Source organism: Cynocephalus volans, chromosome 9 (assembly GCF_027409185.1).
Source record: "Cynocephalus volans isolate mCynVol1 chromosome 9, mCynVol1.pri, whole genome shotgun sequence".
NCBI lineage: Eukaryota > Metazoa > Chordata > Mammalia > Dermoptera > Cynocephalidae > Cynocephalus > Cynocephalus volans.
The window spans coordinates 33,769,157-33,841,245 of record NC_084468.1 but is presented as its reverse complement, the minus strand read 5'-3'; the positions used below and the strand labels follow the sequence as shown (position 1 = coordinate 33,841,245).

The window sequence follows — 72,089 nt, the reverse complement described above, 5'->3', positions numbered from 1 at the left end:
GGAAGGCTTCTCCAAAGTCAGTAACATTTTTGAAGTTAAAATTTTAACATCTGTCTTTCAAAAGTCTCTCAAGCCCTGTTCCCCCCACATGAGATGCTGTTGGAGCTAACAGGAAAGGACAGTGAGGGGTGGGCAGTTCTGACAACAAGCAGACTAAGCAGGTGTGGAGAAGGCTCACAAGGCAAATGGATAAAATATAACAAACTGTTTTTAAATACACAGTTTAAATAAGCTCCAAAGAAAGAGAGGAAAATGTTCTAGGTGCTTAAACCAAGAAGAGCAGAAAGCAGCAGTCGAAGTGCCCACAGCCTAGGGAGGTATAAGGCCAGGTGTGGGTGTCCAGGGCTAGGGCTTAGCATCCACACCTGAATGGAAACTGGCCCTGGGCTGCCAAGAGGCAGGGAGTTGGGACTGACTTCATTGTTTTTGTTTTCTCTAAAAATACTATTGGATTCTTTTCTAAGTCTCCTATCCTACCTTCTCCTATCCCTTAGAGTCCAAGAAACCTGAAAGGACCACCTACTCTATGAGAAGGAAACTAGAAAAAATTCTGCTACCTGTCCAGGATCAGAGAAGCTTTTAGTTTTCCTGAGACTCTGGGTGGGGATTGGGGACAATTTGGGGGCAAATATGGGGAGAGTTCATGGTCAGAAATGAAAACTCCAAGTCTGTGTCACACAGGTATAGGAAGTATGAGTTTATGCTCAAAAATTAGTTCCAGAATCCAAAGCTAGTAATAGTAACATAAGAACTCACCAGCCACTTTGTTAGTTAGAAAAGTTATAAATATCTTCTTCCAGGTTGCCAATGGTGTTATAACTCTGTTTATAATGCCTTTTGTTGTACAGAAGTTTTTAATTCTAATGTGGCTGTATCTTTTGCTTTATGGTTTGGACTTTTTGTGTCTTAAGAAATCCTCCTCCACCATTATATACTAAATATAGTCTCCTACAATTTCTTCTAAAATATTTAAAGTTTTGTTGTTCACATTTAGATCTTGAATCCAACTGTGATTTACTTGATCTAGTTTTGGATATGGTTTGAGGCAGGGATCTAATTTTAGCTTTTCCATTTGGATAGCTAATTGCCACAGAATTTTTTACTCAATAGTTTTTCTTTTCCTACAGGCATACCTGTGATGCCATGTTTGTCAGATACAGCTTTTTCTATATACATGTGTCTCTTTGTTATTCTTTTCTACTGGTTTATTTGTCCACTCATCTACCAGTTTTACTTACTACATCTTTTTAATAAGTCTTACTATTTAGTAGTATAATTCCCCTCTTCTTATTATTAAGAACTGTGAAGGGTCTGAGAATTTATTCTACCTGCAAGCTAACAAGTTAGCCTGCCGTTGTTTCATGGATACAAGCAAAAGACGTGAGACAGTGAGTCAGAGGTAGAGGACTTTATTGCTCACAGTACAGCAGGCAGTACAAGCATCATATTTGCCTCAGTTACCCTTGCACTGAAGTCCCATGTGTGACATGGAAGGACTGAGATGAATGCTGCACACATCACAGTGAGGACCCCAAGTTTCGGAAACACCTAACTTGCTAGGAAGCCTGCCTATCCTTTACCCCAGAGGGAGACATTTCTTTATTATTCTGGGCATCAAAGAAATCTGCTGATTGCCCTGGAGGGAGACACTATTTTTATCTGCCAAAACTGTTTGCTGTACAAACATCTTGGAAAAGATAGTCCAAAAAAAACGAAAAGCTGTGAGTGCCTTTGCTCAGAAGATATGCAGAAAAGCAAAAGACCAATGGAGAATTGTCTCCCAACACTTATATGTCTTCAGTATTATTTATTTTGCCCCTTTACTCTTCCATATGAATTTTAAGATCAATTTGTATATAGTTCTCTGGAATAGCACTATGTTGCTAAGTGTAAATTTATGATTTACAACCACATGTAAATAGTTTCTTATAATTAATAACTGTAATTATAGGTGTGCAAAGCAATGAACAGTTTTTTAAAAGACCACAAAAACAAACAAACAACAGTTTTAAAACAAACAAAACAACAACAACAACAGCAACAACACAGTGAAACCCCTGAGACCTTGCAGAAGCAAACACAGAATTTCTTTGTAATAGTGTTTCTACAATGTAGGACACAAGAGACTCTCACAAATTTAAAAAAACAAGCAAATAAATCTCTACTGAAGGTAAAAATAAGAAAACTCAAACACTAGAAAATAATTGCTGTGAGGGACAGTCCACACAACAAACTGAGAAACTAGCACTTCAAGAACTTTAGCTTATATGAAAAATGATATAGAGAATAAAGGAAGTATATTAAAAATTATTCAAAAACAAAAAGCAAAAATGGGAACCATAATGATGGAATGGGATACTAAGAGAAAAGCAAAAGAAGATTCAAATAAAGAGCAAACAAATTCTAGAATTTTTTTAAAAAATCATTTAAATTGAAACTCCAAAGAAGGGGTTAAACAGCAGATTAGAAAAAGCTAAAGAGAGCTCAGTAAACTGGAAGATAGTTCTGAGAAAATTGCCAAGAAAGCAGCACAGAGATCAAGAACCGGAAAACAAAAAATGTGTACCTAATATGATGAAACTGAAACACCAAAGACCAAAAATAGTCTTAAAAGCAATCAAATAGTGAGCAAAGGACACAAACTCACTTATATGAAGTTCAAGAACAGGTAAAACTAATTGGTAGTATTAGCTGTCAGAATAGTGGTTACCTCTGGGGGGTAAAGGGAGGTTCCCACTGGGAAGAGGTATAAGGGTACCCTTTGGGATGCTGAAGATGTTTCATATCATTATGGTTACATGGCTGTATAAGTAGGTAGAAAGTCACTAAGCTGTGCACTCAAGATTTTGTGCCTTTTATTATGTGTATATTATAAAAATACTTTTGTAAAAAGTAATCAGAAAGAAAAAAAGAAAGACTACCTACAAAAGAATGATATCTAGATTAACAACCCACTTTTGGTCAGAAACAAAAAGCCCAGAATATAATTGAATGGTGACTTCAAAGTGCCATGGAAAATAAACATCAACTTAGAGTCCTTTGCTAACAGAACATTATTAACAAATGAGGCTGCCTAAAGACATTTTCAGACCAAGACTGTAACAACCTCTAAAATATGTTCTTCAGCAAGAAGAACAACGCATGAATCAGTGATAGCAAACAGGTTGGTGAAGCTGGATAAGCATTAACTTTCAAAAGTCATGATTCTGAAGGGTTATTTTTAAAGAGGTGGATTATCCTGCAGATACACACACACAAACACACACACGCAGATGCGAATGATAACGACAAGGTTATCTGCTGCAGTATTGTTTGAAACAGCACAAATTAGAAACACCTCCAATACTCATCAATAGAGGAACTGATGAAACAGATGGCATTGCATTCATATATAGAAATATATATTTAGCCACTGAAAAGAATGGAATGTATTTTCAAGTATGAGAAAGAATAAATGTATTTCTCCATGAGTCATATTTTTCTGCATTAACAACTACAAAATCTCAGTGGGTTACAACAATGAGCATGGATTTGTCATACATTCCATCTACAGGGAAACAGAGTGAATAATTACAAACATTAAGCACTATTTCACAATTGCTAAGCAAAAAAGTAGAGTGCAGAACAGTGTGTACAGTGCCCTACCATTTGGATAAAATAAATCAAAAGAATCCATCACTTAATTGTTTTATATACAAGGTCTGTGGAAGAATATACTTGAAACTGGTAAAGATGGTTGCCTTAACGCATGGGAACTGGGTATGTGTGAATAAGAGTAGACTATAGGTATTTCACCATATACACTCTGTACCTTTTGAATTTTATGCCATTCGAATATATTATCTAAGCAAAAAATAAGTTTCCTGTATCATTTGGGTAGAGGCTAGAGATATTAACTGTAGAATTGATTAAACAAGTATAGATGTTAAGGTTTTAAGAGTAACCACAAAAAGAGTTGAAATTGAATGTATAATCAAAATGGCCCAGGAAACAAAGAGGGGTAAAAATAATTCTCTTCAGCACTTTAAAAAATGTATATGTTTAAGAGCCATTGTGTTTCCTTTTTGGTGAACTGCCTTTCCATAGAATTTGCCCCTTTTTCTATTGGGTTGTTAATCTTTTTTGTCACTTATCTATGTTACGTAGATAAGTCTTTTGTGACACAAATTAAAAATATTTTCCTTCGGCTTGTTGCAGAAGATTTTATTAAAGTCGGCAAAATTTCAATTTTTTCTTTTATAAGTTGGTTATAGTTAGAAAAGCCCTTCCCACTCTAAGATTACAAAAGAATTGTCCAATGTTTTCTTTCAGTACTTCCCGTAGGTCCTGTATGAGTTGCATTTCTCCAGGCATTTTTACATCCTTTTAGGCAGGAACAGTAACGGGTATATCTGCATGTCATCCTGGGGCCTAATGCCATGTGTTTTCTCCAATGGGTAATAAATTCCTACTGAAGGTCTTAAATTTCTCCCTAATCACTACTTAGTGTCCTCTATAATCTACGGCAATTGAAAAGTGTCTTTAACAATGATTTTGAAAAAACAATTTGATTTTATTTCCACTACAGAAGAGGAAGTTGAAGTTTAGAGATGTTAAAAAATTTGTCCAGTATCACGTAGAAAGCAGTGGTGTTAGAACTGAAACATAGTTTTTTTTGCTATTGAATTGTATGAGTTCCTTACATATTTTGGATGTTAACCCCTTATCAGATACATGGTTTGCAACTATTAGAAATGATATGTATAGTTTTTTCTTTTTAAAGATTTCTGTCAACATCTGGAAAACAGCAGCAAAAAGATACTGATTTTCTAAAACACAGCTGCACACTCTTCATTAGTTTATAAATCTAACCTGTTCATTTATCCAATGATAGAAATACTTTGCAATTTATAGTGTTCTCACATAAATCTTCTACGCCATCCTTCCAACAAAGAGATATTTTAGCTGTTAAAATAACATTTGTCCTATACTAGAATGGGAAGAAAGTGACATGTATTCAATATTATTCATTACAACATTATATTAGCAAAAGATTGGAAACAACTTATACGTCCTTCTGCTAGCTAAGGGACTAAAAAGCAGTTGCAAAACAGGGTGTATGTAGTATGCTATCATTTGTGAGCAACTGCATAATATTTCAACTTTTTCATCCTGTCGAGTTTTCTAAGTTCAGGAAATGGCAATTCAATATTTTTTTCATCATTGTGATAGTCAAGATTCTCCCAAATAAAACTTGTATCTTGGACACAGCTTCGGGGTCTATTTCATCTACAGGGTCAGTCCATTGAACTGTAATTACATTTTCTTTTTTTTTTAGGCTTCCACTCATCTTCTGGCTTGTGAAGCTAACTGGTGATTCCCAAAGAAGCAGAACCCCAAATCTTTTTGTTATTGATGATAGAGATAGATAACAGGGAATGACAGGACTGACTTCACAGACTTCTTTCAGAACCTTTTCTTTGGTCTTACATTGCAGAATCGGTCCAGCCTATTGCTTGCCACAGAAATGCCTACTCATGGGCAACTCTCATGGCCATCCCACAAATTCAATAGCTTTCTGTGCAGCGTACTTTCCAGAAGAAGGTGCTAAATGCATACTGTCTGTTCTGACCATACATAGGATATAGAACTCAAATGAGTCCATCCTTCTGAAAAAGCAGCACAAACTCATTCTCATTTAAATGTCCTTATGTCTGGGCTGGCTGGTTAGATCAGCTGGATAGAGCACAGCCTTATAATGCCAAGGTCACAGGTTTGGATCTCCATGCCAAAAAAAAAAAGAGCAGTAAGTAAACCTCTTGATGTCTTATCAACGATGATTGTGGTTCCAAATCTGAGTTTGCACCAGAGTAAAAAGTCTCTGAAGGAAGATTCTCATATTTCCTCTGACTTGTGCTTATATCCAACATGTGGCCGATCCACTCAAGCGAAGCTTTCATCAGGTCTCTTCATGGATTCTCACGCCTTGCTCACGTTTCTTCCTTGGTTTGTTGCTCTTCATAACTCAACACGAAAGTGTAATTTTGTCCTAGAACAGGTGATAATCAATTACAAGGAATCACTACGAACCTAAGGGTGTGACAAATCACATTCTTTGAACCATTGAAGCCCACAAGAGCGCTCTGAGAGCATCAAGTAGTCTTTCATCGAGGTTGATGTAAGTTACTATTCCTGTCTGAGATAGTTCAGCTCTTTCTGTCCCCTTCTGTGGGAAGCCTGCCTCCGTCAGTCAGTGTTCCGTGTGAGTGACACAGGACACATTGATTCATCCTCTCTTTTTAACTGAATGTCATTGCCATCTGTCTGATCACCCATTTATTATGCAAGGTAGAGCAGGAGAGGGCACACTGGCTGGTGATAACTAATCCTTGGCACTCTGAAAACAACTGGAAATGGTGTGAGTGCCACCCTCCCCCATTTCCATCATGTATTTTTGCAAAAAAAAAAAAAAAAAAACAAACTTGAATCATCATACTTCTCGATCTAACTCTACCAGTTGACAGGAAATATAAGGCACAGAGGACCATGTTAAACACACCATAAGCAGGCAATTAGCCAAATCAGAAATGTGGGAAACTCTACAGTGCAAATCATTTGGTGCTTTGGAATAAATTACAGGAAAAAGAAAAAAATGATGAAGAATTTCTACAATGAAAGAGTTATAAGAGGCCTATCAATCACATGCTTTGGGTGGGCACTATTTGAACCCTGATTGAAGCAAAGTGTAAACGAAATGTATGAGACAAATGAGGAAGTTTGCACGCTAGATAATTGATATTAAGAAATTGTCAACTTTTTTAGGCATGACAGTGATAGTGTGGTTTTGTCTGTGTGTGTGTGTGTGTGTGTGTGTGTGTGTGTGTGTGTGTGTGTGTGTGTGTGTGTGTGTAGAAATCCTCATGTTCTACAGACACATACTGAATATTTATCGATGCAATGACATATCTGGGATTTGCTTCAGAATTGTCCTGTGGCAGGATGGGGAGCAAGGAAGATATAGATGTAGCAAGATCGGCTACAAATTGAGGTTTGTTGTAGCTGGATGACAGCGACTTGGAAGTACCTTGTATTATTTGTATTAGTTTTAAATTCTCCTTAATAAGAAAAAAGAATAAATTCTCATAGTAAGAAAAAGACAGGTGAAAGTCAGACATTAAAATCACCAAAGGTTCTGGACAGGTGTTTGGAAGTGGAGGTGAACAGAGTAGGTTTGGAAGTTAGGGAGGTGGGGAGCTGAGCGGGAAAAAGTGATTTGGGGCCAGGCTACATTTAATGCAATTTCAGGACATCTGAGTAGGAAAGTCCAAGTAGGGAAGCAGTGATATGGGGTCAGAGCTTGGTAGAGAAGTCTGCAGTCTTATACTCAGGACAATTACAGCCGTGAGCATAAAGAGGTTCTCAGACGATAGAGAAACAATGATTATACCATAAGGAATGAACAGATTTTAGGGTTAGGAAGGGGGAAAAAAGGAAGCTTGCTGAACCCACCAAGGACATAATTAGCTCAAGCCTCCACCTACAATTTACTGTAGTTTTATTAAACCAGAGGAACATTTGTCAGATATGAAACTACATTTCACTCTCGCCACCTAGAGATGTTAAAAAGTTGTCTTTTTTCATTTAAGGTGAGAGAGTTCAGAGCAATACATTTAAGGACATAATCAGGCTCTGTCATCTCTGTAAATTGCAACCCCAACTTCCCTTTGGAAGTTGCACAACGACATTTTGAAATCGTTTCAAAAACTATTTAGACCTGGAGATGGCTCTCTGGTCTGTGCATGCCCAACTTCAATCTGTACCAGGTTTGAGCCAAACACTAAAGTGGCCTTGGCTGGATCCAAGTGGGAGGTGGCTGACAACTCTGTTTCTCAAATTTTATTTTCAAGGACCTACACAAGGGAGTCAGATGACAAAAAAACATTCCCCAACACTGCCCTCCCCTCCGTCCTCATGATCATGACCACGATGGGGGCCGGCCCATGGCTCACTTGGGAGAGTGTGGTGCTGATCATGACCACGAGCATGACCATGTCGGGGAGACTCACCTCTCCAGAGTTTTCTTTCTCTTCCAATTAATCCAAGTAGTCATCCCACTTTGCTTACATGGAAACGTCTACAGAGGTGATGTTATTTTAAACTTTGATTCTCATCTGCCTAAGAGTGTGATGTCTTGCTTTCAAAGGTTGAATCACTCCGCACAAATATGCTTGCAGCAAGAAGGGAACAAAGGGATGGTGCAGGGAATGACATGCAAATAGCCTCCCAGAGTCACTGTGTTTTCAACACAAACGTTAGGAATTTGAACTTGACAGTCTTGAAAGAGACAGGTCCAAAAGGAGGCATTGCAGAACTGCTTGCCCATAGTTCAAATCCTTTATTATTGCAGTGCAGCACAATACTGTATATGGGAGTTATCTGTGTACCTGTGTCTTTCTCTTGCTGGACTACATACATTTGAGATCAGGACTGCATGTTTATTATCAGTTTCCAGGAAAGTGCCTGGTTCATGGCAGGATTCAAACATGACTGAATCAGTGAACATAGGAAGGAATACACAAAAAGCACTGAGAATGCAGTCTTTTAGGATGTAGGTATTAAACGTGATTTAGATGCCATCCTTTCAATATCCCTTCAAAGGAGGACACATATTTGTTCTATCATTTCACGGATTTAAGTTTAAAACCACATGAGCTTTCAATGTCAGTGAAATACTTTTCTTTAATGGCATCACAGTTGAGGTAAATCAATGAGATAAATAAATGAGAGGTACTCCCAATGTTTCTTAAAGGAAAGAGGAACAGCTGTTATTTCAGAGCTCAAAGAAGAAAAGTAAAAACCAGTGGTCTGCATTTCCTCCTGCAAGTCAGTCTCTCAAACCTAACTTGGGACCTGTTCTTTCAAGGTACCAAGAGAAAACGGGCAGCCACCTCTCACTCAAATCAGACGTTCTTTCCCAGGCAGGTTTAGTGATTAGAATGCAGAGCAGGCTGCTGTGACAGCTCTCAGTCCTGATCACAGGCCAGTGACTACTGACTTGCTCCCATGCAAAGCATTTTTGTTCTCTCTTATTTGTCCCCAATTTCAGCACCCCACCCTACCCCACCTTCAGGAAGTAAGTCAAGGCAAGATACAAACACAAGGCTGCCCTCTTTGGTACAAAGTATGTTTCCCCTGTCTCAGATGTTATCTTACAAGAGGACTAGCTGAGCATTTTGCCAAAGAGAATTGCCAGTCATTTATGGTTGCTGATAGTAGACCTTTGTGAATTTCCACATAAGGTACAGACCTGTAGCATGAAATGACCTGAGACCGTTTAGTAAAATCTGTTTTTAAAATGACTAAATTATCACCCAAAGTACATAGTTTACATTAGGGTTTACTCTCATACATTCTATGGATTAGGACAAATGTATAATGACATGTATTCACCACTGTAGTATCGCAGAGTATTTTCACTGCCCTAAAAATCCTCTATGCTTTGCCTCCCTCCCCCGCCAATTCATGGCAACTACTGATCTTTCTATTGTGTCCATAGTTTGAGTGATAATGATGTGTCAGTGTAGGTTTATCAATTGTACTGAATGTACCACTTTGGTGAGAAATGTTGACATGGGGGAGGCTGTGTACCTGTGGAGTCAGGGTACATATGATATGGGAAAGCTCTGAACCTTCCTCTTAATATTGCTTCTGTGAACCTAGAACTGTCCTAAAAAATTAAAGTTTTTTAAAAAAAAGACAAAACTGAGACTTTGAGAGGCTAAGTGACTTGATTAAGGTCACAGAGCTGGTTTGCAGCAGGCCAGTATTAAAACCCAGAGGCCTTATTGTTGCAAGCTTTATGTATCGGACAGGGTTGTGACGTCTATTTCCTATGCCATAACCAGTGACTTTAATTAAAATTTATTTCCTGTTTAGATTGCTTGTTCTTTCAGTAAATTTCCATAACTAACTTCTCATTCCATTTCTTTCTATCTGCCTTTTAACGTAATGCTCTGGCACAGAAGTCACAGTTGTGTGCCTAAAGGTGTTTTTCAGGGCTGTTGCAGTTAGCTTGGCCCAACACAAACTGAACTAAACTGGTTGAGCCCACAGACCTCTCTATTGAGCCTGTGCAAAGGTCCAATGGGTGACCTTTTGACATCAGAGGGCCAAAGACTCCACCTCCAGATCCTGCTAATGCTGCCATTTTCTGAACATGCAAAGGCACGCAGACAGCTGGTGCCTGTATGGATCACCGAAGAACTTCTTCAGACCCTCTAACCAACCATGGTTCTCCATGCCTCGCACCACACCTAACCACTTTCTATAAAGACCCCTTCTTTCCCAAAGTGGACAAGGCAGATTTGAGATATATTTCTCCTCTCTTCTCACTTGGCTGCCTTGTGAATAAACCTTTTACTCTGCTGCGAAGACCAGTGCTTCAGATTTTGGCTTTCTGTTGCATGCAGGCAAACTCCATCGAGTTCGGTAACAATAGTAACAGGAAGAAGTTAAGAAATACTTAATGAGCATCCATGGTGTGCTATTTCTTAGAAATACGAGTTAGAAATAGAATTTGGGGTAGGAGATCCCCTCTTGGTCCAAAAAAATCATCTGATCATGTGAGTGGCAGAGAAGTGGGATGCATCCTGAAGTTTACATCTGGATTCTGTTTTCACCATTTCCCCTCTCCCCCCAGCCCCGACTTGACAGCACCTCTACATTTTTGTTAATGATGTACCCTGCACTTGGAAGATTTCTCTTCTGTCTTCAGAGGCTACTCACCCCTGAAGGTGAAGCAGCGCATTCATCACCTTGTCTATAAGGCTTTCTCTGGGCAGAATGAATTCCTCTTACACTTCTGAACACTGAGTACTTGCAAATAACTCTGTTGTAGAATTTCTAAGTATTGCTGTTGTTAGCCCTCCAATTAGACTGTCAGTTCTATTATAGCAGCACCAGGTCTTGATCAACTTTGTATTTCCAGAAACACTCCCTGATGGGGTACAGGGCACATGCTCAAAAAAATGTTTGTAGAGAGGACACAGATATAATATTTTTTTCCTAGAGTAGAGTTTGAGACTAGAAAACATTATAAAAGAAAAATAAATATGGCTTCTACAACAAAGCAGTTGATAGAATATATTAGATTTTGCAAATTTAAGAGTTCTCATAGGACACAAGCCATATATCATTAAGATATAAAAACATTGTTTTGTTTACTTTAAAAAATGACTGTCAACGGTACTGGGATTTTTCATTGTTCTGAAACTGTTAATAACCACTTAGGTTGACTGTAGTAATAATAATTTGCTTTAAAAATAGAAAATGGCATAAAATACATGTATAAACTATATAAAGAACAGTTTGGACCTAGCTCATGGGTGCTCGACTGGAGTCATTTTGGAAGGTTGTAAGGTCATAAATTATGAAGAAGTAGAAGACACAGATTAAATAATAAACCTGGAAAAGGAAAACTACTATAATAAAGTTTGGTTTTAGATTTTTGATCACATAAGAACAAAGCAAAAAAATCACAATCATGTAAATAGTTTTTGCTCATAGTCCCTGTTTCCTCAAACCAAGAATTACATCAGCCATTAGAAGTGATAACTGTCAGGGCTGGCTAGTTACCTCACTCAGTTAGAGCATCGTGCTGATAACACCAAGGTCAAGGGTTCAAATCCCCTCCCGGGCCAGCTGTCCGGGGGGGGGGGGGGGGGGGGGAAGATAGCCCCAAATTTCAATAGTGCCAAGGTTAAGAAGTGATTACTGATGTTTATGCCTATCTGACTGCAAAAAAAGGAAAAAAGAAAGAAAAAAAATGACATTAAATTGTACTAAAGCAAAAAACTGAACAATAAACTACTTTGCAAGTTTCAAATAACTGTTTGGTTTCTAAGATTTAGAGAGAGATAAAATGAATTTCAACACAACAGACAGTTAAGTTGTTTTTTCCTAGCACATGTATAATGTACAATGATGTACGATTAGAAGTAAAAGTTTTAGGTCAAAAATGCTTTTTAAAAAAAAATAAGGAAACAAAACTTAATTCTTACAGTTCAGAGGCTGGGAAGTCCACATTCAGAGGGTGAGGGACTTCTTCTTAGTGGGAACTCTCTACAGGGTCCCATGGTGACCAGGGTGTCACATGGCGAAAGTGGCCTGAGCAAAAGAGCTAACCTCATTTGCTTTTTTTTTTTAAATCAATATAGAATGTAGTTGATTTTCATGGCCTTTTACCAATTCCTCCCTTTCCCCCTCCCTCTCTCCCCCACCTCCATCAACATCATATCTGTTCACTTATTTTAACAAGTTCAAGGAATTATTGTGATTGTTGTGTCTTTTTTTACCCCATTTATGTTTGTATATTTATTAATTTATCTTTACTAGCTCCCACATATAAGTGAGAGCAAGCAGTATTTCTCTTTCTGTGCCTGGCTTATTTCACTTAACATAATTTTCTCTAAGTTCACCCATGTTGCTGCAAACGGCAGTATTTCATTCTTTTTTTACAGCAGAGTAGTTTTCCATAGAGTAGATATACCACATTTTCCTTATCCACTCATCCAATGATGAGCATTTAGGGTGGTTCCAACTCTCGGCTATCATAAATAGCACTGCAATAAATATGGGAATACACGTATCCCTTCAACATGATGACTTCCATTCCTCTGGGTATATACCCAGTGGTGGGATAGCTGGGTCTTATGGCAGATCTATCTGTAATTGTTTAAGGAAACTCCATACCATTTTCCATTATGGTTGCACCATTCTGCAGTCCCACCAACAGTGTAGGACTGTTCCCTTTTCTCCGCATCCTTGCCAGCATTTATTATTCTCAGTCTGTTGGATGTTAGTCAACCTAACTGGAGTGAGATGGTATCTCAAAGTGGTTTTGATTTGCATTTCCTGAATGCTGAGTGATCTTGAGCATTTTTTCATGTGTCTGTTGGCCATTCGTATATGTTCCTTCAAGAAATGTCTATTCAGCTCCTTTGCCCATTTTTTAATTGGGTTACTTGCTTTTTTGCTGTTAAGCTGTTTGAGTTCCTTGTATATTCTGGGTATTAATCCTTTGTTAGGTACATATTTTGCAAATATATTCTCCCACTCTTTTGGTTATCTTTTCACTCTTGTTTCTTTTGCTGTGAAAAAGCTTTTTAGTTTGATATAATACCATTTGTTTATTTTTCCTTTGGTAGCCTGTACTTTACAGGCCAATATTTTTGAAAAATATAGATGCAAAAATCTTCAATAAAATATTGGCTAATAGACTACAGCAACACATACATAAAATTATATACCATGATCAAGTGGGATTCATCCCAGGGATGCAAGGATGGTTCAACATATGCAAGTCAATAAGTGTGATACATCACATCAACAAAATCAAAGACATAAACCATATGATCATCTCTATTGGTGCTGAAAAAGCATTCAACAAAATTCATCATCCGTTCATGATAGAGACTCTCAATAAATTAGGTATAGAAGGAAAGTATCTCAACACAATTAAAGCCATATATGACAAACCCACTGCCAATATTATCCTGAATGGGGAAAAGTTGAAAGCTTTTCCCTTAAGAACAGGAACTAGACAAGGATGCCCACTCTCTCCACTCCTATTCAACACAGTGTTGGAAGTACTAGCCAGAGCAATCAGGGAAGAGAAGAAAATAAAGGGCATCTAGACTGGAAAAGATGAAGTCAAAATGTCCCTGTTTGCAGATGATATGATCCTATATATAGAATAGCCTAAAGACTCTACAAAAAAACTCTTAGAGTTGATAAATGATTTCAGCAAAGTTGCAGGATACAAAATCAACATGCAGTAATCAGCATTTTAATACTCCAACAATGAACTAACAGAAAAAGAAATCAAGATAGCTAGCCCATTTACAATAGTCACCAAAAAAATAAAATACCTAGTAATAAAGTTAGCCAAGGATATGAAAAATCTCTACAACAAAAACTACAAATCAACATTGAGAGAAATTAAAGAGGACACAAGAGGATGAAAAGATATCCCATGCCCTTAGACTGGAAGAATTAACATTATGAAAATGTCCATACTACCCAAAGTGATCTACAGAGTCAACACAATCTCTATCAAAATATCAATGACATTCTTCACAGAAATAGAAAAAACAATTCTAACATTCATGTGGAATAACAAAAGACCACGAAGAGCCAAAGCAATCCTGAGCAAATAATAAAAAAAAAAAACCCAGAGGCATAACACTACCTTACTTTATACTACAAAGCTATAGTAACCGAAACAGCATGGTACTGGCATAAAAACAGACACATGAACCAATGAAACAGAATAGCAAACCCAGAAATCAACCCGTACACCTACAGCCATCTGATGTTTGACAAAGGCACCAAGAACACACACTAGGGAAGAGACTTTACAATAAATGGTGCTGGTAAAATTGGACATCCATATGAAGAAGAATGAAACTAGACCTGTACCTCTTGCCATATATCAAAATCAACTCAAAATGGATTAAATAATTAAATATATACTCTGAAACAATAAAACTCCTAAAAGAAAACATAGGGGAAACACTTCAGGAAGTAGGATTGGGCATAGACTTTACAAATACAACCCCCAAAACACTTATCTTTTTAAAAGCATTTTTACACTTTACAGGTTCCTGTGAACTGTATTTTCCCCAAACATGAACACAATATTTGATCTGTTCATTTATTTTACTTTATAAGGAATTGATAGAAAAATAAATGTACATATAACTAAAAAGTGGCTATCTTACATATGATAGCCCAGAATCTAGTAACTGCATAGGTTTTCTGGCTATTTCAACTATACATAAAAAGAATTACAAAGAAGACATACATTTATGATTTATGATATATTTATTTAAGGCATGTTAAGTACAGTCTATTTTTTAAAGTTAGTTATTTTTTTCAAATCTTCATTTTTTAAAAATTCAGATAATGCCAAGGCTCAACTTTTTAATAAGAATGTTGGTTTATTAGGTTTGGCCATCTCTTCTTTATTCACCTTAAAGAGCAAACATAAAACAATGATAAATGTATATCTATTTAAAAAATATAAATACTTATAGTGATAATTTGAATCATTTGGCCCTCAAAAAAGTTGTTTAACAAATCAAGTTCAGCTTAATTATAGGTACATGTAATTATGCCCAAGGCAGTATTTTACTCTGCTTTTTGCTGTAGGTTATACTTTTGTGGCTGGAAAAAGTGTTCTTCAATAGCACTGACTAGTTCATTCAGTTCCTTTTTCAGCTGCTCAGGATCACTGGAAAATAAGGTAAAAAAATCCAGATAAGGAATTATTCCAAAGCACATTTTAAATGCTCCCCAAATTAACAAAGTAACATTGAAATTTAACCTTAAGAGGAGGACTAAACCAGAAAAAATAGAATTCCAGTGACTTAAACATGGGAACACATCTGTTGACAAAAAACCCCATGAGACAATATGCATGCTTTTCCCCAAAGGTTTTTCCAAGGTCTCTTCTATAAACAAAATTATCCCTTGCTCTTCTCATAAGAATTTTTAAGAAATGCAATTTTTGGCTTAGAGTTCCTAAAAGATCTACAACGTTTGTACCTAACAGTGTAGAGAAAACTTTCATGGTGCTAGTTGACATCAAATCCTGCTGAACTGTACAAATAACATCTCTGTTAAGTCCTCAGTCACCCTGGATAATGAATGTTCCTGATGATGTCTGCCCTCAAGCTACTGGAAGCTAAGCTGCAGCCTTGTCTATGAGGCCACCTTAGAATTGACAAAGAAGGGGAGCCTCCTGGTGGGTCTGCATAGTCAAACACCAGAAAATCAGACCCCCACGTTTTACGAGGATACTTCAGAGAGCTCATGGAAAAATTCGTATTATCTTTTAATTCTATTTTCCCACGAACTTTTTGAAGTACCCTTGGATCTTTGTTAGTCTGCCTCCAGGACAAGAGTCACAACTAAAGTATAAACAAGAATCTAGGGAGATAGATCCCTCTAAGAAAATCAAGTTCTCAAGGATATGGAAAACACTCATTTATACGCAAATAACTGGAAGGTAAAAAATAGATAAAACTGACTTGCAGTTAAACACATTTCCAGCAGCTAGTGTGATTTACTGTAAGTACTTAAAACCAAAAAGCTGAATTCAAAACACTAAATCCTTTATACTTTCCATTACTTCGTACTCAATCATATTTAATACATGCAGTTTATTTTAATGGAAATGGCAATCCCTGTAATTAGTTAAGAACATTTTTACATTGCGATAGCTAAACAGTACAACTAAAGCAATCCATTCTATTACAGACATTAATTCTGGTTCTACTACTTACTAGCTATGTGCCCTTGGGCAAGTGGCTTAGCATCTCTAAGGCTCAGATTCCTCATTTGTAAAATTGGGATAAAGACTACCTTCTCAAGAGAGTTGTACAGATTGAGATAAATTATATAAAGCAATTAGCACAGAGCCTGGCCTAAAGACCTCAATAAATATAGCTATCATTATAATTATTTTTATTCCTATTGGCAACATATAAATTAGTTACTCTTCATAAATACATATGAATTATACCAGTCTTGTTTTCCTTGTCCATAAATGTGCTTTGAAGAAAATAACAGTTCTCAGGAAGACACGCAAGCTAAAGATTATTTTTAAAAAACACTTCAAACTCCATGAATTTACTAATTACTAACTTGTTTGTTATTCAAATTTGGTTTTTAACCATGACATGTATTTATATTATGATTCATTAATATATTGATAAAATGTTTCTGACACTGCATTCCTTATGTGTGAAAAAAAAAATCAGTGCTACTTTATATGATTTAGTGGTGCGATACTTCCTAAAACCAAAGTTTTGACTTAGTATTCTCCATCCTGATTTTTTGGGGGGGCAGGCAGCTGGCCGGTAGGGGATCCAAGCCCTTGACTTTGGTGTTATAACACCACACTCTAACCAACTGAGCTAACCCTGGCCAGCCCTCTCCATTTAAATTGCTAAATGTTCCATTTCTTATATAAAAGTTTGAGAATATTTCATAACATTTTATAATACAACAGGATCCATCCAACAATCATTTAAACCAGGATTAGGAATCCCTGTTTCTGAAGAGTCTAAATCTAGGTGGATCTCTTTATAGACATGTATAGCAAAGTATCATGTATCATTAGGCTCTTATTTTTCTCTAATCATCATGAAAAACCATTTAAGCTAAATAACAACTAAATGCAATGCACAGTTCTCAATTTGACTGTGGGTTGAGAGAAAAACAGCTATTTTGGGCAATTTGAATTTATGTGTCAATTTGGCTAGCCCATAGTCCTCAGCCATTCAAACACTAATCCTGGAGTTGCTGTGTAGATGTGATTAACATCTATAATCAACTGACTTTAAATAAAAGAGATTATCCTAGACAATCTGGATGTGCTGGATTCTAGCTGAAAGGCAGTAAGAGCACACTGAGGTCTTCCTGAAGAATTTGCCCTTTGGACAGCAACTTCAACCCATGCCCAACCCTTCCTGATACAATTATTATCTAATAGCCTTACGATATCAGGAGAATGCCCTTGTTTGTGGGAGATGCACATTAAAATAATAAGAGCGAAGTATCATGAGATCTGTGACTTACTTTCAAATGGTCTGGAAAAGAACTCAAATACATGACATATACTGCAAGAGATGGCAATACTACAAAATGCTAGCAATTGCTGAGTCTGGGTCAGGGTCAGCAAACTATGGCTCATGGCCTGTTTTTCTAAATAAAGTTTGACTGGAACACAGCCACGCACATGCCTTTATGTACATGGCTGCTTTCGCACTACAACCACAGAGCTGAGTAGTGGAGACAAAAACCATATGGCCTGCAAACCCTAAGATGTTTACTATCTGGCTCTTAACAGAAAAAGTTCGCCAACCCCCGATCTAAGTGAAGGATATATAGGTAAATCACTGCATTATATCAACATTTCTGTAGGTTTGAAATTTTTCAAAATAAAAAGTTGGAGAAAACTAAAGACATCTCCCTCCAACAAAAATATTTCTTAAAAGCAGGACTTATACTTAAAAAGGATCTTCTATTCTAAAGGATTAGTAGGTTGTAGAATTCTATGAATAAATGCAATCCATGATATAAAATATATTAATAATATTTAAGCTTGTCAGAAAAGAAGGCAACCTTAGTCATGGCTTTATTGCTGTTGTGTGTTAGGCCTGCTGGTGCCTTGCTTAATAAAGCCTGACGGCATACCCATGGACCAACCTAGTGCCTGATGTCTCATTTAATAAATAGGAGCAACACTGCAATGCATATAACAAAAGGACAATTTTTCAAAGCTTTTTCATCAATTTACAGAACAATATTTAAATTTAAGTCTACTCAATAAGCCATGTGAAGATTTTAAATACCATAAAGCCTTACACATTATATAGAGTTATAACTATAAAGGAAAGTTTTCTGAAATGTTAGATACATTTTTACAGGATGATGAAAAGGAAAGGACAAAGATATCGTGAAGACAAATGCTTAAATTGGACTGACGTCCATTTGGTTTTAAAAGAATGAAGCATAGAAATATGAAAATATTAAGTGATAATGAGAATTACAAAGAAATGTGTATAGAAAATCATACTCAATTTAGTAGCAAACAGCTTCTTAATAAACATAAATGGAAACACCGAAACTTGTACAATATTACAATAAAATGTTGGTAATACAAAATTCTTAGAAAATGGGCTGTTTTAGATGTTCGCTTAATAGCTAAGTTTTTGCCCTTCAAGCACAAATAGGTTTTGAGTGGAATACATAGCAAAACATATTACACAGTCCCATGACTTCTTAAATATATTTTCATTGAACATCTCGATGTTTGAGAACCACAATCATGACTTTAACTGTTGGACTGGAGAAGAAAAAATTTAGGGTGCACTTGGGTGTGGAATGCTATTTCCCTTAAACTCTTGGAGTGGTGAACATTCTAAGCTCTTGTGTCCATGTTTTATAGTTTTGTTCTGTCTTAATATTTCCTTCTTGGCTATCAGCAGTCACGCCTCCTTGCCTAAGCGAAGTCTCACTGTACCGATTCTTTCCCTACTCCTTTAGTTTGCTACATTTAATCTGCTACTGCCTTGGCAATTTAAGATACTCAGAAATTTTCCTCTGCTTTTATTGCACATAATGCAAATTTGGTTCACAAGGCTGAAAAAACCACTCTGGCAGCAAAGCTTTGGTTTGTACATGTTGTGACAATTACTTAGACTGGTGCCATTAGCCACATGTGGCTACTGAGCACTTGAAATTGTGGCTAGTGCAATTGAGAAACTCAATTTTTTAATCATATTTAAGTTTAGTTCATAGAAATTCAAATTTAAAATCTAATACTTGATTTAGTCATTGGAAAACAAGTATGTTTGGAACAACATACTTGAACATCAAAATTTACTTTTTCTACTATAAATTTTATGGAATCTGAATACAGATCAAATATTTCTGATAAAAATTTAGCATTCTAATTGAAATATGCTGTAAGTGTATATTGTGAACAGATTTTGAAGACTTATAGTTTTTCTTCTTTGAAAAAAAGAATGTAAACTATCTCAATACTTTTCTACATGGATTACACATTAGCATGATAACATTTTGGATATACTAAGTTAAATAAAATAGTACTGAAATTAATTTCACCTGCTTCTTTTCACGCTTTTAAAATGTGGCTAGTAGAAAATTTAAAATTGCATGTGTAGCTTCTATTTTATTTTTATTAAAAAGCACTGACTTAATTCATCTTCCAAAAAAATTTTCCTGATTCTCACTTGTACTCTGAACAGGGAAGTGCTGGCTGAGTGTTGGGTAGGTATGCAATATCACGTTCCCACGTGCTAAGGACAGGCACTGAGGCTGTTAAAGTTCAAAATGTTATGGTTGCTGAAGAGCGACCAACTCAGTCTTCACCGAGGTCACAGAAACATGACCCTCAAGCTACCTGACCATCAGCTCTTTGGCAGCAAGGACTCATTCTGATGTGGCTCTTTCTCCCCTCTGGGACTCAGCACTGACCTGGGTAGGTACTCAAAGATATTTGTTGAATCCATGTAGAAATGGACTTTAATTTATTTTATCAGACATGTGGGAAGACTCCAGAGAAAAGAGAAAAACTCACTGGTGCTAGCCGCCGATGGAAAGTTACTCAGAAAAAGGAAAATGTATTACTATTACTGACATTAGGAATGAAATATTCCCATACAAAGCAAGTTAGGAGGGAAATAAGTAAACACTCTCATCCCTGGATGCTCAAGCAATATTGCTGCAGGTTCTAAAATGGCATTTCTAATTAAACTACATACTGGAAAGATGAAACATTTTACTTAGTATTTGAATAGAACCAGTTAGGAAGTTTGGGGAATAAAAATCACACCAGCTGCCATCCATGACATACCTGTTTCCAGGGGGGGCACACAGTTCTGCATAGTACTTGATTTTGGGCTCGGTCCCACTGGTCCGCATGGTGGCCACACCTCCATTAGCAAAGGTAAAGGTGATCATTTGGCTGCTTTTACTAGTAGGAAGAACCTATGAATTAATTCACACGTTATAAATTTAAATAATAAAATACTGTTCCGGCCTAATCAATATTTTCCGCTGTAGAAGCAAGAAAATAAATGTAAACAAATTTATTCATAAGAAAAGAACATTTTTGAGGAATCAGATGCACTCCATGTGAATGAAACCTTAAATGATGATAACAATTTTTGAAAATTAAGTAACTTCTTATAGTAGCTTTTTACCTTCATAGTTCTATTTAAAGTTACTAAAGTTTTATTAAAAGTAAAACACATCATTTCACAAGGAACTGGTTTAAATAGATTAATAATGTACTACCAAAAAAAAAAAAAAAAAAAAGGAAACTAGACCATATCACTGTTGCAAAGTACAACTTTGCAAAGAAAGTCTATAAGGATTTTTTTTCTTTTTTTTAAAGATAAAGCTTCTGGCAGATGTGTTTGTAGTTGATAGCTCTCAAAACTCCACTAAAATTACATAAATATTTTAAAAAGCATAAGCACAAGGGCAGAGGAAAAGAGGAGATAGCAGCTGACGGGGCTGCCAACCAATCGTGGAAGTCAGAAAGCAGATGGAGCAGAACTGGTGTGGTGGGACATGAGAGATGAAAGCTGCGTGCCTGCAAAAGGAGACAGGGACAAGAACCGAGTCAGCGTGCTCTGTGGAATCCTGGCCAGGCTTGAGAACTGGAGGCTCCTGTTACACAAAGGGCAGACGTGAGGCAGGGGTGGACAACAGGGGCAGCGTTTGAAAGAAGCTATTAGACCCTCTGGGACCCTCACCCGCCAGTCCACATAGTCAGGGAACCACCTCTTCTCTCTCCTGGAGGAGGTGGTTTAATTCTCTAGGAATTGAATCAGAAAGGCCCAGGAGTTGGGGTCCCAGGTTCTATGGAGGGCAGGGTATGGTGAAAACAGAGGGATCAAGTGAAAGCGCCCAGGCTGAGACACCCCCAGCCATGCTTCAAGGGTCTTAGCATCTCAACTTATAGCTCTCAGGCAAATGATTAGGAGAAGGCAAACAGCCCCAGATGGAGATCCCCCAATAAATAGCTGACTTGTTTCCCAATATCCCTAGAGTGAAGTACAGTCATGCACTGCATAAGGACATTTTGGTCAATGATGGACCACATATTTGATGGTGGTCCTGTGAGATTATAATGAAGCTGGAAAATTCTTACTGCCTAGTGACACTGCCATCATAATGTCATAGCACAATGCATTACTCATGTATTTGCAGTAATGCTGGTGTAACAAACCTACCGTACTGCCAGTAGTATAACAATGAAGAGACAAGAGAAAAGAAAACTGCAGGAGAAGATAAAGAAGATTTCCCAAGAAAATTCACAGTGAAATGTTTAGCAGAAGCTTTTGCCAACCTCAACAAGCTCCTTAAAATATGGATCCCAACACCAATAGGTTTTCATTAATAGGGAGGAATGTTCACGGTGCATAATCTGCTTATAGGCAAATCTATGATGAAAACAACAAACCAAGCAAACCACCATGGACATATTTCTGAAAAGAGTGATGCTTCCTCAAGAAGAGCCTCACAGGCCGGCCCGTGGCTCACTCGGTAGAGTGCGGTGCTGATAACACCAAGGCCACGGGCTCGGATCCTATATAGGGATGGCCGGTTTGCTCACTGGCTGAGCGTGGTGCTGACAACACCAAGCCAAGGGTTGAGATCCCCTTACCGGTCATCTTTTAAAAAAAAAAAAAAAAAAAAAAGAAGAGCCTCAGGCAGGTCCTGCAGTAGGTGTTCCAGAAGGAATCACTATCATAGGAGATGACAGCTCCATGCGTGTTACTGCCCCTGAAGACCTTCCAGTGGGACAAGTCATGGAGGTGAAAGACAGTGACATTGATGACCCTGACCCTGAGTAAGCTAGGCTAATATGTGTGTTTGTGTCTTCATTTTTAACAAAAAAGTTTAAAAAGTAAAAATATTTTTTAAAAAGTTAATAATAGTAAAAAGCTTATAGAATAAGGACACAAAGAGAGAAAACATTTTTGTGCAGCTCTACAATGTGTTTGTGTTTAAAAGGGTCAAACAGTTAATTTTTTTTTTAAAGTCTGTAAAGTAAAAAAGTTACAGGAAGCTAAGGTTAATTTATTATTGAAGAAAAAAATATTTTTCTCTTATAAATTTAGTGTAGCCTAAGTGGACAGTGTTTATAGTCTAGAGTATACATAATGTCCTAGGCCCCTTCACATTCACTCATCACTCACTCACTGACTCACCCAGAGCAACTTCCAGTCCTACAAGCTCCACTCATGGTAAGTGCCCTATACTGGTGTACCATTTTTTTTCTTTTATACCATATTTTTACTGTACCTTTTCTATGTTTAGATATACAAATATGTAAGTACCATTGTGTTACAACTGCCTACAGTATTCAGTACAGTAACATGCTGTACAGGTTTATAGCCTAGAAGCAACAGGCTATACCACATAGCCTAGGTGCATAGTAGGCTATACCATCTAGCTTAGTGTACATATACTCTATGAAGTTTACACAATGACAAAATCCCCTAACAGTGCATTTCTCAGAATGTAACCCCATTGTTAAGTGACAAATGACTGTACATCATCTGACTTGCACATGTACATAGAGCTTCCAATCAGTTTTTAAGTGCCCAAAGGAAATTCAGGATCACCAGGGGCTGCCCAGTTAGCTCAGTAGGTTAGAGCACAGCCTTATAACCCCAAGGTCATGGGTTCAGATCCCCATAGCAGCTGGCTACCGAAAAAAAAAAATTTTTTTTTTAATTTTAAAAAAAGGATCACCAGACTTCTGGGGAAAGATATCAGATAAAAAACAAAGTCCAAAACAAGTAGAAAAAAAAAAAAAAAAGAACTTGGAGGAAATAAAAACAATGTAGGGGGAAAAAGAAGATGTACATTTTTAAATGGCTATAATTAATATCCTTAGACATAAGATTGTTGTATACGTAAAAAAAAAAAAAAAAAAAAAGGATACTATTTTTAATAAATTAATGAGTAAAAGCTGAAAAAACAGTCAACAAAAGCACTAAAAGTTAAAGTTGAGGAAATCTCCCAAAAAGTAGAACAAGAAGATAGAGATGAACAGGGAGGAAAGAATCAAGAGAAACAGAGCAGCCGCCCCGAGAGCCGGCACCTAACTAAGAGCTCTCAGAGCAAGAGAACAGAAAACACAGGGGAGGAGGTTATGTAAAAAACAACCAGCCAGCCCCCTTCCTTGACACACAGTCAAGAAAACTTCTCACAACTAAAGAATGACTTCACAGACCAAGTATTGAGAAAAATGAACTTTAAAAGACACATACTGAAGCACATCAGTGTGAAATTTTAGAACCTGAAGTTTACAGGAGAGTTCCTAAATTCTTCCCAGAGAGAAAAAACAAATGGCCTGGAAAGGACGGAATACATAGGGCATCAGTATCCCTCCCTGTACACAGCATACAGGAGGCCTCAGCTACCTGGGTGAATGAACGGTTGGATGGATGTTCAACAGCAACACTGGAAGCCACACAGTGACGGAGCAGAGCTTTCAGAGCTGGGAGTCAACAGAGCGTGAGCAGAGAATGGGACAGGCTCAGACTTCAGGGCCTCTGAAAAGCTACCTCCATTTACTTTTTCTGAGAAAGCTACTAGAGGATGTGATCCAGGAAAACAAACATAGAAAGAGGAAGCTGTGAGGTCTAGAAGGAAGAGACTCAACCCTGGAGAGTGGCAAAGGGTATTCCCAGGATGACAGCTATGTCCCCAACCCAGAGAGTGGCTGGCCCCACCTGGACTGAGGGACCCAGAGGGAGGCCACTGGAAACAACATGGAACCTACAGAACAGCTGAAGCAGTGGACCACAGGGAAAACCCTGCTGACAGGTCTGTAAAGGATCAGGGAAGAACTAGTGACCATTACATAGACATCCAGGCAAATGAAAGAATAAAGCGACTATTAATTACAGGAAATATAATTCTTTATACAAATGAGAGAAACCTACTCAAAATACACTACTCAGCCAAGCAGGCAATAGTAGTTACTACTCACAATAATAAAAGAATCCAATTTAACCAAAAGTTGAGGTATCAATGTACTGAGGCCAGAAGAGAAGGGGAAATTTTGAATGTAAGAAGTATAAGGACTAAATCTTTATCTCCAAAATAGAAAATTAATAAAGTATAAGACTGATGAGTCAAAACATCATCAGAGGAGCGTATTATTTAGGAGCCTGGTGGTAAACACCAGGAGAAACACCTGGGAGGAAGGGGTTGTCTTGTTGGCATGGCAATGAGGTGGTAGGGGGTGGGACCACCATGTTTCATCATAACCCTTTTAATGCTAATGATCTCTCAAAAATATATTGTGTGCAGATTAAAGTTTAAAATATAAAAAGCTAAGTATCAAAGAACATGTCTAATACCTCATAAGGATATGCTTCCTCTCCCTCCCCTAACCCCCTGCCACAGGTAGCAATACTCTCCTTCCACCTTTGGGTCACCTTTGGACGCCTGTGGGGGATCCACATGGTGTGAAGCATACCAACTCACGCTTTACAGCTTACAGCTCCCATACATTCAGAGAAGAGGTGAAACCAACTGGAAAGTAAACAGTGGTTCTCAAAGTGTGCACCACTCGCATCAGCACCACCTGGGAACTTGTCAGAGATGAAAATTCTTGGCCCTCAGCCCAGACCTACCCAATCAGAAACTCCAGGGTGAGCTGCAGCATTGTTTTAACGTGCCCTCTGGGTGACTCTGACTCTCCTTTAAGTGTAAGAAGCACTTATTGGCAGGACCAGCTGGGTTCAGAATCAGAAGACCTGGATTCTTCCCAGACCATCACCAACCAGCTGTGTGACCGCAGACAGGTTCTGCACTTCTGAGTATGGATTTCTGAATATGTTAAATGACAGTGTTGGCTCAGTGAGATCCCTTTTAGTTCTAGCCCATCATTTTTAACTTTCTGTATATTTTTGTAGCTCCTTTATAATGATACACTTATGCCTAAAATCAGCCTTAATTAATGATATAATTAAATAAGATAATCTATTCAAATTATTTAAAAAGGTAAATAGAAAAAGAGTTTAGTGGATACAAGTAAACATTACTTACAGCTTTTCTGTCAGATTGGCTATCATCGTAGCCAGTTGTCAGGTCCCTAACGGCAGAAATTTTAAATTTGCCACAGGTTTTTGGATAATTATTCTTTCCATCGTAATTTCTGAGGTTTTCAAATAATTTTGTAATGGTGCCTTGATCGTAGCAGATAAAATAAGAAGCTTTGGTAATATGGTAGCCATACCTATTGAAACAAATACAAATTCATACAAAACTAGCAAATTATTCTGCAGAGTGTACATAGGACATGTATGAACCAACATATTCTAAAATAAACAAAATAATCATAGCTAACTTCAAAGGAATAATTTAATGTTAAAAAAGAGATCCAACTATCTACCCCAGGGATTGCCAAATGACTGCCTCGCCTTCTACCTATACTTGTAAATTACAGTTTTTTATTGGAATAAGCCACATCACACCCATTACTTTGTGTATTATGTCTGGCTGCTTTTGCACTACACAGGTAGAGTTAAGTACTTGTTACAAAGACTGAATAGATGTATTATGAACCAATTTAATCTTTTTGACATTGGACACTTAAAAGCATATTCTTCCATTAGCCATTTCTAAGAATTCATGCATGGTGAATGGTAATTACTAATAAATGGTTAAGTATCAAAAGGAAAAGGTCATCTTTTATTTAGTTTTCATCAGGAACAGAATTCATCACTACAGAAAGAACATTAGAGAGAATATTAGTATCTCATGCACAAGAACATAATAAAACATTTAAAAATATTGCTCCAATCAAACAGAGTCAACAGGAACTTACTCCACATAGATGGCCTTTAGCTGCTGAGACAAAGACAAATTCTTGGTTGCTAGAAAGCTAGCCAACTCTGCGCTTATGACAGCGGCACTAACTCCATCTTTGTCCAGAACAAAAGGGCAGCACATATATCCTGAGGAAACACATGTCATGCATACACCTTTTAGGAGTGGGGTCCTCCATAACACTGTGTCAAGCTACACCCGTGTATGCACCCTGGCTATCGTATATCAGAGGCCATACAGTGTTCAGTGTGTGCATGTTTCTCATTTACCACCATGTTTAAGAATCTAGCCCAGTGTCTAGCACATAGCAGGCCTTCAGGGAGATTTTCCCTCCTGGCCAAATGATGCTCATTCACTAGACCTGTTGAAAGTGTCTCCAGCTCACATAAAATTGTTTCCAACTGTTCTAGTCAATATGCATCTCTTTCTTCTCTGGATCCCAATAGTTCTTGTTAGTTACATGATCCAATTTGACACCTGGCCTACCTTCTTTTGTGTGGTTACTTAACTAGATCTATAGAAACTGCTGTAGGTTAATGTCAGTGTCATCCATTTCTTTCAGAGTCACTGAGTAATAGATTTGCAATTAATATCTGATAAACAAGGCTGGCTGGTTAGCTCAGTTGGTTAGAGCATGGTATTATAACACCAAGGTCAAGGGTTCAGATCCCCATACTGGCCAGCTGCCAAAAAAAAAAAAAGAAACTGTCAATTAATATCTGATAAATGTATGAAAGTCTTTTTTATTTTTTTAATTAAAAAGCTTTGAAAAGACAAGGATGCCAAATCTGAAAACAAAAGAGAAAAAGCTGATCTTTATACTTCAATTAGTTAAACAAATCACATGGTGTCTGTGCTGCAGGGAATATACAGATGAATATAAATAAATTTAACGCACAATAGTTTTTATTAACAGCTAAAACATTTCTGGCACAAGTGTGAATTTCAAATTTCTATAGCTAGTTCTCCTTTTTGTTCATTTATATTCGCAAACAGTTTAGGACAAGGGTTTCTCTGTCATTCTGCTGGACTTGGGTGGTCTTTGCAGGTGACCATCACTATGATGAGAGTGCCACAATCATGTCCCCTTCTGTCTTCTGGATAGACCTCAGCATAGATCCTCATTAGAGCTTTTGGAGAGGGGTGGACTATATTAGGACTGGATATTAAACACCACAATTGAAGAAACATTACAATTCCCAAAATATGTGGAATATCAAGTTATTAGCAGCCAAGTACAGAATATCACTGTTTTCAGAAAAGGATCCTTACATTAATGGCTTGGTTATTTGTAAGATATTCTCTTTTGCTGAAGAATATCTGAGATGCCAATTTTGGAGTAGGACAGTTCAATACTCAACCCCAGTGCAAGAGAAGCTAAGGGAACTGTATGCTCCTGTTTCACTGGTGATCTTTTAAAACCAAATCCAAACCTTTTTTTCATTTATTTACGTTCTATATTTAACCAATTCTGCAATCCTCATGATCACTTCTTACCAATAGCTTCTTCAAATGCAAATAAGACAGTTTTCCCCTGGTCTATTAGCTGTTTGGCTCTGTTTCCCATCCACTTAAAGCCAGTTAGTGTTTCCTAAGGGATAATCCAAAAGAGACAGAAAAGCCTTAGATCTTCTACACAGCAAAAGAAAGGAAAACGAGCAAGTCCCACACACACCTTACCTCAAAGTGAAAACCCTCCTTTAACGCAATGGCCCGCAAGATTTTGGACGAGACTGTGCTGGACATCATGTAGGTGTCTTTGAGGGCACTGCGATCTTGGTTCTTCTCTTTCCAAGAAGTAAAGAGCCACCAGCCCAGGAGGGCCCCCAACTCGTTGCCTGAAAATACTCTCCATTCACCACTGAAAGAAAAAAAAAAATTATTCATTTCAGTGACCTTAAGCAGGATACAAGAAGTCACTAGGACAGAACAACTAAGCAAACAAGGCTCAAAGTCATCTCTGCAAGGTTGTTCTTGCTATTCACCACCTTTAAGTAACTGGTCAGAAACATAACTGTCACTTCACAGACACTGTGGCAGCTGCCACATATCCACCAGTTTGCCTGGACAAACTTATAAAAAAATAAGTACATCAATGATGATACATAAGGCTTTTATTTTAATCTTTGGCAAAGGCTTTGGTTTCAAACAAAACAAATATGCTGGCAAGATCCCCTCAAGTATAAAATAAATTAATGTTTCTCAATTTTTTGTCTGGTTAGTATTGCTGACTCTGAGAGAGTGACAGCTAAGTATTCCTTAAGATCAAGCTTGGTCCTAAAACAGAACACCAGAGAACTGACATGCGATTTACACTCCCCTCTGCAGTCCAGGCGGATAGAAGTCAGTCTTGCACTTCAGCACACATCACCCTAGCTTGACTTTCTAAACTGATACAGAACTGAACCCGCTTTATCATAATTGAAACCCCTAACCCTTCAGCAGCACCCCACTGCCCCCAAAACATAACATATGCTATTTGACACCCAAATTTGCTTGAATCTTGCCTATCTTTCAACTTTCCCTCCTGCTTGCTTACTTCTCCCTTGTATAAACTCTATGGTCAAACTTCTCTTAAACATTGTGTTAATACTCCACAGGTATTCCTCTCAGGTCTGTCCAACTTAAATTCAACCTAAATTTCCTCGAAGGTCCAGCTTCTTACCAAACCCATCAGAAAATACTGAACTGCAGAGCCAGCACCCATCAAAGTACTGTGCCTTCCTTAGGCAATGAAACATTATGTGTAATAAAGTCAATTATAAAATGAGAAGACCACAAATAGTAATTTCAGTTCTAAATACATACTAGGTTGATTTACTCTCCTTTATGCTTCCAATCACGTGATCTCCCCAGGGCAGCATCTGCTCTATATTAGAGGACTCCCCAGAAGGTTCAATAAGATCATTCGCAAAATAAATGGGAAATGTTCCCAAATAGGCCCAGTCTCCCCAGGAACACTTTACTGCTGAAGATGTCATCCTTTATATTTTCAGTTACATAGGTAATCATGATTAATTTTACCTTTCCTGCTTTTCTGCCACAGCAAGTCTATCGGCATCTGGGTCGTTTGCTAGAACAATTTTAGCCTTGGTTTTGTCAGCCAGAGCAAAAGATAAAGTCTGAAAAAGAGTATGAAAATAAAAGATTACTTAACTTAAGCATAGAGCGTATTTGTAGTCTTTAAAAATGCTCAGTTCTTTAAGAACTAAAAGAGACTGAATTTTATTTCTGGAGCTGGTCTTGGTTGGTTACATATTATTTTCCTAAACCAGAAGTAAGATAATGGGAGCATCAGTGTGTGACCCAAACCTGCCCGTCTGATCTGCCCCACAAGTGACAGTATGTGTGTGACTGGACTGGTATTTCTGAGCATTGCCCTATGATCAATCTCACAAACAAACCAAAATAAACCAACTCTCTAAATATCACTGTTGTCCTAACCTTTAAAAATGTTATAAGAACCATAATTTAAACAACACTTCTTCATATCAGAAAAATGACAATTAAATAAAAATCATAATATGCTAACCCTCCATTCTTCTTTTTAGCATTAAGGAAGCAGCATAAATTAAATTTAAATTTAATTAATTAAATTTAAAGCACCATTTAGATTTCGGCTCTCACATCTTGATGTTAGGATGTCTAATTTGAAAGTTCCTTTAAGAAAGTGATGACTGATAAATATACGTATTTCCAATAATAAATTATTTTTTCTTCAGCACAATGAAAACTTCATTTACTTGACAGTAATAATTTTGAATATAAAAGGTAGATACTATAATTTTTAAAACATTAGGTTACCAAGACACCTTTACCCTCTTCAGGATTTGGGTATTTCACTGTTGGAAACTCAGGATCTGGATCTTTCTGTTCAGGAACAGCCTCAGGTGGAACAAGATCGAAAGCCTTGAAAGCCGCCTGTACGAAGTTGTGCCCCACACCATGGACAGAGGTATGCACAAACTTCACTGTCGTCTCCTTGTTCACACTCCTAGAATCAGACACACCATGGGAAATGATAAAAAACACAAATAGGGCTCTCAGAACTGGGAAGTTTGCAGAGTCTCAAGAATGTAAGAAACCAATGTAATAAGAGTGTACAAGCAACTGAATATCTAATTTCATTTAAAAAGGAAGCAAAACATCCATTTTCTTCCAAATATGAGGATACTTCAAAAATTTCATGGAAAAATAGAATTAAAAGATAATATGAATCTTTCATGAACTTTTTAAAGTACCCTTGTATATACATCCCTCCCCCTCAACATATTCAAGTTTTAAATTTTACTCTGTAGTTATTTTCAGCAAATCTGATAACTTTCAGATTTTGTTTTATGCTACAGCTTTCGCATCTAGAGTGGGATACAACAAAGAACCCTGGGCTCAGGTTCCAGCACAAGACTCTGCTGGCCTGATGGGTGCCCAACCATGGCAGTGCCACACCTGGGCTCGTGCAAGCTCCAGAGCTCCATAGATTCTTTATTAGCTTCAGAATGATTTTCAAAATGTCCCTTTAAACAAATTGTGATGGATCATCCCACACAGGGATGTATAAAAAATAAAACTTTTTCTTTGCCCAGTAATAATTCTTTTTGGCAAAGTGCTGTGAGCTACAAACTTAATGTAGAATAACAGTAAACATCAAAATTAACAGTTAGAAGTTATAAAGGGGTAAACAAAAAGATTCAAAAAATTTTCAGTGCTCTGACTGCTAAATCCTAGGTTACTATCTAAGAGAACAGTGGTTTAAGACAAGCCTATCCTTGAAAAGAAAATGCATCTAGAAAAATAAATACACAAGATTAATGAGGTTGAATCTGAAAAAGATCTCCCAGATATTAAAATACATTATAAAGCTACAGTAATTAAAACAGTTTGGTAGATATAAAAATACAGATGTAAGGAACAGAATAGAGTCCAGAAGTTGATCTAATTTGAAATGGGAAACATACAAGGGTACTAAGAAAAGTTTGTGGAAAAACAGAACTGAAAGATAATACAAATCTTTCCATGAACTTTTTGAAGTGCCCTCATATATGAGCAGCAATAAAGCTCAGTGGTTAACACACTCTGGAGTCAGACTGAATTGAATCATGGAGCTCTGCCATTTACAAGCTGTGACTATTGGCTATTGCTCTGTATTGCAGTTTTCTCATCTGTAAAACGGTAGTAAACCACAATTTACTCTCAGGATTAGATTAAAATGAGATTATATGAGAAATGCCTACCGCAGTTATATGGTGTGAGATACGCACTCAATTAATGTTAGAAATTATTTCATAAAGGTAACATTTCTACTTATTTTTTTTTTTAAAGAAAAGACTGATATAAACTGTTAACCTCTTACTGTGCCTAATTATAAGTTAAACTTTATCATAAGTATGAATGTATAGGAAAAAACATACTATATGTAGGGTTCAGTACTATCCACAGTTTCAGGCATTCACTGAGTGTCCTAGAACATATGCCGCATGAATGAGGGGAGACTAGTCTATTACTCTTATTTAACAAATCAGGAAAAATGAGAAATTTGATAATACTGAGCGTAGTTAAGTATGTGGGGAACATAGAATGTTATCACACACTGTTGGTGGGAGCATCGACAGATGTAACATCTTTGGAGGGCAGTTTGTTACCCATTATCACCTTTGTAAATGCACACACAATTCTGGTGCCAGAACGTTATCTTGTGGATACACACACATGCACATACTCAAGCAATTGTGTACGAAGGAGTCGACTTTAGTGCTACTGAGCAGCAGAAAGCTCAAAACCCTTCAGTCTTTGTTAAATTAAATCAGAGGAGCAGAGGGAATGTTCACAAATGCATTTTGTTGGAATTACATGCATTTGAACAAATGGCCACCCACATCTAGAAATCAGGAGATTTCACATACAAAATCCAGCTTTCTAATTTCTCTAGGGGAGAAAAAATAAGACGATGTCGTAATTTGGACCTATGTTTGCGTACAGCCACAGAGTGGGTATGGCCGCTCCCTCCAGAAGGGACTGTGATCCACACTGTACTGGACCTGCCACTCCCAGGTGGTCCAACAAATACAGTATTAGAGATAATCTAGGAATTCACCTTCCTTATAAGCAGTGGTTTCTTGCTAGGGGGACAATCAGGAGTGCTGAGACCTACAGCATACTCAAGAAGGACAACCCTGTCTAGTCCACTTTGTACCTGACTGTAAATATCAAGTCCATGTCACTTTATTAAATAAATGGGTGCAGAAGCCTTAAAACAAGAGTCAGGACTAATAGGGACTGACAAAGAAAGGTGTCCATGACAAATTAACTGGGGGAAAAGGACACTGAACAAACTACATGCACACTATATTCCTATGTATGATTTTGAAGTATATTATACATACATATATATATAGTTGCATGTGCACAGAAAATTTCTGAAAAGATAGGAAAAATGCTGCTGTTTCTTATTCAATACTTTTCAGTGCTTTAAGGTAACATACACATATACATATATATGTATATACAACACATACTCTTCCATACATATATATAAGGCTACTTCAGAATTGGTGGAGATCGCTTCTCAGCCTTTCTGGCTGACAGCCAGTGTAGTGTCTGCTCCTGTCAATTTAATATATGGCACACCCTCTATCTGAGGCTGTGATGGGAGGTGGGGTTTTGGTGCAAGGGGACAGAGCACGGAGCTTGCTCGTTTTCCATTCTATACAGTCATCTGGTGTTGCCCCTGGGGGTAACTATCAGTTACTGCCCCAAGCACCAATGGAGCAACGTTTCACTCTGTCTTCTTGCTCTCAAAACCCACATCCTCTTTGGTCCTCATGTAAGAGGGTGTGTCAGATACTTCAGTGTTAAGATACTACACAAACACACACAAAAGTTCTTGGAAAAATCGAAGTAAAAGATAATATGAGTCTTTCCAAGATCTTTTTGAAGACCCCTTGTATATGAGTCTACAATGGGTCAGCAAACTATGGCCTGTGGGCCAGCCACCTGCTATCGTAAATAAAGTTTTTCGGTGTTTGCACTCCTTCACTGATGTATCATTTATGGCTGTTTTTGTACTACAACAGCAGAGTTAAGTAGCTGAAAAAGTCTGTAAGGCTCACAAAGCCCAAAATATTTACTGTCCCTTTAAGCCTCTAAAACTGGATGCAGCTATAGTATATGCACCAATTAAAGAGAAAAATTAAATGAAAATTGATATAATTTGGCTGAATCACATTAACTTAACTCACTTAAGATCAGTGAAGGCACATTCCATTTTACCTGTGAAAACAGTATTTTTTAAGTTCTTCAAAGTAGTCGTTATTGATGGAAGCACTTGGGTCATGAAGAAGTGGACTGCCATCAAGTAAAGAATCATCCCACGCTTGAGGCCATGGCTCTAGATTTTCTTCAATGGCTTGAGAAATCCCTTTATCGTGAGGAGAGATGATCTGAGCTCCATTATCCCAATAGACCTAGAGAACCCAAGAGCACATTCAGAAAGTTTAGGGTTGCCATGGTCTAAATGTCTGTCCCTTCCAAAGCTCACGGGGGAGCTTAATTCCCAACGTGGCAGTGTTGAAAGGGTGGGCCATTAAGAGGTAATTGGATTGTTGAATTATAAGGAGTATGCTCTCATAAATGCATTAATCCATTCTTGGAATAATGAGTTGATGGTTTAATGGGCTGTTATGGGTGTGGACTGGTGGTTTTATAAGGAAAGCAAGTGAGCATGTTAACAGCCCTCTTCCCCCTCCTTGCCACATGATACCCTGCGTTGCCACAGGTCTGTATAGAGCCCCCACCATGAAGAAGGCTCTCACCAGATGTGCCCCCTGGACCTTGGACATCCCAGCATCCAAAATGGTAAGAAATAAATCTCATTTCTTTACAAATTACCCCATTTCAGGTATTCTGTTATCAGCAATAGAAAACGGACTACTACAAGGGTTACTGGAAATAAAGCACCCATTACCTATGTTCCCAAACAGTAGAGGTATAGGATTCCTATAGGGACATACATGTGGAGAGAAAAAGAAAAATACCTTATAACCATTATCTTGCTTTGGATTGTGAGAGGCAGTTATCATGATCCCAGCACAAAGTTTCAAATGCAATACTGTGTAGGGCTGTAATACAGCAGGAAACAAGAAGAAACAGTTCTTAACAAGAAATTAGATATATTTAAAATGTCTACTATATATTTGTGCCAACTTGTTCCCTTTTAATAAACATAACATATAAATGTCATGATGTGTCATTCAATATTTTTGTGCCGTACTCAAGACTCTTATTACCCCTGGAACTAACTGGCTGCTCAAAATCCCAAGATGTGTGTGCTAATAAGGAAAGTGAGTAGTTTCCTGGTATGTGCTTCTCATTCTGTCATCTCCTTGGTAGAAATAGAAAACTCTTCAAACAAAAAGATGGTCTAAGGCTCCACTCCACATTCTTTCAGTCTTCTGCTTGGGACAGAGGCTTATGGATTCAGTTTATTCTCCGCAGCTGCTTTCACTTCTCCTGCTCTTTTTCATTTACTTTTAAGGAAAGGGTTGAGAAAAAAATTGAGGACACGGAGAGCATTCTTGCAGGTTGCTTATTTATCTCTCCCTCCAGGACTAAATATCTCTCCCTTCAATTTTGATTTAGCTCCCACCTTTATGAGACTACTTCACCATATGGGGAGAATAACTGGATTATTCCCCCTACGTCTGCAAATGAGATTTACTACACACAGGCAACCCAAGATTTGAACCATCTGTCTCCTTCCACCCTCCCACTAAGAGTCACTACAAGTCATTTGTCTCCTTGGAAGTTATGTCACATCTCTCAGGTGTCTTGAGGAAAAGAAAAGGGGAGAACCACTCCCCAGCATGGGAAAATCATCATGAGACACTCATTTAATTCATGTCTGATCCCAAAATAGTAGCTACTAACACTTAATACAGAAGATAATTAGGATGCTTGAACGCACTGCAATTTTTCCATCAAACAATGACACTTAAACTCATTTAGGTGTGACATAGACTGTCCACTGGGTTATTTACAATCCTGGAGGTGCTGCATCTGTCTGTGAGTGCACAAGAGACAGCAAACATAAAACTTGCTTCTGTACTGACATACTCTCATTTCTACTCGATGTAAGTAACTACATCTAAAAACATACAATCTCAGCATCTGGCCCAGCTCTTAACAGTTCTGTCTACTTAAAAGAACAGCTGTCACCATCCCTACTGTCCTTTTCTTTAGATTCTGCTACGTTAAGGATTTGATGAAAGTCTTACTAAAACATGCCAAGCATGCTCTCTATACTAGCCATGAGTAGTATTTAGAATGAAACATTTGTATAAAAAGGTGGTGCACCAACTTATCAAAATATTCATGATAAGATAGGGTTTTAGGTAAATTCAGATTTAGACCTAAGAAGTTTCTTAGTTGTGATAGCTGAGAAAAGGGACTACAAACCAAATTTTAAAACAAACACACAAAAGACATTTTTCTAACTTGCTAAAATATCCTTAGAATGCAAGCAAAAGTTAAATTGTACTTTTTAAAAATCAGTTCTGATGAGTTGAAAGTTGAACAGCAGAGAAATATTACTAGGATGTAGGAGAAACATTCCTGGACAGAAGAGAGAAGGGCCAAAAAATGCCAGATCTGTCATTCAAATACCCGGATCCCAATAGCACACAATAGACTGTAAAATTCAGCCAAGTCCCATCCTGATCCCATGACAGGAAACTATAAAAGGAAACAGTTACTTACCACAAAGGGGGTTGGGGTTATATCAGAAAAGAGGTACACAGGAATCCCCTGACTGATAAATGTGGTTGCAGCAAGTCGGGCAAATCTGGACATGCAGAATGACAGGGAAGGAAAAGAGAGTTGAGTTGTCAGGACCGTGGGTGATGGAAAGAAGGAAATGAATGCAGCCAGATCAGGGAAAACGTTTATCACAAACATTCACATTGGCACAGAACATTAAAGCTGGAGCACCCTTAGGAGTCATCTCATTCCACTCCTTTGCTTTACAGAAATAGGACTAAAGCCAACACAGGCCAGGTATCTGGCCCCGTGTCCCACAGTCACTAAGCAGCTGAGTCTTTCAACTCTGTCTCAGTGGTTCTCAGCCAGGGCCATTCTGTCCCCCGTGGGGCATTTGAAATGTCTGGAGACACTTTTGATTGTCACACTGGAGGGAGGGGGGAGGTGCTACTGGCAGCTCGTGGGTGGAGGCCAGGGATGCTGCTAAGTACTCTACAATGCACAGAGCAGTCCCCTGCAACAAAGAATTATCCAGTCAGTGTGAAGTCACATGTCAATAGTGCAGAGTCTGAGAAACCCTCATCTAAACCTGTCACAAATGGGCCGAGCCCGTGGCGCACTCGGGAAAGTGCGGCGCTGGGAGAGCGGCGACGCTCCCACCACGGGTTCGGATCCTATGTAGGAATGGCCGGTGCACTCACTGGCTGAGTGCCGGTCCCGAAAAAGATAAACCTGTCACAATCTAGTACACACCAAGCAGACCAGAATTTGACTAGACATTATTTTATTGGAAATATAAGACATATTGGCATACACACACACACACACACACACACACACACACAAACACACACACACACACACATACACACACACACACAAACATTTTGGTTCCAATGAGCCCTGAAAAGAAAACTTAATATTTGATATTTTTCTCAACTTCTATAGCAACTGGCTTAGGGCAGGACACAGAACATGGCATCAAATCTTTGTTCATGTTTGGGGTAAAATACTTTATCATAAATAAATGATCAATTTATTTAGAACGAGCAACGTTATAACATTCCTGGATTAAACCATCAGATCATTCATTCTCTCTCCAAATAATTCTTGTACACTAGCTTTGTTGAACACTATTCTGGGAGCTGGCTGGAGCAAAAAGGGGAGATCTTCATACTTTAAGAACTAATGTGTTAACATTCCTAGGATCGATAGTAATACAAAAATAATTTCACAGTAAAAAAAATGCCTCTATATAGTAGAAAGTGATAAAAATAACAAAATTCATCAGAACAGTCTTAATAAAAACCTGAATAAAATCCAAACTGCATTCACTGGAAGGCCCAGAAGTCCCTTTCTTTTTCCTTTTCTTTTTGTTTTAAAAAGATGACTGGTAAGGGGATCTTAACCCTTGACTTGGTGCTGTCAGCACCACGCTCTCCCAAGTGAGCAAACCAGCCATCCCTATATAGGGATCCGAACCTGCAGCCTTGATGTTATCAGCACCACACTCTCCCGAGTGAGCCACGGGCTGGCCCCTCTTTTCTTTTTTTTAAATAAAAAAGCAGTTTATTTCTCTCATGTAATCATAAGCAGTTCAGGGCTGGCAATGTGACTTCCCAAATAGCAGGAGCCTGGACCCCTTTGATCTCTGCCATCTTCAAGATGCCACTTTCACGTTATGATCCATGATGACTGCTACAGAAACATTTCATGAGGGCAAAAATGACTTATCATGTCTTTGGGCAGACTTTCAAGGCCCTGTCTTTTTTTTTTTTTTTTTTTTTGTCGTTTTTTCATGACCGGCACTCAGCCAGTGAGTGCACCGGTCAGTCCTATATAGGATCCGAACCCGCGGCGGGAGCATCGCCGCGCTCCCAGTGCAGCACTCTACCAAGTGCGCCACGGGCTCGGCCCCAAGGCCCTGTCTTAAAGTCAGCAAAAGAGACACTCAGCACATATACATATACAAGGTTACATATGTGCACAAAAAAAATTCAATGTGTTCTCTGCCTAAACTCAATAGTTATTGCCTACATTCCCCACCAGATATTTAAAATTCCAAGATTAAAGAACTAATAAACACATCCTTACGTAAAATTCTGAAACTGCAATAATTTCCAACTCATTAGGAAGATTTCATTTACTCATCATGAATGTTTTACCGTGTATTGATTTAATATTTATGTTATAATCTCTAAATGTCTTGCAGGTGGTAGGTGACAGAGAATTGCCCTGAGCTCCACCCCATCCCATGCAGCTCTCAGACTTATATAAACTCAAATAGAATCAGCAACATCAGTCATTTTAAGGAAATGATATGGCTCCAAGGCCAGAGCAAGAAACACCAGTCCCTTTATCGACAATGTTAACATATCTGAAGGATGTGTCAATGGGAAGCAAGGGAGTCGGCCTAAAATGAAGAAATCTGAGAAGCAAAGCACTCACAGTTAGCCACATATATGCACTGTGCATGCTCTGGCCGGAGGGTGTGACCAACTGCTTGGGCAGCAGAACATGCTTGTGATCTAGTTCTACCTGTACATCCACCATCTGTAAACTGGCAAGCTGATATCCTGGTCTGCACTATATCACTCTCTTGTGAATGAGGTTCCTGTGCACCTATCCCCCAGAGCTTCAGCCTCTCTCTGGCTTTACTGACAAAAGTCACATTCTGAGCCTGTAAAGCTGAAGACCAAAAACCTAATGCCCTCCTGAGTTCAGTCTGGCGGCTGATGTCACCTGGTCTTTTTCCCTGGCCATGTTCCCTTCCTCATGGCCATACATTTGTTCCCATCAGTGCTTCTCTCTTAGATTGGAAGTTTCTGATGGGCAAACATCAGGACTCTATAACCTTACCCAGCACTGAAAGTTAAAAAGACTTTTCATTAATAATAAATATTTGTAAGTTCTTCCCAACCTAAGAAATTATTAATACTTATAGTCTGGAATGATAAAAATTCATCATAATAGGAGAAGTGTTCAGGTAAAAAAGAGAGTCATATAACATGGCTAAGCGCAGGGGTCAGTAAACTACAGCCTGTCTTGTAAGTAAAGTTTTACTGGAACCCCACATGCCCATTCATTTACATATTATCTGTGAGTGTTTTTGTGCTACATGGCAGTTGCGCAGTTGTGATGGAGACTGCACAGTGTGCAGTGTGTAAGATATTTACTATTTGTCCTTTAGAGAAAAAGTTTGCTGACCTCTGGTGCCAGCCTCCTTATGCTTAAATTGTGGCTCCTCTTCCCACTTTATGATCTCAGGCAAAGAGATAAAAGTACATACCTTATAGGTTGTTGTGAGGATAAAATGAGTAAATAATAAATGGCTGGTTTGTGACCAGTACTCAAATAATTCTTGCTATTACCATCGAAGTCATCATCATCATCTGCCTACAGCTACATCACAGAGTCCCATTGGTTGCGAATGTTAGAAAAATGCAGCTTGAATTAGGTAGCCCAGAATGGGAAGGGAGTCATAAGACTTATGAATAGCGGAAGGAAAAAAATTACATAAAAGGAATCAAGGGAGAGGGAGAGATAACATTGCCAGTTAAAAAAAATTCTTTTATTTAGACAGCTATTACATTCCAAATTGTCTAAGTACTTTATTTTCTTAACCAAACTTAAAACCGGAATTTCTTTTTTTTAACTTCTCAATATACATTGTAGTCGATTTTTATGACCCTTTATCTGTTCCTCTTCCCCTCTCCCTCTCTCCCTAAAGCCAGAACTTCTAAAAGTCACAAACAGAATTCACCTATCATCTTTACAGTTAAGCAATGTAGCTAATGAATGTAAAGTCAAGCTATTGAATAGTGATTAAAAATAAAACCGTAAAATAAACTACAAAAAAAAAATTATATTCTAAAAATATTTTAATACCTTCTGCTGTTGCCTCCACTGGGTGGATGAGCTCGGGCATCAAAGCTGATCACGACACCTCTCTGTTTCAGGTCACTGAACTGTTTTTCTAGGTACCTGCAAAATCCCTAAGAATACCCCATGGATAAAAAGAGTGTATGTTTTAACACATCTTTTATATATATAATAGAGAAGAACACATAGATCACAAAGAACATAAAATAAAGCAAAAATTTATTGGCAAAAGGAAACCATAACCTCTGTCCTCCAGTGAGTAGTGGATGTCTATGTTCCCTCTCCTTGAATATGAGCCAGACATATTGACTCGCTTTTGACAAGAAGAATATGGAGGAAATAAGTGACTTTGAAAGCTTGGTCATAAAAATCAATACAGCTACCACTGGCACATTCTTTCTCTCTTCTTCTCTGGATGCTCCCTTAGAACCCAGACACCACGTTGTAAGGAAGCCCAGGCCACATGTTCCAGCTCCAGCTAAGATCCCATCCAACAGCCAACAATAACTGTAGACATATGAATGAATCAGCCTTCAAATGATTCCAGACTCTAAACTGGCCCAGGTGACACCGAGTAAAACAGATGAGCTGTCCCACTGAGCTTTACCCAAATTGCAGATTTGTAAACAAAAGAAATGTGGTTATTGTTTTTAAATCACTATGTTTTGGACAATCTGTTACACAGCCCTAGTAACTGGAACAGAAGGCGACCTTATTCAGTAGCACAGTCCCTATGTTATCCACAAACTGGAACAGAATTCCCAGACTCACTTCATTCTAAGCCTTCTCTCCAGAAAGATCTCAGGAAGTCCTACAGCTTAACAAAAATTTGCAGCCAGTTCCCACAGCAATTCTGTGCCCTTAGATAAGTTTTCCTTATTGGAGTTTCAGTAGAATATGCCCAGTTCTGCCTTTTACACTCGGACATACACGCAAAGTACATGTAATCATCATTGGGCAATTTTTCTAGCTTTTCCTTTCCGAGATTTAAAGTGATCTTCATTTTTAACAAGTCCAAGTTGAAGAAATAATGAGAATAATCTGTTCTACTTCATATCCCTAAAAGACAGTATTCCCAAAACTCAAGGGCAGCTCTTCTGTTTTGTCGAAATCTTCATCTCTATTTCTAAAAGTTGGGTCTAGACTCTGAGGACAAAATTCACAAATTAAGAAGTCAAGGAAACTCAGTAATAATTTCAACCCATACTATGAATTAAAACTAAATATAATAGGCTCCTGTTAATTCTGGCAGTTAGAAAAGATTTTCAGTGCTTGCATCAGTACAGACGTGGCAAAAATTACAAGACCGTAAAAGCCGGTCAGCTTAGTTTGTGGGTTTGTGCTGAAATGAAAACTCCGTGATAGAATCTGTCTATTTTAGTTGTTATTATATCCCACATAGCAGGCACTCAATCAATCTGTTAAATGGATGGATGGATGGCTATATGGGTCTTCAAATAAGTGCTGCTTTAAACAACTCCACGAACCTGACTTTATGAAGTAAATGATGGTGACTACCTATGCCTAGCCAAGCCCGCAAGACATGACCATAATTAAAACAAATTATGCCTATCAAGTAGAGCTGGGGGATATATCAAGAGTTACTAAGAACAATAAAAATGTGGTACCTGTGTAGTCTGGATGATGGTCAAGTCATTCATATGAGAAATTCCCGCTCCCATAGCAGCTCGAAGACCAGCTGTCCCAAACTGCATTCGGGCCCCAAAACAGTTTTGTAGTTCTTCTTTATTACCTTCTGCTATTAGTCGTTTCACTGCTTCCAAAGTTAAAGAATTCTGCAAAACAAAAATGTATATACCAGACACAGCCAGGCAAATAAGAAAACGAAAAATCTGAGGTGGGAAAAAAACCCACAATAATTATAACCCATAGGAAAAAAATTATATATATAAAATATATTACATATATTATATATCTGTAGGCTTTGCAATTTTTTAATGCTTCTGAATTTGAAATATGAAGTCTGTTTATTAAACATTATAATGTAAGTATTAGTTTCTTTCCTACCAAAGCAAGCACTTTTGGAGAAATGGAAGTAGAGGTTTTAGCACAGAAGTCTAACACCAGAATAGGAGCCCAGCCACACCACTTACCAACTCTGTGTACTTGGGCAGATTATTTATTTTAGCTTCTCTAATTCTCAGTTTTCCATCTCTAAAATAGGAACAATTTATAATCTCCCTTATGCAGTTTTAAGGTTTTAAGATGGTTTATTTTAAATTAACGTAAAACACCTTTCTCTGCCTGGCCTTAGTTGTGATTAAATGTTTATTTTCCTCCCTAACGTCCCTAAATTTTACCAGATAGTGATAGACAATACAATTTAAATCAAAACCTTACTTTTGTAGTTTTTTATAATTTATACAAGGTGTTCACATACCTGGTCAAGTATGAATCTTGCAATGACTCCAAAAAAGCAAGCAAATGACAAAAAATCCATTTTACAGATGGGGAAACCTTAGAGATTGAGTGACTTGCTTAAACTGCATGATAAGCATTAATCTAGTGCCATTACTACTACATTAACTGCTTCAAAAAGACACTGACATGAGTTATTTAGGTTCATTATATATTCCTCTATTTTCTTTGTACAATAGTTGCAGGAAATGTTAATTAAGAATTAATCACATTAATTCCATATCAGACTTTTAAATTAAGAGTTCAGGGGAACAAAAGAGTAAGTACTTCTGTCTTACAGTCACCATCCATTTAGATGAACACTCAGGCAAGACACGGTCACTTAATTAAACTTTGAAAAACTACTGCAATAAAACCTTGACTTTCTGGAATGAAGCCCACATTTACGGATTGTTCCAGATGAAAAAGGAATCAAGTAAAACCCCACCTTTTTTGCTTAAAAGCAATAGACACTGATCACAGAGCACAGTCTTACCCATCAGATTGTCAGGTGCCCCCAAGGAAGCGCTCACATCTGGTACATAAAGAAGGCTCAATAAATGTTTGCAGATTAAATGAGAAAACACAGACTTCACGGTTACACCCAATATCCAGTGATTCTCTGCGCAGATTTGAAAAATCCTAATTTTGGCCTTTGATACACATACAAAACCATGTAGCCTAAGAGAAACAAAGGAGACAGGGAGATGAGAATGAAAAGTCAAGAGAGCAGCAGAGGTGAGAGTCAGACCTTGGAATGACCAAACCTGACAGCAGACAAGACAGAAGAACAGGGACAAAGGCACACTAAATTGCAGAGGGCACCTGCTGGGGCGTCCTGCCAGTCTTGGGAAGAATCAGAGCAGAGGACTGCAATGCTTTTAGCTGGTGGGAGGTTCACTGGAGGGTGAATGGGCTCCTTCCCAGATAGGTGCCTGTCACAAGCCAAAGAAGAAATTGAGAGAGGAAAGAGCATGGAGAGTGGTAAAAATTCAAAAATAAATAAGGACAACATGCCCTCACATCTACCTAGGGAGGTACCATCTTTCTAGCTGCAGACACATTTTGTAGAAATTAGTGTTTTTTTCCTTCAAAGGGAAAGTTTTATGGAACAATGCATTACCAACTCTGACTTCAGAAGAATTCTATACACTGTAAGTTACTACCTTATCAGAAATGGAAACATTCTCCTATCCTTAAGAATCACAAGGGTAGCTTTCCAGGAAAAGAAAAACCACCCAAAGAGCTGCCAATAGCATCCTGGAAATGGAATTTGCTGACATTTCATTTACCCGGCCGGAGAATGGTAAATAAAGACAAAGACCTGGCCCCTGCTTAACAGGGCTTGCCATTCCCTTCCATCACTCAACAACTACAGTAGGGGCTTACTGTGTGTCCTGCACTGTGCCAGGCAGGCACTATAAACCACAGAGGGCGGACGGGACCGGCTACATCATTCTCGGCGGCCCAGTGCACAATGAAGATGGGTGACCCTTTGTTTTACAATGCAGAATTCCAAGACAGGACAGCAGAGCATTAAACCGAGAGTGGGCCCTTCTAGAAGCACAGGGTCTCACACCCCTGAAGTCAGCGCTGGAGACAGACATTAAGCAAACCTACAAATAAGTGGTTTTTGGTGGTGGTGTTTGTTTTACCAAGTGCAGTAAGAATTTTGAAGGAAAAGAACAGTCTTTTAAGAGATAATATTAGGGAGGAATAATTTACACTGGGGAGCCAGGAAAGCTCTCTATGTAAGCCACATCAGTTCAGACCCAGAACATGAGTAGCAACGTGCGAAGCAAGTTCAGCAGAAGAGAGCGGAGAGGAACATTCCGGGAAAACGGGACAGCACGCACGAAGGCACAGGGAGGAAAAGCAGCGAGTCAAGTCAGTTGAGAAGGAGCGATGTCCACGGCGGGGTGACTGATTCTTTCTTTGCTCGGGGATCTACGACGGAGAGTAAAGAGGGGGAAAGCGACGCTGGGCCCAAAGGGAGTTTCCCGAAGCCAGGCAGGCCCCCCCGGAGGGCCCATGTTTGTGCCAAGCTCTTGGGAAGGGTGGACCCGAACGCTGCTCTGCAAAGGTCCCAGGCAAGGAAGGACAGGGCGGGACGGAGCGACTGTGGGCGGGTGGGGACGCACAGCCGACCGCAGAGGATGAGCCGGCGGCCTGAGTGACAGGGACGCGTGCGCGCCTGACTGGGCACAGCTGAGTGCTGGGGAGCGTTCAGACCGCTCCGCCACGCTCCGCTCCTCCGCACTTCCGAGCCTCCCAGGGCCGCCGGGCCGGGGCAGGCCTGGCCGCCGCCGCGTCCCCCTCCTCCATCTTGCCGCGGGGTCGGTGGGCGGAAGGGCAGGAAACGCGGCGCCGCTCCCGGGCAGGAGGCGCAGGACCGACACCTCCTCCCGGCGCTCCCAGCCCCTCACCTTGTCGCAGCGCAGCCACCGGGCCGTCTCCTGGTCCAGCCCGGTGTCCAGGCCGCTGCCTGCTGGAGCCGCCGTGGCCGCCGCCATCCCCACGCCGCCGAGGCCAAGTGCAGGAGGAGACGGCATCGCCCTTCCGGCCGGGCAGGGAGCGGCGGCGGCGGCGGCGGCGGCGGCGGCGGCGGCGGGGGCGGGGGCGGGCGGGAGGACGGTGACGTGCGCGGGCGGGAGCTCGCCTCCCTGCAGCCTGCGGGGGCGCCTCCGGGGGTGCGGGGACCTGGCGAGTGAGAACGGCTTTACCGTCACTTCCGGGAGGTCCCCAGGTTACCCCCATTCATGCAACAGCTGTTTGTTGAGTTCCTGTTGTGCACCAGGCACGTGTCAGGTACTGAGAGCCTAAAAATTAGGTAGAAGTGTAGAGGGTCGAGAGTAGCCGAGAAAAATACTGATAACGAACAAAGTGGGAGGATTAAGATAAAAAAGACCGATGCGGCAATGCAGAGTCCAAAAACAAAACTACCGGTGTGTGGCGGTTTATTTCAGAGGGGGCGCTGCAGAGCACAGGGAAGGGCTGTTTTCAGTCAATGGTGCTGGGCCAACTGGATATCCACGTGGGAAAAAGAAAACAGAAACTTGACCCCCCGCTTGACATCACACACAAATATGAATTCCAGGTCAATTGTTGCTCTAAATGTGAAAGGTAAGATGAAACTTCTAGAAACTAACATAGGCGTACATCTTCATGACGTTGGGATCAGTAAGCCATGAAGAAATGCATGTGTGTGAGCATGAACAGGCAGGTGCAAAAATGTTTCCAGTAGCATTATTTGTAAAAGCCCCCAAATGGAAACAATCCAAATGTTCATCCACCATACAGAGGATAAATGTATGCTAGTGTATTCATATCAATTCATACAAATAAATTATGGTATATTCATACAGCAATGAAAATGAATTAATGTTATACACAGCATCATGGACGAATCTCACAAACATTAAATTGAGTGAAAGAAGTCAGACTCCCACCCCCACAACAAAATATTGGATCATTCAATTTACATGAAATTCTGGAATAGGTAAAATTGTACGGAAAGAAAACTAATCAGGGATTTCCAAGATCTTGGGGTCGAAGGAGGGGTTGACTACAAAGGACATACAGTGGATTGAATGGCTCCCAAAGTCACTGGAGCCTAATCCCCACTGTAATTGTTAAGAGGGTGGGAAATCCTATTGTGATAATTGAAAGGTGGGGGCTTGAAGAGGTGATTAGATTGTAAGGACCATGCTGTCGTGAATGGTGGTTATGGGTGTGGTTCTGAGGGCTTTAAAAGAAGAGCATATGAGAGTCTTTGTCTCTCTGCTTCACCATTTTCCACAATGTGAGACCCCTGCATTACTGTAGAGCCACCACCAAAGAAAACCCTCACCAGATGTGTTCCCTGGACTTTGGACATCCCAGCCTCTGAAACTGTAAGCAATACATTTTGTTTTGCTACAAATCACCCAGTTCCAGGTGTTTCTGTTATAAGCAACAGAAATGGACTAATGCAGGACACAAGGGAATTGGGGGTGTGATGGAACTGTTCTGTATCTTGATTGAGATTGTGCTTGTGTAACTCTATGCGGTTATCAAAACTGCTAGAATGGTACACTATAAAGCGTAAATTCCACTCTATGTAAGTTATATCTCAATTACGAAAGTCTTAAAATTAAAAATTAAAAAGAAGGCAAAACTAACCTATGGATGTCTGGAGACTGATTACCTTTGGGAAAGTGGGAGAGTGCCTTCTGGGATTCTGGGCCTGTTCTATTTGTTGACCTGGATAGTGGTCACACAGGTGTGTTCACTAGTAATTCACTGAGCTGCTGTCTTATGAATTGTTCATTTTCTGTGTTCTACCTTAATTTTAAAAAGAAAGAAATATAAATCCATATCTATGATATCTGTTTAAGTATAATGAGAGAGGCATATTAATCATATTATCACAGCACTTAATACATAATTACACAAACTGATAAAAAATGCTGGGAGAAAAGCAAGGAGATCCCATGAGGGTGCAGGTGAACAGAGGCCACCCTAGTCAGGAAGCTTCTCAGAGCACATGAAGCTCATGTAGAGACTCGAGGGAAGCATGTGGTTAACGTTGTGGGAGGCAGCCTGGAAAATGTTTATCAGGTAGTGCGGTCCTTCCTCTGAACTGAAAGGCCTGAGAGACTGGTGCACACAGAAGAAGAGAAGACGGATGGGCAGCCTCAGTTTCCCATCTGTTGGGTTGTCCACGGGTCTGCCACTCTGGAGGCTGTCTCCTCTCTACACCAGACCAAACCTTCTCAGTCACATTAGGGTAGAAATTGCAGGACATGGAGAGTCAGAGACCAGGCAGATCTCACTCACCCTTGTTTTCCTCCCATATGCCAGAGTTTTCCGAGATGGGTTGTATGGCTTCCAGCCTTCTGCCAAGCCTGCAAATATCAAGCAGTTCTGGGTCTCAGAGTTCTTTTTGGTCCCTTGTGGGAATGGTTGCAGTTAAGTCTCTGCTGTGGTTCAGAAGTATGCAGAGTGGGGTGGTAAGAGGGGGATATTTTGATGCCTTTTATTATATTAGAAATTGTGGGCCCAGGGCGACATCCAAGAACTATTTTAACCTCACTTGAGACACGAAGGAGCAGATTTCTCAATATCCCTTTATAGAAACAAGGAAAGAAAACAAGTAAGATTTTCAAGCAGAGAGGAACTTTCAACAAGAAAGTTGCCAACTCATAAAAAAATGTTCATCCCTTACTGAGAAGTGCCAAAATCTTAGGTACTCGCTGAAAAATAATGTGCAGTAGTCACATTTTGTTTCTCCCCTGCTTCCCAGGTGAAACAGATGGTGAGTCAGGGGCTCTCTATGTGCAGGAGACTTTCCCAGGTTCTCCTGTAGCAAACATGCTGACACTGCAGGGTCTGACAGTGATGCTGTAGGGACCTGAAGCCATGCCCAGACATGACCCCAGAGTTATCACTTCACATCTGTGGAAGCCCATTGTCGGACCAGGAAGGGTTCTTAGGGAACAACTCAGACCTTTTCATTTTATAGATGAGGAATCAGAGACACAGAAAATTTAAGAGCCTTTCTCCGAGACACACAGCTGCTTAATGACAGAACCAGGATTCTCCCAGTGGGTCTCCTGATTTCCTAATCCAGTGTTCAATCCCCTGTTCCACTCAGTCTATTTCTACACAAGTCCATAGAAGGAAGTTCCATGAACTCTGGTAACGTGTTTCCATGTGCTAACAGCTGGCTCTTGATGAAAAACAAATATTAACTATATCTGATATTGTTAGGTGATGCTCAAAATAACATGATTTGTTTGTGTGTGCTCCCCTGCTGCCAAAGAACTTTTTCACATATGGATGTCCCAATTTCCTTGGAAGCCTTCCCAATGTCCTCAGATACCTTGTCAGCTGTTCTGTCAGTTTTTTTGTATGCAGCCAGGAACAGTTCTTCTAAAACTTTTTATTATGGAAAGTTTTAAATATTTACTAAAAATGATCTGCATGTAACCATCACTCAGCCCAACAATGACCAATGCATGGCCAATCTTCTTTCATCCACCCACTTCCCGCTCCTGTATGAGTTTGAGGAAGATTCCAGATGTCATATCATTTCACCTATAAATATTTTGGCATATATCTCTGAAACGTAAAGACACTTTATTTATTTATTTATTTATTTTGTCTTTTACGTGACCAGTACTCAGCCAGTGAGTGCACCGGCCATTCCTATATAGGATCCGAACCTGCGGCGGGAGCGTCGCTGCGCTCCCAGCGCCGCACTCTCCCAAGTGCGCCACGGTCTCGGCCCATAAAGACACTTTAATAATAACCACAAAACCATTATCTCATCTAAAATTTTTTAAAATTAAAGTTAATAATTCTTTAATATCATCAAATGGCCATTTAGTGTTCAAATTTCCAAGTATCTATTGTGTATTAATTTTTTCTTTTTCTTTTTCAGTTTGCTTGAATCAGGAGCCGACTAATTTTCGCATAAGTTGATAAGTCTTTTAAGTCTCTTTTCATCTACAGGTGCTGCCTCAATTTCCCTGCAGTTCATTTGTTGAAGAATCTGGGTCACTTGTCTGTAGGTTTTTTCACAGTCTGGTTTCGCATCTCTGGTGCCCTTTAGCATGTTCTTCTCTCTCCTGTATTTTCTGTAAATTCATTTCACTATATTTTTCTCTTCGTGGTCTCTCCCTCACTGGGTTCTGGCCTCCCAGAGGACAGGCAGAGTGTCATATTTATCTTTGCCTATCCAGAGCCTAGCACTGTAAGTGCCCCATAAATGGATAAGGAAGTGAATAAAGTCAGGTGGCTGTTGGTTCTTTCCTCATGTAGAACAGGGAAGACTCTAGAGTCAGGCTGCAAGGGACTGGATGTTGATTCCACCCTTTATTCTCTGGGGGACTCTGGGCAAGTCATTTAACCTCTCTGGACCTTGGTTTCCTTATTTATAAAATGAAGGCAATAGTAGTATTCCCCTCATAGGGGTGATGTGGGGCTTAAATGAGAAAATAGATGTAAAGTGTTTAGCATAGTGTCTGGCACAGAGTAAGTGCACGATAAATGTTAGCTATCGTTATGGAAGTCCCACTGACTTGACATTCCGTATTAGTTAGGATAGGCTAAGCCAAGCTGAAGTAATAAATTGATCACTGTATTTTAGGACTTAGTGAAACAAAGATTTTTTTTCTTGCTCATATTACATGTCCAGGGTGGTCAGTGGGTGCTGTGTTCCACACAATCACTCAGGGATCAGAAGGCTTCCATCTTGTGGTTCCTCCATCTCAATACCTGGCTTCTGTAGTCACTGTGGAAGAAGAAAAGTATGGAGGTCACAGGATGGCTCTAAATGCTTCGGCCTGGAGGTAGGATGTATCAGTTTTGCTCACATATCATTAGCTAGAACTCGTCACATAATCTCACTTAACCACAGGGTGCTGGGATGCAGAGTACGCATGTGCTCAGGAAGGAGAAGAGAATTGAATTAGGGATGAGTTCTCATAGGCACTACCACACATTGTATGTTGCCCATATCGAATTGTTAGGATGGTTGCAAATATCTATAGCTCAGGTATATTTCTAACAAGCAAGGAGTAATTCTTAGTACTTTCAATTCTTGGTTGAAGTTTGGAACCACCACCTGATGGAATGGTTTATTTTCCTCCATTGATGGAACAGCGTATGATCCTCCATACAGTAGAGTGACCTTTTGTAATATAAATCACATTGTCCTTCCCCTGTTTTCGGTCTCCCCATGGCTTCATAATGTACTTAGAATAAAATCGGAATCTTTTATGATGGGCTTCAAAGTTCTATTTAATCTGTCCCCTAACCTGATTGTTTGCCACTTTTTTCCCTCTTTCACTGCCATCAGTCATGCTGCTCTCTGTGCAGATCCCTGAACATGTCAACCAAGTGCTGGTCATGCCTACATTGCTCTGCCCCAGATATTCCAATGACAAATGTCCATGTTTAATTCAGGCTTCTGTTGCTTTGCCTCACACGGGGTGACGGAGATGCAAAAAAGATTACTCAAAGCCCATTTTCTTCTGAGCAGTGAGACACCCCAAAGGGTTTAATTTCCTGGAACCCTCAAGAGAGAGGCATTCCTCCTTGGAAAATTAAACCCGGACGGGGGTTCTTTCTCAGGATTTATTCTCCAGGCCAGAAAGTTACAGAAAAGGAGCATAAGTGGAGTTATGGCTAAGTATAGTTTAATAGTAGAAGCTGGTAACATTAGTGAAATAACAAAGTGACATTCCATAATGCGATTTGCAAAAGGTTAAGTTGATCCACCCACAAAAGCTTGTTCTTAGCAAATACCATCTTTTCCTACAGCAGTTTCTTCAGTATGTTTATATAACAATAAAGTAACTTTCTTAACATATCAATCAGTAGGTCAACCTGCAGCAAGGACGTCTGTCTTTGAGCTAGCAATTTTGCTGTGTTACAATTCTATACTTATATCAGAGAATTTAGCCTGGGCAAAGTTTCCTGTCTTTTGCAAGCTTAACATTTCTATGTGTAATTTTTAAAAGTTAGGTTATACCTGAAACTACAGGGCTTTGGAAACTAGGCCCTGTGAAATACATTTGCTTTATAAATGTTAGTGTACTCCGCAGGCTTCTCCTTAAATATTGGCTCATCCAAAAGACCTCTCCTGTGTAAAGTACTGATAAATGCTTAACAACTGGCTTTCTGAGATAAATAGCCCTGACTTGTAGTATTTGCCAATTTCTTTGGGGCAAATACATCCACCATGGCTGATTTCAAGCTACAATGGAACATCACTAAACACAGACTTGAGAAGAGATGACAAAGCACACGATTATGTAATATTTCCAATGCACAGATAAAATAACCTAAAAAGCATAGACAATGGTAACAAGATAGTGAACTAAATAGAAGATGAGTTTTCGGTATTTATTATGTTTGTTTTAATATATTTATTTACATGTAGGTTTATATAATTTAATTTTTAATGATGGCTCAAAAAATTCCTAAAAATTCATTAGTGTGTTCTCATGTGTGGCAAAAGCTGTCACCAACACACCATTGAAGAAAAATAAAGTAGGATAAGAGGATGGTGAAGATCCCAGTTTAGATATAGTGAACAGGAGAGTAAAAGTGTTTATTCCACTACCCACCATGATGTTATAAATTTGATTTTTTAAATATTGTCTGCCTTTTCTGCTCTCTTTGTTTTCTGACTGAGTCTCCAGCACCAATAACAGTGCTTGGGTCATGACAGATGTTCAATAAGTATTTGCTGAAGAATGAATCATTGGATCCCCTTACACTCATGAAGAAAAAAATTAAAAGCAGAATATAATAATAATATAAGTTATAGGTATAAAACCTATAAAAACCTTTTCTGTAAAACAAGCTAACCTTTCTGAATTTAACAAGGAAAAATGAACTGCTTATCACCATTGTCTAGTGCCCCAATGTCAAGGCTGCTCAGAGGATGAGTAAATTGTGTGCCACAGACTTTATCAGTGCACTCATTACTGGCTGTAAACCCAAAGTACACCCACAGCAAACGTTCCTGCACACCAGCTAGAGTCGAATGGTCTTTCTCAGTGAAAAATTAAAATCTATTATTTATGTCTATTTTCATTAAATTTGTGGAATTGACTAGTTTTCTTTTATTACTCATTTTGATAATTCTTTGCACTTAAGCTCCCAATAGGCCTTCTGATCATTAAAAATTTAATACCATGGTAAGAATGCAGTGCTGATAACGCCAAGGTCCAGGGCTCAGATTCCAGAGCCAACCAGCTGCCAAAAATAAAAAATAAATAAAAATTAAAATAAATTTACCACCACACCTGGTTTGTGTTCCCTTACCCTCAATTTCCTCTTTTCTCTTCCTTTTACTTGCTAATGGTGCCCAGTCATCCAGCACACCCTATCACACACCACCCCGCCTGTTACAACCAGATCTCAGAGCAAGAGTCATTCATTCTCATTAAGGGTTTGGTGACCAGTTAAGCATCGCTGTCCTTTTGCTTGAGGTATTTGGGTGTTTGGCTAAGCTAACGCACTGGTGAACTTAGGGAAGCACCATCATTAAATTGCTATATGCCTTAGTTTCTGCCTTGCTTAGAGAGATGTCCTAACCACATCATCTGAATGTGTAAGGATAAAACTCTCTAAGAGATTCATGTTTGAAAACTTCAATGCCCTCTAAAGTGTTAGTGTACTTATCCCAGCTTGGGACTAAGCCTTACACTAAAAAAATGCATCTCTGTGAAGTGCTGAATTTAAGACATGGCAGGAAGGGGAAGTTGTTGTTATTGTTGTTGTTTTTCTGAGCACCACATAATTCCTCATGTTTCTGAAACATCACTGTTTTTGCAGCTTAATATTCAGCCTCACATTTTAGGTCAGAACCCATAGAACCAACTGTCACCTCTCCCAGGGTGATGAAGACACATAGGATTACTCAAAGCACATTTCTCCAGAGCAATGAGAGGCCCGAAGGGGTTAATCCCAAGAGGAATTCCTTCAAGCGAGAAGGATCCCAGGAGTAATCCCAAATCAGGTTTTCTCTCAGTTTTTATTGTCCAGGCAAGAAAGTTACAGAAAAGAACACAGGTGGTTAATCAGTCATAGTGTAAGCAATTTACTATCTAAGGAGTCAAAAAACTAAGCTATGTGAAGTACAAAAAGAAACAATGAGATAATCACCATGGCAACGCTTAGTTCCCTAAGAAACTTAAACAGCTGAAGGCAAGGTGTGGAACATCCCCCAACCATTAACCTTGAAGCTTTTAGCTCACATACTTTCCCATCATTAGGTTTAGCTGCACCAAGGACGACTGCCCTTAGAGCAATTGCTTTTGCTGTGTTACAATTTTCTTATCTACAACAGGAACTTTATTCCTGCGAAAGTTTTCTGTTTTTTCCCAAGCTTAGCATTTCTATGTGTAATTCTAAAAAGTTAGGCTATTCCTTAAACTGCAGGGCTTTGGCCCTGCTAAAACTAAGGGCTGTGGCCCTATTAAGCTACTACCTATACTAAGGGCTTTAGCCCTACTAAAAGCTAAGGACTGTGGTCCTACTAAGATAAAAGTTAAGGCCCTGTGAAATACGTGTGCTTGATTGATGTTAGTATCCTCCACAACCCACAGTAGCTGTCTGGGTAGTTACTGGGTAAATTATTGTGCTCCAAATGAAGCTGCTTGATACTGTGTGTGTGTGTGTGTGTGTGTGTGTGTGTGTGTGTGTGTGTGTGTGTGTGTGTGTGTGTGTGTGTGTGTGTGTGTGTGTGTGTGTGTGTGTGTGTTTTCATCAAAATTACTTTCATCTACCACCTTCTCACCTCTGTCATTTCTAATTCTACCTGTATTAGTATGAAATTTAGTCTGTACTTCCTGAAGTAATATTAGAAAAGAGACCTAAGTATATACTTTTAAAAGAAATATGGTGGGGCCGGCCCGTGGCTCACTCGGGAGAGTGCAGTGCTGAGAACACCAAGGCCCCGGGTTCGGATCCCATATACAGATGGCCGGTTCGCTCACTGGCTGAGCGTGGTGCTCACAACACCAAGTCAAGGGTTAAGATCCCCTTACCGGTCATCTTTTAAAAAAAATAAATAAATAAATAAAATAAAAAAATAAAAGAAATATGGTCCTCAAATAACATTATGCATCAAGATAACCCACAAATTGTAATTTAAGGTGGATCATGCAGCCTTAAATTTCTTTTTTTAAAAAATATTTATTTTAATTGGCACATTGTAATTATACATACTTATGGGGTGCAATCTGATATTTTGATACATGTGTATGTTGTGTAATGATTGGGTCAGGGTAGTTAGGGTGGTTAATGTATCGATCACCTCCTGCATTTGTCACTTCTTTGTGGAAAAATCATTCAAAAGCCTTTCCTCTAGCTATGATGCAATATATAAAACTTAACTGTTGGGCCGGCCCCGTGGCGCACTCGGGAGAGTGCAGCACTTGGGAGCGCAGCAGCGCTCCTGCCGCAGGTTCGGATCCTATATAGAGATGGCCGGTGAGCTCACTGGCTGAGCGCGGTGTGGACGACACCAAGCCAAGGGTTGATCCCCTTACCGGTCACAACAAAGACAAAAAAAAAAAAAACTTAACTGTTAACTATAGTCACCATACTGTGCAATAGAACACCAGAACTTATTCCTCCTATCTAATTGTCAGCCCTTAAAGTACCATTGTGTTTAACTCAAAAACATTTTGGTTTTAAATTTTCCCATACTAACTGCTGTTCAAGTTTTCTCTCTCCAATCCCATTTTCTTTCAATAATTTAAGTGCTCAATCTCTCTCTTTCTCTCTTCTCTTCTAGAATGTAGAGATTATATGATCATTTTAGATGATTCATGCATCTTTTTCCTTGTAGGAGGATTGTACTTATACATCCACCCTTTGTCCTTTGTGAGAGACAATCAGGGTCTTAACCCCCTTTCAATGGTAAGAAAACCAATATTTCCTTAACAAACTTCAGACGCCACGTACCTAAAATAATCTGAAAGTTTTTATTACTAAAATTTTCATGTTTTGCTTTACAAAATGTCCTCTGGCTAGCATAAAGATAAAGACTTCTGCAAAAAACACAAAGGAGAAATTTTTTCACAGTTCTTGAATATTGGCAATTATCACATACTGAAAACTACTGTGTCATAGTTTGACTTGATGAAATCTTATTAAAATGTGATCTGACAACTATAATTTGCTCTAGACAGGCTCCTTTTCAAATTAAAGGTTTAGGTAATTCTGTGGTTAGACATCTAAATAATTACAGGTTTTCAGTAAATTTAATTATTTCTGTGTATCAAATATCCCATTCCATACATACTATTATGCTTAACATTCACTTACATTTTCATGTATGTATGTGTCTTAGTTCATTTGGGCTGCTATAACAAAATACCATAGACTGGGTAGCTTATAAACAACAGAGATGTATTTTTCACAGTTCTGGAGGCTGGCAAGTCCAAGATCAAAGTGCCAGCAGATTTGGTGTCTGGTGAAGGCCTGCTTCCTCATAGATGGTGGTTTCTCACCGTGTCTTCAAATTACAGAAGAGATGAGGGGTCTCCCTCCAGCCTCTTTTATAAGGGCACTAATTCCATTCACGAGGGCTTCACCCCATGATCTAATTGACTCCCAAAGGCCCCACTTCCAAACACCATCATCGTGAGTGTTGTGAATTTTGGGGGGACACAAAAAAAGAGAAAAAGTTCTATGTTCAACCATAAAGTTACCTTTTAAAATGTTGTTTTTCACAGAAACTTGCTAAAACATTGAATGGTTTAATTTTCTGTAACATTGATGATGCATCTAATGCACAGAAGTCAGGATGCAGGAGACATTACAATAAACAAGGAAAACAGAATTTTAAAAGGTTCAGAAAATAAATAATTAATTAAAAGGCTCGGAAAGGTCAATAAGTAACCCCAAATCACAGAATCAATCTGATGGATAAACATTACATATTAGTTTTATTAATGGTAAAACCTGGATTGAAATTTTGCATAAAAAATGGCAGGTTGGACACACACATTTGCTTCCACCTCTTTTAAAACCACACTAAGATGGAAATAAAAGGATATTTAAGGAGGATATAGATCCACATGAACAAAAAAGAATGGGAAGGGGGAAAACAGCAGCAAATTTTGAGGCTAGGAAACAGTTGGCAAGGTGGTAAGTCACACAGCAGCTTCAAGAGAGCTGAATCCTAAACTGGCAATGGGAAAGTAAGAAACAACCGGTTCAAAGGCAGAACCCCCCAAAGAGTCAGGAATTGGTAGACCCAGGTACTTTTGGAAGTAGAGGTGGAGGGGGGGCTAAAACCAGAAAGATTGGTTGAAAGTCTGTTTAAGAAGCAGCTCAATCCCTGGACTTCTGGTATTTCATGTCAACGGCGGGTGCTCTTCCACCACACACACCAGTGGAGGGCTGGAGGCTTATTTTCTGGTGTTTAAATAGAGGGCATTTTTTTTGTTGACTCAGGAACCCCAGTTTTGGATTAAGATTAGGATACCAAGGGAAGACAGGAGGAATAAATACAAAATTATATACTGAATATTGATACCACCCAAGGCCCATCTATTTTCCTAGAATGCTGGTAGAATCTTACCTGGAAAATATAACCAGCCCAAGAAGAAAGAACAGGAACTATTGATGTCGAGAATTCCCCCAGTGCAATGGGCAGCCAAGTCATTTTACAGTGAAGTGCATGTAACACACAGAACTTCCCATCAGCTTTCTGTGCCTTACTCTTAAATATGAGATAACAGCCAAGTAACTAGATTTTGAGCAAATCCTCCACTATGAAAGACAGAGGCCAACATAAACAAGGAAAAGAAAATAACCTATACAAAAGAGGGATTATGCATGGAAAAGTGAGTGTGAAAAAATGCAAAATTATTAACTTGAGATAGGTAGGGAAAATTTGTGTTAACGAAGTGAGAACACAATAATTAACAATAAGAAAAGATTTAGGGAATAGAAAAATAGCTCACGGAAATTAAAAACAAGAGTAGAAATGAAAATTTTCAAAGCATGACTGAAAGAAAAAGTTTAGGAAGGCTTTCTGAAAGTAGAACAACAATCAAAAAAAAAAAAAAAAACCCAAAGGAAATAGGAGTGTTTTAGAAATTATAGAAAAGGAGAGTAGAGAAAATGGAGGGAAGAAAACCATCAAAGAAATAATTCAGGAAGATTCTCCAAACATGAGCTTCTGGATTGAAAGGGCCCACTGAGTACCTGATAAAATACATCCAAGAAGACCTACATTAGGACACATTATAGTGAGATTTCAGAACACTCTTTTCAAATGAGGAAGTGAACCCAATAAGAAGACAGGGCATCTGAGAAACAGGTGATCCATAGAAAGAGATGAAAGTGTCTCTGGGATGCTGCTGCAGGAAGATACCAGGATGATGTCTGTGCAGCTGGCCTAGACATCAGTCAATACAGACAGAGAGGGACAGGTGGCTCCGGGAGAGACGGCAGCTTCCGAGAAAGTAAAGATGATAGAATACTTGATACATTTGAAAGTATTGAGAGGAGATATGCTCAACTGGATGAAAAGTTGGAAATAAATTAGTGTTAGAAATTTAGGCCAATTTTTTAAAAAAGCAATTCTAAGCTCTAGAAAAATAAATTTCATAGGAAAGGAAGATAAATAATATATGAATTAGCTGCCAATAGTGTTTACATTTTCCATAGCCATAAAATGGAAACACCGAATATTGATTTAACCAAACTAACAACATATTGAGGTGGGACTCTCAGAGGAGTGTTTGTATCTGTGTGTGTGTGCATCTGACTGTGTATATTTATTTATTTTTTTTAAATAACAGAAATTTATTTTCTCACAGTTCTGGAGACTGGAAATCTGAAATTGAGTTGTCGCAGGCAGGTTAGGGTTCTTCTGAGGCCTATTTGTTTTGTAGATGGTCCCCTTCTTGCTGTGTGTGCTTAGCTGGTGTCTTTCTGTGTCCTAATCTCCTCTTCTTCTAAGGACACCAGTCATATAGGGTTCTTTCCAAGGAATCTATTTCTTTATTGTCATGTGTTTTTAAATATTCCCTTTAGGGGCTGGCCGGTTAGCTCAGTTGGTTAGAGCACGAGCTATAACACCAAGGTCAAGGGTTCAGATCCCCATGCTGGCCAGCTGCCAAAAAGAAAAAAAAAATTCCCTTTCAAGTTTTCTTTTCTTTTTTTAAGATCATAAAAAAGATATTCTCTGACCCAAACAACAGAATTTAGAAAATTCACAATGTGTGGAAATTAAAAGACTCTCTCCTAAATAAACAACGGATAAAAAGAAAAATCACAGGGAAATTAGAGAGTACTTTGAGATAAAAATCAAAGCACAACATATCAAAATTTATAGGATGCAGGGCTCATACAGTGCTTAGAGGAAAATCTATGCTTGTAAACACCTATATAAATAAAAAAATAAGAAAAACACCTAATAAATAAAAATAAGAAAATCTCAAACCAGTAATGTAAACTTCTACCTTAAGAAAATAGGAAAAGAAGAGCAAACTAAACCAAAAGCAAATATAAGTAGGAAATAACAAAGATTACAACAGAAATATATGAAATAGGGAATTAAAATCAATAGAGAAAATCAACAAAAACCAAAAGCTGATTCTTCAAAAAGCTCAACGAGGGTCAGCCCATGGCTCACTTGAGCGAGTGTGGTGCTGATAACACCAAGGCCATGGGTTCGGATCCCTATATAGGGCTGGCCTGTTAGCTCACTTGGGAGAGCGTGGTGCTGACAACACCAAGTCAAGGGTTAAGATCCCTTTACCAGTCACCTTTAAAAAAAAAAAGATCAACAAAACTTGCAAACCTTTATCTAGGCTGACCAAGAAAAAAAAGAGGGAAGACAGAAGTTACTAAATTCAGAAATACAGCAGGGGCATGGTAGAGCAGTTGCTGCTCCTGTGACGCTGGTGTGGGCTTTGAGGAGAGAGACGTCCTGTTCTTTTTCCGCTCTCTGCTGGCAACTCTCCTTGTGTCACTGCAGTCGAGTGTCTGGCAGGCTGCCTGCACAGTGGCTGTGGCTACTGCTGTGGCGTCGAGCTGCTTTTGCAGCAGCGGTGGCGGTGGCGGTGGCGGTGGCTGTGGCAGTGGCTGTGGCGGGCCACCCACGTGGAAGTGGTGTTTTCCGCATGCTCCTTGCCTGCTTCTGAGCAGGGGATGCTGCCCTCTGTCCTGCCCAGGACCCCGGGCCTGCTCTGTTTCATGTCTGCTTCCACTGTCTGTGTATATTTTTTAAAATGTAAAATCATTATCTCCTATGGTGGGAAATCAGTAAACAAAGTTTAAAAGTTTTTTAAAAATTAAAGTGTATCTATTTAAGCACGTTATTTAAAGCAATTGAGGGACATATAAAAGAACTGTCTAAAAACAGTTAAATATACTGTAGTTGCATGATCAGAAATGCTGGTACTTGTAGAGGCTGCAGTTTTCCCAATAAGCCTTTTAGAATTATGTAACTCTTTAAACTTTGATAAAAATATATAATAAACAAAAAATCCGTGTTGAAGAAGAGGCTTTGAGATGAAGCCAAATGGGCTGCACTCTTATTTGGTGCACTTGGTTTTTCATTCAAGGACTCCGGTCTGAGGCACCCCAATGTTCACAGGTTTCTGAGAAGGCACAGCCAGAATTGTAGGAGAAAAACCAGGGAGTGTGGTGTCCTGGAAGCCAAGTGAGGCATGTGCTTCAGGGAGGAATGATCAGCTTTCTGCTGCTGAGAAGAAAGTAAGAATATTCAGAAGTTACCACTGAAATAAAGAATACACAAATTCCAGGTATTTGCTTGAGATTTCCAGCCTACAGAAAAAAGCCACTGACCTCTAAGTTCAGTGATTCCCAAACCACAATTGTCTGTAGACCTTAAAAAACAAACAAGAACCCTCTTTCATTCGCACATACACACACGCACATGCACGTACACGCACTGAAAACCTGAGCTGTAGTCAGAAAGCTAACTACTTCTTTGGATAGCTAAAGACCTTTGGGCTTTATGGGGTGGGGCTTAGGAGTCTGCATTTCAAGAAGTCTCAGTTCTGACTCTGGTGGTCAACAAGGCGTGGGGAACACTGGTTTGGCTAGAATTTATCCAGACCGACAGCTGATAGCTGGGCTTTGGGAAAACCTACAAATCCTGCCCTTTTTCAAATTTCAGTTATTTTATCCTCAACGATGATTTTATATATCTGAAGCTTCTATTATATTGGCCCATATATACTCATAGCATGTTTTTGAGCATCCTATTTTAACATATTCATTTTGCATTAAAGAAAGTAAATGGACTGCTCTATGTAAGGCATTTTTCTTCTAAAGTTTCACATTATTGGCTGGCCGGTTAGTTCAGTTGGTTAGAGTGCAGACTTATAACTCCGAGGTCACAGGGTTTGGATCCCTTTATCGGCCAGCTGCCAAAAAACCAAAAAAGAAATTAGAGTTTCACATTATTAAAGGCGATATCTATTCTCATTCATAACCACACTTGTTATTCAGATATTAAAGACAGTGTGCTTCTTTTTGATGAAAGTGTTAAACAGGCTTTGAGATAGAGAGGCAAACTGTTCTTTCAAAGGTTTTTAAAAAAGAACAACTTAAACAGCCACCTAACAGTTCATGGTTCAGTTATCAATCCTGCAACCATCTTTCAAGCCATAAAAACTTCATGTAACAGTGAAATAAAAAATGATTTTTCTTACATTAATGATTATTTATTGCGATTATGCAACATAATAATAGTATTCTTTTCTCGAGGAGTTCTTAACTATTAAAAACATCTCTTTTATTGTGGTAAATAGATGTAACATTAAATATACCATTTGAACTATTTTTAAGTGTATGGTTATGTGACATTTGGTACATTGTAGTACAACCATGACCACCATCCATCTCCAGAACTAAAATAGCTCTTTTAAAATATCTAAACATAATTGTTTTATATGCTTAATATCCATTAAAAAATTAAGTGTTGGCCAAGCTAATAGAAACTAATACAAATATTAAGAGAATACTAATAAAATAATTTATGGGTATCTTGAAATATCCCATTTTCATTCTTTTTTCTACTGTATCAGTTTTGTATTGCTGGACAACGCATCACCATAGAGGCTAGCAAGCAGCTTGAAACAACACATATTGTACATTCTTTTTATTGTATTGGGCTTTTGAAATCTAACGAGTATTTTACATTAACGTTATGTCTCAATTTATTTATTTATTTTATTTTATTTTTATTTATTTATTTTTTTTAATTTTATTTTGTCGATATACATTGTGGCTGATTATTGCTCCCCATCACCAAAACCTCCCTCCCTCCTCCCTCCCCCCTCCCCCCCAACAATGTCCTTTCTGTTTGCTTGTCGTATCAACTTCGAATAATTGTAGTTGTTATATCTTGTTATGTCTCAATTTAGACTAGACTCCTTTCAAGTGCTCCGTAGCTGCCCATGGCCTGTGGCTACCATACTGGACCCACAAGTCTAAGTGCTGCAGTTACTGGTTAGTTTCAATAATCTATTTCTATCTCTACCTCTGTCTCTTTCCCTAGTTATATCTATACCTATGTAAGCTCCAATTTAGTACATTGTTATTACTACTTCTTTAATAAATGTTGAAGTCTACATGGAAGCTAACTTAAGATAATTCCCCAATTTACACAAACAGCCCCTGACAGAGGCCATGGCAGCCCACATGTTCATTTCTAGGATAAATTGTGTGAGTTTAGAATCAGTAGCGATTACTCCAGGCATAGTTTGCATCTCCAACCCCTGTGATATTAGATATTCTTGCATTTAAATAGTAGATTGCAAATAAACAAAAATGAAACAATGACTGGAAAGAGAAGAAACAGATCTTAAATTATTTGCATTCCCTCATTTTCTATGACCACTTAGAATTTTAATGGGTTTAAGTTTTAAAGTAGTGAGACATAGTAGAAGCTATGAGGTATAATATTTTTGCGTGGTAAAATGAAAATTTGAGTTGTTATGTGAAGCATTTTAATGTATTTAAATAAATATATTTACAATTGAAATGTATTCATCTTTTTAGTTGTTAATGGTTTTTAAACTATAAAATCAAGAAAATAAAGACTATGACTAATTATTACATGATAATGATAGAAGAATTTTGTCATACAGAAGTTAAAAAATAATCCCTAAGTGTCAGATATACTGCTTAACCTCTTCCAAATAAGGCCCCTCTCTTGATTCATGTGAGAAAGTAGAGTTAGAGCAGGCTAAAGCCCTGGCACACTTAACTGAATCCAGTGTTTTCCTTCTTAATACTGTGTAAGAATTTTGTATTAAATATAAAAAGGGTTTCCTTTTTGTAGTATTTGAGTCTTTTGGCATTTTTTCTTTGATGGATGCCTGTTTTTCTTCTTTTCAGAGCCCAGAACAGAACACACAGTAGACACTAAAATGTTTGATATACTTGCTTCATGAAGACACATATCATGTGGGCACCTAGACCTAAGCACTTTAGAGCTTATTTTGGATCTCACCAGCACAGGAGTGCAGGATAAATGCACAATTGGCAGTTAAACCAATTACTCAATTCACTTTGTACCACCCTGATTTTCTAGGAGGCCCATGGATGCTCTCAGCCAGATGAAATCCCTTTAGATGAGGGAGCTGCGCACCCCAGGGCATGGCCTTGGTCAAGACACCATGGGAGGATGTGATCTAGACAAAATCAACATTGCAGGACCCTGTCTACAGACAGATTTAAACTAAGGAAGGTTATCCAAGGTTAGCCACGAGACAGTCATAATTACAGTATTATCAATAGGTTATCACAATTGGTAGCCAAAGTTTTGCAAATTACCACCACAACTCATATGTGCATAGAAAATTAGCTTCTTTATTTCTATAGCTGATTTATTTTTCCTATCTCCACCATGAGAACATTGACAATGCTCATATGCCGGTAATGGGAATATATATTGGTAGAGCCACATTGGAAAAACAAGTGAAATTTAAAATGTACATATAATCTATGTTTAAGCACCTGCATCTTAGGTATATAATCTAGAGCAGGGATCCACACACTTTTTCTGTAAGGAGCCAGATAGTAAATGTTTTGGCCTTTGCAGGACAGAAGATCTCTAGCACAGCTACTTGACTCTGCTGTTGTGGCATGAAAGCCATCATAGACAACATGTAAATGAATTGGTGTGTTTGTGTTCCAATAAAACTTTATTTGTGGATACTGAAATTTGAAATTCATTTGATTTTCACACGTCACAAAATATTCTTCTCTTATTCTTTTTCATGGGCTATACAAAAACGGCAGTGGGCTGTATTTGTCCTGTGGGTTTGCAAACCTCTGTCTTAAAGGAACCATTGCACATGTGTGCTGAAAGGCTCATGCAAGAAGGTTTGCAGCAGCATTACCTATAACAGCAACAAAACACTCTACCATAGAAGCATATATGATAATTTTTGATGTATTCATACAATGGAAAGTTACATGGCACCAAAAAATGCATGAACTACCATTATTTGTATCAATATGGTTGGATCTCAGACACTTAACATTGCAAGTCACAAGAATTCATAAAGTATGACACAGTTATGTTATGGTTTAAAAAGGCAAAATTAAATAACAGGCAGGTAATAAAGCTATAAAGAAAGACAAGAAAATTGTAAAGACAAAATTCAAGAAAGTGGTTCCCTCAGGGAGGAGGAGAGATGGAAATACATTGGGAGAAATGTATGGGAGCTTCCCAGTTACTGAAAATTTCCTATTTTCTAAATTTAATGCTAGGCATACAGGAGTCCTCCTTCTCATGCTTTAAGCTATGTTATTTATACAAATAACATATAGTTATAAATATATATTTGACAAAAATGTTAATTTAAAGAAAAAGCATTGCTACTGACAATTTGAAGTTGATATAGTGATTTTATTTCACAGGTTTGCTTACATATTAGGGGTTCAGCAAATAGATCTTGTTTTATAGGAAAGGGTGCCCTCTTCAGGCAAGATGTCCAATGTTGTTAAAGATTTTGAATAGAAAATATGGACTTTTAAAAATACCAGAAACTCATATCACCTGATCTCGCTCTTCTGGGGCATTCTATGTCTGTTCTTAATCAGTATTTTATTTTTAGAAATCTCAAAGAAAGGATTTTTTCCCCCTATTTTCACTTAGTAGTATGACTTAGTTTTTAAAATCCCCATTTCTTTTTTATCTTAATTTTTATTTCTTTTCAATATATGAAACCCCTCAGGTTCCTGTCTTGGAAGATTTAAGGTACAACTACAGAAAATCTTATCATGGGATGCCTCTTTCAGCCTGTAGTAACACCCGTTGTGAGAAAGGCTGAGTTTCTTGCTTATTGGCAATAGCTTGCACACTCTCACAAGTATTTCAAATTCTATTTCAGTTCAAAGAGGAAAAATGTGCTCAGATCTAAGATCTTGTGGGGACTACTCTGGTTAGCCTGAATATTTAACATTTGCAGTCATTTAGTGTGTATATTATACTACAGTCTATGAAAATGATTTAAACAAATTATTATTTAATCAATAATTGCTAAAAATATAGTTGAAGTTGTAGCATTAGTAGATTGGAATTAATAAATCTATTTTTTGACCAGGCATTACAATTTAGTTAAATAAAATTTTCTCCTTTGTTAACTCACTAAACAGGCACTTGTTTATTATTATTATTATCATTATTGTAACTTTAAATAAAACATAATATTTATTCTCCCATAGCACCATTGTATGTAAATAATCTGTTAAAAGAAATCAGTTTTTTACACTACATGTTAGTTTAAAATAATTGCAAAATATTTCCGTTGATTTATTATTTTCTTTTTCCTTTAATTTGTATGAAGGGTTTTATTGGCCCTATAATTATGTTTCAGAAAAATATTTTTGAGTCAAAAATGGGTTCTACTCCTTTAAAAAATTTGTACCATTTTTATTATGTATGAAAGAATGAAAAGTGGACAGTCAAAATTAGAATCCTAGAGTTTTAAACTGGAAGAGATTTTAGAGATCATCTTGTCTGTTTCCCTCTCTCTCTTCACAGCTAAGTAAACTGAGTTTTAAAGTGGTCACTTGTTTGTTCCAAATCACACAGTTTTAGTAATTGTGACAATCGTTTAACCAGTTTCAAATGAACTTGATAGAAGGCTGGCTTTTTTCTTCATGGAGTAGGTTCTTTATTGGGAGCTTGACATGCCTCATCTTTTAACACTGGGTAGCTGGGGGCAGTGTTGTGTAATGGAAAAAAGTTTCCAAGTCAGCGATAGAGAGCTGGGACCTGGCTTCTGCTACTTGGTGGCAGATCTGGGGCAAATTACTAGGGATATAAATGGGAATAACAGCACATACAAAGAGATGCACAGTGCTTAGACCACAGTAGATCTTCAATTAATAGTGGGCTGCCATTATTATTAGCAGTATATTTTTAATTTACTGGTGGTATAATTTATTATTAGCTGTATATTTCTATATATTATTAGCTGCATATTTTTATTAGCAGTGTATTTTTATGCTTATATGCATTTTTCATGTGAAAACCATCTCAATTTGTTGTTAAATGCCTTAATTCTCCATATTTTCCCACATCCTTAGCAAAGTGTCTTGTACCATATTTAATTCCTTTGTGCCTCAGTTTCCTCATGTGTAATAGGAGGAAGGAATTGAACAAAATAATTTTAAAACCTTTTTAGTCCTAACTTTCCATGTGCTCACCAGGTGGTTTTTTGAAGCCCAAAATCTCTGCTTCTCAAAGGAAAGTTTTTAGGTATGAATTATCTACATTAGCTTCCTACAATGATTCATTCCTCTGTCCGCACAATGCAAGATATTGGATTGTTGTCAGGAGTTTTAAAAAATGCTGGTAGTGGGGAGGAGGATAAATCACTGTTTAATAAATATTGCCAAGCAAGCAGATAACAGTGTGGAGAAAAATTAACTTGGATTCATATTGCATATGATATAGTGAAGTAAACTTTATATGGTCGAAGAGTTAAATATTTAATAATAATCAATTAAAGAAAAATAATCTCTTGAAAAACATTTTACCAAATTTAATCTAGCTGTGGAGGAGAAATAAGTATTTGAAGCTTTAAGAAGTACAGGCTGTGAACAGAAATGCAATGCATATGATCAAATATGTCAAGCTGAGCTAAATTCTGTACACATGCAATGTATTAAATACTGAAAGAACAAACAAGATAGAGGAAACAAATGTGACACAAACATTTGATAAAAGCTTTACTAGTCAAACAGCAAGCACACGAATGTAAAAATCAACAGGTAGAATCCACTTAGTATGCAATTAAAGGTAATCCAGAACAAGAGATAGTACATTGTCTTATGGAAAAAGAGTCCATGAGTAAAGATATAACCAAAAAAGAAAACTACAGGCCGATATCCTTGATGAATATAGATGCAAAAATCCTCACTAAAATACTAGCAAACAGAATACAGCAACACATACGAAAAATTATTCATCACGATCAAGTGGGATTCATCCCAGGGATGCAAGGTTGGTTCAACATACGCAAATCAATAAATGTGATACACCATATTAATAAACTCAAACACAAGGACCATATGATCATCTCTATAGATGCTGAAAAAGCATTTGATAAAGTTCAGCACTCATTCATGACAAAGACCCTCTATAAGTTAGGTATAGAGGGAAAGTATCTCAACATAATTAAAGCCATATATGCCAAACCCACTGCCAATATCATCCTGAATGGGGAAAAGCTGAAAGCTTTTCCTTTAAGAACAGGCACTAGACAAGGATGCCCACTCTCACCACTCCTATTCAACATAGTGTTGGAAGTACTAGCCAGAGCAATCAGAGAAGAGAAGGAAATAAAGGGCATCCAGATTGGAAAAGATGAAGTCAAACTGTCCCTGTTTGCAGATGACATGATCCTATATATCGAACAGCCTAAAACCTCTACAAAAAAGCTGTTGGAATTGATAAATGATTTCAGCACAGTAGCAGGATACAAAATCAACACACAAAAATCAGTAGCATTTCTTTTCTCCAATAGTGAACATGCAGAAGGAGAAATCAAGAAAGCCTGCCCATTTACAATAGCCACCAAAAAAATAAAATACTTAGGAATTGAGTTAACCAAGGAGGTGAAAAATCTCTATAATGAGAACTACAAACCACTGCTGAGAGAAATTAGAGAGGATACAAGAAGATGGAAAGATATTCCATGCTCTTGGATTGGAAGAATCAACATAGTGAAAATGTCCATACTACCCAAAGTGATATACAAATTCAATGCAATCCCCATCAAAATTCCAAAGACATTTTTCTCAGAAATGGAAAAAACTATTCAGACATTTATATGGAACAATAAAAGACCACGAATAGCCAAAGCAATGCTCAGCAAAAAAAAATAAAGCTGGAGGCATAACACTACCTGACTTTAAGCTATACTACAAAGCTATAATAACCAAAACAGTATGGTACTGGCATAAAAACAGACACACTGACCAATGGAATAGAATAGAGAATCCAGAAATCAACCCACACACTTACTGCCATCTGATCTTTGACAAAGGCACCAAGCCTATTCAATGGGGAAGGGACTGCCTCTTCAGCAAGTGGTGCTGGGATAACTGGATATCGATATGCAGGAGAATGAAACTAGATCCATACCTCTCACCGTATACTAAAATCAACTCAAAATGGATTAAGGATTTAAATATACACCCTGAGACAATAAAACTTCTTAAAGAAAACATAGGAGAAACACTTCAGGAAATAGGACTGGGCACAGACTTCATGAATACGACCCCAAAAGCACGGGCAACCAAAGGAAAAATAAACAAATGGGATTATATCAAACTAAAAAGCTTCTGCACAGCAAAAGAAACAATTAAAAGAGTTAAAAGACAACCAACAGAGTGGGAGAAAATATTTGCAAAATATACATCTGACAAAGGATTAATATCCAGAATATATAAGGAACTCAAACAACTTTACAAGAAGAAAACAAGCAACCCAATTAAAAAATGGGCAAAAGAGCTAAGTAGGCATTTCTCTAAGGAAGATATACAAATGGCCAACAGACATATGAAAAAATGCTCAACATCACTCAGCATCCGGGAAATGCAAATCAAAACCACGTTGAGATACCATCTAACCCCAGTTAGGTTGGCTAAAATCCAAAAGACTCTGAACGATAAATGCTGGCGAGGCTGCGGAGAAAAAGGAACTCTCATACATTGTTGGTGGGACTGCAAAATGGTGCAGCCTCTATGGAAAATGGTATGGAGGTTCCTTAAACAATTGCAAATAGATCTACCATACGACCCAGCCATCCCACTGTTGGGAATATACCCAGAGGAATGGAAATCATCAAGTCGAAGGTATACCTGTTCCCCAATGTTCATCGCAGCACTCTTTACAATAGCCAAGAGTTGGAACCAGCCCAAATGCCCATCATCAGATGAGTGGATACGGAAAATGTGGTACATCTACACAATGGAATACTACTCAGCTATAAAAACCAATGAAATACTGCCATTTGCAACAACATGGATGGACCTTGAGAGAATTATATTAAGTGAAACAAGTCAGGCACAGAAAGAGAAATACCACATGTTCTCACTTATTGGAGGGAGCTAAAAATTAATATATAAATTCACACACACACATACACACACACACACACACAAACCGGGGGGGGGGGGGGAGAAGATATAACAACCACAATTACTTGAAGTTGATAGGACAAGCAAACAGAAAGGACATTGTTGGGGGGGAGGGGGGAAGGGAGAAGGGAGGGAGGTTTTGGTGATGGGGAGCAATAATCAGCTACAATGTATATCGACAAAATAAAATTTAAAAAAATAAAATAAAATAAAATAAATAAAAAAAAATAAAAAATAAAAATCATTTGAAAAAGGCAAAAAAAAAAAAAAAAAGAGTCCATGAGCCAACAGAAAAAAGGAATATAAAGTAAGGTAGCAAAAGCTAATAGAAATAATAATGTCCAATGTAGTCAGGACTACATGGTCACATGGGAAAACAAAATATGCTTTCCCACTGTAGAAAGGTGCTATGGTTTAGCTGTGATTTGTCCCCACCAAAATTCATGTTGAAATTTGATTCCCAATATGGTAGTGTTTGGAGGTGGGGCCTAGTGGGAGGTGTTTGGGTCACAAGGTCAGATCCATCATGAACAGATTAATACCCTCCCTCTATGGTGAGCAAGTTTTCACTCTCAGGAATGGATTAGTCTAACGAGAGTGGGTTGTTAAAAAAGAGTCTGGCTACCTCAGTTTCTCTCCTTGCTTCCTCTCTTGCCATGTGATCTCTTTGCACATATCTACTTCCCTTCCATCTTTTGCCATGAGTTGAAGCAGCTTGAGGTCCTTGCCAGATGCAGCTGCCTAATCTTGGACTTTCCAGACACCAGAATCATGAGCCAAATAAACCTGTTTGTTGTTTTTCTCTAATAAAATACGCAGTCTCAGGTATGCTGTTATAGTAACACAAAACAAACAAAGACAAAGGGTTGCATCTTTCTGAAGAATAAGTTTACAATATGTAGCAGGCTCTTTAAAAATTCTTTCTACCCTTAACCCAATAATTCCGTTTTGGAAATATACCCTAAATAAATAAACTTAAAGGGAATGACATCATTTTTAGCACAATATATCTGCTCCATTTATAGTACAAAATAAATACACAGAAAGGGAGAGTTTATTCCAACAAAATGATAAAATGTGTGACACACACACATACATTGACACACTCCCTAGGCAGAAAAAGTGTATGTGGTCTGTATAAACACTTGGAATTGTTTCTGTAAAAATAATCTTAAGGTGAAAAGGAGAAGTACAACATAGTAGTTATATCCTGAGTGCAGCTGCAGTCATTTATGCAATGATTGTTTATTCAGTGGAGTTTATGTCTCACAATCTCTATATCCTCTGTGAAGCACAGGGTTAAGTTGTTTGTGGAAAGTCCTTGGGAATGAGGTGGGTAAGAGATCACGAAGGGAGAGCCTGAGAAGAATATCTAAGAATTGAAGTAGCTGTTTAGAGGAATGGGATAAGGAGCCAAGTATTCCTGGAGAGACTAGGGCTGAACAAATTTCTGAATTTGTTTCCATCTTAAGAGTGTGATTCCTGCCTCCCCCACCCCAGCACTAATCCAAAGTTGGGATGTGGGAACAATGAATGAAAGGAGACAGAGTCAATGAGCAAAGGCTGAAGTTTGCAGACAGGTAGAAAGAGTGACAAAGGAGCAAGTGAGCTAAAGTATTGGTAGATGTGTCAGTCATTTGGTTGAAATAATGGAAATAAACCATTAACTTAGATAGAAAATGAATAGCTCATAGATCAAAGGGAAGGTTGAAGAATAGGCTTAAAAAACAGATGGGAACCCAGGGAGATCAGACAGCCATCACAGGAATGACCAACCAGGATACCCCTGCTGGAATGGCTGCCTGAGTTGCCCGGGGTCCCCACTACCACCTCTGGGCCTACGATGTCTGATGCTGCAGCCATGAATACATCCTAAACTGTCTATTGGTCTCTGGTGGTCAAGAGTTGAGGCAGCAGCATCCAATTGGCTAAACCTCGGTCATGTGGAAGAGAGAAATATCTGGCCTCTTCAGCTTCTATACTGGGAGTGAATATCTACCTCCCAGCAGACTCTCACTATGGGGTTCTCCACAATTAGGAAGGGGGTTTAGACACTGGAGAAGGAAACAAACCAAACAAACAACAATACAAGCAAACAACAATAACAGAACCCTGTTATTCACTGTAGTAAGAGAGTAGCTGGGTGTTTGAACCATTGTTAGACCATAGATTTTAAACCCATCCCAGCTCATGGCAGCAACCCTGGCACTTAAATGAGTAAGTGTATGAGTGTTGAGTAAATTATTTTCTTCTGTAGAATTTTCTAAACTTCTGATTTGGTTTTTAAAAAGGCAAAAAGTTGAACCTAATATTTGCCCTGACAATGACTTAATCTGATTGTCTGCATGACTTCAAGGTTTGATAAAATAGCCACCAAAGGCTTAAAAAAGAGCCTCATTAGCCTTTGCTTCATGAACTAGTATTAATATTGCTTTATTTGTATAGATACAAGCTAAACAATTTTAGTTCATTTGTCTGCTGCTTGGTTTAAAAGGTAGACTTGGACGGGGTTAGATCATGTTGCCCATCACTTGCCTATTTGCTCTTAGACCTACTTTCTGCCCTCTCCCTGCTCTCTTTTTATTGCAAAAACTACATATCTCAGGCTCCTTTGCCAACTGTCTTCTTGATAGGTTCAGCCAGAGAGAGACACTAAAGGAAGCAAGGGGCAAGGATGAGCCTCTGTCTCTCTCTGCCTCTCATGACGTCTCCTGTGGTAGTTGGGTCTGCTTTGTGGCCTCACATCCTGCCCAGTGGCCTCTCCCTTCTTCTGGGCATCTTCCACTGGAACGCCCCAGCTTTGGGGCTCTACCACCGCATGCTATCAGCCTTCCAGTCCTGGATGTGGTAGTAGCTTTCTGTGTCTCTAATCTCTGGATAGTCTCACTGTTCCCTATTTGGCTTCTTGGTCCTTTCATAAATCCCTTTCAGTAAATTCTCATTGTTTGAAAGGTCTAGAGTATTGTTGGTTCTCCTGACTGGATCCTGACACAGTGTTGATTGCAAAACCTAAATACTATAGAAGTCACTTTATCTTCTGAATTCTAAAGTCATCAGATTCAAACAGATCTTCCTGTCACCTGAAAGCACTTCTGTTCAAATGGGGAGTTATAATCTGAAGCCATATGTGTCTCCTGCTCCATCAAATCCTTTCTCTTAGTGTTACAGCTCTTTTTGAATTTGTCTAGCAGGTTTTCCAGCACTTTCCAAAAAACCTTCCAAAAAAGAAAAAGAAAAAAAAAATCCTTTCTCTTTCCTCCTAGACATTCAGCTGGAATCCATTTCCCAATCATACAATGGATTGCTGGCAAATGGATACAATTTATGTCTGGCATTTGCAGGCCTGAACCATAATTGTCTTCCTTCTCTCTTTTTTCTTTTTGCTGACTGGACATTGACCCCAAGACAAGCCTGGAAGGACATGTTGAGGATGTCAGAGCCTCCAT

At 38.5% G+C, this 72,089-nt stretch overlaps 1 protein-coding gene and 2 non-coding genes across 6 annotated transcripts; 2 read left to right on the top strand and 1 right to left on the bottom strand.

Annotated features, from left to right (window-relative positions):
• Positions 1-14,843: 14,843 nt before the first annotated feature.
• On the bottom strand, positions 14,844-45,068 carry PGM2 (phosphoglucomutase 2). 4 transcript variants are annotated; one of them, XM_063107817.1, is made up of 16 exons: positions 44,910-44,996; positions 43,309-43,418; positions 42,980-43,164; positions 41,694-41,861; positions 40,072-40,178; positions 36,184-36,268; positions 34,464-34,547; positions 33,700-33,893; positions 30,238-30,427; positions 29,458-29,555; positions 28,114-28,294; positions 27,931-28,024; positions 26,432-26,561; positions 25,651-25,840; positions 20,426-20,559; positions 14,844-15,271 (listed from the first exon to the last, which is right to left on the bottom strand). In XM_063107817.1, the coding sequence occupies exons 4-16, from the start codon at positions 41,778-41,780 to the stop codon at positions 15,169-15,171; spliced, it is 1,677 nt and encodes a 558-aa protein (XP_062963887.1). In that variant the 5' UTR covers positions 41,781-41,861; positions 42,980-43,164; positions 43,309-43,418; positions 44,910-44,996; the 3' UTR covers positions 14,844-15,168. The 4 variants fall into 4 exon arrangements, 3 of the variants coding, with proteins under 3 accessions (XP_062963887.1, XP_062963888.1, XP_062963886.1); XM_063107818.1 differs by lacking the exon at positions 43,309-43,418; XM_063107816.1 differs by lacking the exons at positions 42,980-43,164; positions 43,309-43,418 and having other exon boundaries at positions 44,910-45,068.
• LOC134386743 (U2 spliceosomal RNA) lies at positions 32,988-33,172 on the top strand. Its single transcript, XR_010024553.1, has one exon. It is a non-coding gene; the product is annotated as a U2 spliceosomal RNA (small nuclear RNA).
• Positions 45,069-71,800: 26,732 nt separating the features above from the next.
• LOC134386694 (U7 small nuclear RNA) lies at positions 71,801-71,862 on the top strand. The gene has a single exon (XR_010024522.1). It is a non-coding gene; the product is annotated as a U7 small nuclear RNA (small nuclear RNA).
• The last annotated feature ends 227 nt before the right edge of the window (positions 71,863-72,089 follow it).

Coding starts and splice junctions, on each gene's coding strand:
- PGM2 (XM_063107816.1), bottom strand. CDS start 45,035: ATGCCGTCTCCTCCTGCACTTGGCCTCGGCGGCGTGGGGATGGCGGCG. Junction 36,269..40,071: donor AGTGGAGGCAACAGCAGAAG/GTATTAAAATAT, acceptor CTGCATGTCCAG/ATTTGCCCGACTTGCTGCAA. Junction 30,428..33,699: donor AAAAAATACTGTTTTCACAG/GTAAAATGGAAT, acceptor GTCTGATTCTAG/GAGTGTGAACAAGGAGACGA.